This window comes from Impatiens glandulifera, chromosome 2 (assembly GCF_907164915.1).
Source record: "Impatiens glandulifera chromosome 2, dImpGla2.1, whole genome shotgun sequence".
Taxonomy (NCBI): Eukaryota; Viridiplantae; Streptophyta; class Magnoliopsida; order Ericales; family Balsaminaceae; genus Impatiens; species Impatiens glandulifera.
Window position 1 is genome coordinate 1,939,208 of NC_061863.1, and position 72,089 is coordinate 2,011,296.

Here is a 72,089-nt window from a genome sequence, read left to right on the forward strand (position 1 = left end):
TATATTTTTTGGTTTTAAGGCACCACAATCCTCATATGTATTGTCCTTCTTATCCAATTATTTGTGGATCAAATGTTTACTAATTTGTTCAAAAACTTTTCTTAAAATATTCTTTAAACAATTGATTAATCTATAAATGATATTAAATTTACAATTATTTTTAATTTTTGTCACCGATTCTAATGTTTTTATTACATATATAAAAGATGTTTCAACGTTGTTTAACTTTGGGAGATGATTAATCTTGACTTTAATTATTCTATTTGTACTAGGTTTAATTTTAATTTTAATTTGATTTTATTTATATAAAAATAGTTTAAGAGTGTTTAAAAACACTCATTTTAGTTTGATTCCATAGTTTAATTGTCCTTCTTTAATTATTTTTTGTTGTAATCTCCTAGGATTCACCAACAATTTGACCAGTGATTTGAGATCTTATTTAGAAAGATTGATTCACATTGGATTTAATTATTCATGGGGCTTGTTTTTGTTTGAAGAATATCATCGAAACAAGATATAGTATTTTTAGTTTTGAATTATTTAAATAAATTCAACTAAATCAAACTTTATTTTATTCACATTCTCTTCCATTATATTAATAAATACATTAACTAAAATACTAAAATAATATTTTTTAAATGATCAATGTATATTAAAGATGATAAAAATTGTTTAAGTACAACGACAAAAAATTATATGAAAAAAATCAAACACCATACCTAACATATTATCGAGCTCAAAGATCCTTAAAAGAACGAATAACTCTCTGACCTACTACAACGACTTCTAGAACGAATATAAAAAACGTAATAATAATATCATTAATCATATGCATCAAACGACTACGATCATTGAAAGTTTGACGTTTTCTCTCAAACTAGATAGTCCATTAGAAAATAATCAGAATGGTAACCAAAATATGTATTCCTACCATACGGTCGCATCAATTCAAACGTCACAACAACTACTCAAAGACTCGGACATCATCTAGTGAATCACAATCATACTCCACAAAAAAACTTTATATACTAGTCACCATTAACGATGCAGAAGTGAGTCGTCGATTTCACCTCCTTATGACACATACGACAACAACTTACCATAATTCAAATTTTCCCATAAATTAATACCACAAGAATTCACGAGACACCCTATAGAGTCAAGAGACTCTTAATCACACAACCGCTAATTATATAAATATTTTACAATCCACTGATCTATTTTTCAAATTTTAGTCTCACTAAATCAATATGTCACAATTAAGAGTTCCTAATAGTGATTTAATGTCGTCTTTTTTACACCATTATTGATTCCATAAACGTTTCAAACAATAATATTTTCAATCATTGATGAAATCTAAAAGGAATAACACTTTCTTAACTTTGAGACACACTTTCACTTTTGTATATAACTCTGAAGTAGATCATTTAATTTTTGTATATAATTTTTATATTCGGGATCAAAATCAACGAAAGTGTTTGGATTATTGTTGTAGTTATCCATAATAATTTAGTATTAATTATGGATAATTGTAAACAAAGGAGGATAATTAGTAGAAATGGAGAAAATGGTGATTTTTTTGTGCTCCAAAATAAAGTAAGAGTGGTCTCTATTTATAGATCTCGAAAAATTATGAATTTTGATATATTTTATTTATTTTTTAAAATTATAAATAATAATAAATTCGGGTTTTAAAGATAAGAGATAAAGAAAATATTAAACTCTTATTTTGTTATTTTAATAATTGATTTTTGTGACTTAAGGAGTGAGTAGTAATTAATTAGTAAGTTTAAGGATAATTTATATTTATAGATTTAAAACAAAGCCCAAACATATATAATTTATACTTGATATTATTTGAAAACTAGTATTGTATTAGGATTAATATCATCAAAATAAAAAAAATATTGGTTTATTTATGTATTTATGACTAGAGTGTCGGTACGGTATACTTTGATGTTTTATCCATACCTTATACTTTACCTAAAACTTCGGTATGCAAAAAATGCATACCTTTACCTTACCTTGATTTCGATATACCTTAATTTCGGTATACAAAAAATTCATACTTTTACCTTACCTTGATTTCGGTATACCTTAATTTCGGTACGGTATCGGTATTATACCTTTGATACCTAAAAAACATATTAACTTAAAAAAAAATCGCATCGGTAATATAAAAATTACATATAATAAATAATATTTCAGTATAATTATATTTTGATATTATTCATAAATTTTATTTCTATAATTAAATTAATATCAAATTTATTTAATTATTTCCTTGTAAGTATTATATATATTTTAACTTATAAATATTATTTCGGTATACCAAAATTTTAAAAATCTCATACCTTTATCATATCAATAATTTCGGTATCGGTATTATACCTTACATTTTTTATCAATATACCTTAAAAATCGATATTTTTGATATATTGCGTTACAGTATTTTTTTTCACCCTTATGAACCATTTACTATGGAAGAAAATGTTCTATGAAAATATTTCTTTGCTTTTTAAGGTATATCTGGTCATTTATTTATTTATTTATTTTTATCTGAAAAGGGGATAAGTGTGAAATGTTTTCTATGTTTTTTAAAATGTAAAAAGTGGATATTTCCGGTTATAGGAAATATATTATTAGAATAGATAAAACCATTTCAAATGAAAATATATATATATAAGGTGATTAAATTTTATTAATTTTTCCTAATAAATATGATTGTTTTTTATTTTTGACAAATGAAAATTGTTTTTGAGTTGAGTTTATTTGAATTATGGAAAGAAGAAAGTGAGGTTTTTTCACAACTCAAAACTTAAATAATTGATCTTTGTATATGGTTCATTAAACTTGTTCTTACTCACCTGTTAGTTCAACTTGACAATGTTCTTACCTTATAAGATTAAGATTTAAGGTTTATAATAATATTTGTATTAGTGTATATACATAAACAATGAACCCAATCAGGATAGCTCAAAGTAAAAATAATTTATCTAAGAAATTAAAAATTTTAAGTTCAATTTTCTTAAAGAACAAGAGCAAAGAATAAGGGACCTTTTTTTGCTTCCTCATTTTTATTTAGTTCTAATGAAAATGATTTTTTTTTTAGTAATTTCCTAGGTAATTCTTTTTTAATAAATGACTGATTATTGTTATTATTATATTAATTTTATTTTACAAAATGAGACCGTAGCTTTGTCTCACCTTCTATTCATGTTACATTTCACTTGATTTAAAATATGTTATATTCTAAAAGATATATAGGAGCATTTTATTGGATGAGTTTGGTTGTGATTTTTTTCATAATTTGACAAAAACTAAGATATAATTGTGGTTTTGGTCATGGAATGACCAACCATTTGGTCATGTTAAATTAACAAGATCAATTATATAAAATTATATAAGGATGCTCTGATAATGATATTTTATTAACGTTTCAAAAAAATAAAACATTTTTAAAAAATATTTACTACACCATTATTAAACAACGAATAATTGAATTATATTCGAGCAATTTAAAAACTTTTAATATTCCCCAGTTTATTACCGTTTCAGAAAAAAAATGAAATATTTTTAATAAATATTACTTACCATTATTAAATATGGAATAACTGAATTAAATTTGAGCAATTTAAAAACTTTTAATATTTCGTAACATCCTTTTTTACATTAGAGGTTAATTAATTGTCTTCAATACTATCAAGAAAGGCACAACATTAATTTTCCACCATGTTTGATTTATTGGAAAATTGGTTAAATCAAAATCAAGTTATTAAGTCAACTACGGCTAATCTTTCCTTAAATCTTATACTATTTTTATATAGCAGAAATAATGTCAACATCAAGTGACGTCTCTAGGTAAATTATGTCTCTTTTTGGTTATTGAACAATTTGGTTTTAAATTAGTTTATTTACATTCATTTACTTTAATTTCTCAACTTTTGTTAATATATATTATTGGTTTTGGTTTTCTATCCGTGATTTTTTTTTATTGTTCATTTTCATAGTTTATTGGACCTCTCTAAGAGTTATCATGTGATTTAATGGAAACGATATCATGCTAATTCTGTATAAAATTTTGTCTTAAGCACCCGAGGATTATCATATCATATTGACGTAAGTATTCACTACACTATCGTGAATTAAAAATAATACTTGAAACATAAAGAAAAATATAATGTTCAATAATTGCACATATTTGAAACAAATTATTATTGTTGCAGTTGTAAAGTTTTTAAAGCGACTTGCATAAGTCGTTCATACAGAATCTCGACTTGTGGAATTTTCATCGCCGAGTTCCAAATTTGACGGGCATGCAATGTAATGCATTCCTTGAGTGCTCGAATGACAATTTACTAGGAAATAAGATTTAATTTCTCTTTTTTATTTTACATTCTCTAATTTTGTTTTATACAAGTTTTTTTTTTTATAAATATGTAATTAACATATCTTATTTTTTCTATAATATAGGATATCTTAAATTACTGTCTTTCAATTTTTATATATGATCTTTTAGAATTATAAAATAGCTCATATTGAATAATCTGTTTTAATTTAAATTTTTATTTTGTTTTTAACCGTTTAAATTAAAATCAAACCAATAATAGAATTAGTTATCTTTCATAATTAATTTTATATAAATATATTTTTCCTCACATAAATTTTCCCACTATTTATATTATATATATATATATATATATATATATGAATATATATATATATGAATATATATTTTATATGACTATTAATTAAAAAAAATACCACTAAATTTACATTTAAAAAATATTATCTAACACTAAAAAAATAAAAATAATAAATTATTGCAAATTCATGTTTATATATATAAAAAATATTTGGTTCATAAAAATTTATTTCATATTTTTTTCCATATATATATATAATATTACATATTTATTTATTTATATATATAATTTATTTATAAATATTTCATACAATTTACTTATATTACAAAATAGTTACTAATAATTATTATTTTTTCTATTTTTTCTCTAATTATATATATATATATATATATTATATTTTCTCTTTTTATAAATATATTTTTTTTTTACTAAATTAAATAGTTTATAAAATTTTGGTTTATATTCTTCCCATGTAAAGTAGGGTATCATAGTATGAATAATATTATGTCTATTGTTTAATTTACCATATTAAAAAAATATAAATATTACAAGTATTTAATGATTCACACTATTTTAAACAAGCATATAGTCTTTTTTAAAATGATCATTTTATTTAGAATTTTCATTAAAATTACAATTATTTTTAAAACTGATAAAATAAAAGGTAAAGGTAATTTTATTTATATTTAATATGAAAGTTTAATTTAATTAATTGAAACTTTTTAAACTAAACTAAAAGTAAAAAGTGGATAAAAAAATAAAATTTGATAAATTTATAAATTATATTATAGAATATTTCAATAAATATTTTACCGTTTTGTTTTGTTTGTAAATTTGAACCAAAAAAAATAAAAAATTAGTTACCTAATAGACTAATGTGAATTTAAAATAATAATAATAAATATAAAATTTGTTCATAATCAATAAAAAAATATCATACCAATACATAATTTATTTGAACTTTATGGTTTAGAATATTACATTTTTTTATTAGAATAATTAAATGATAAAAATTAAGAGTAAAAGTTATGAATTTAATTTTTACTTACCGTTATTAAAAAATAAATGTTTGTAGTAGAAATTATAATTAAAAAATATATATTTTAATCAAAATAAAATAAAATTTACATTTAAAAAATCAAAACATAACTTTTATATATATATATATATAAAATCCGACCATATTTTTAACCCATCTGCAAGAAGAGAAAGACCATCCGATTAAATAGATCCAAGAACCCGACCCGTTTTCCATTCGTAACCCTAACTTGACATATATAAACGCTTCAAGCAAAGATGTTATCCAAGACTAGGGTTTTCACGCCAACGAACCGCAATGGTACCTTCTTCTCTCTCTTTCTCACTTGATCATCATCATCCTATTCGATGAATGATTATCATCTTCCGTATGAATGAATGTATGACGATTTATTCGATCTTGTAGGGAAAAGGTACTGGAAGTTTTGGTAAGAGGAGGAACAAGACTCACACACTCTGTGTGAGATGCGGCCGCCGTAGTTTCCATCTTCAGAAGAGCCGATGCTCTGCCTGTGCCTTCCCTGCCGCCCGCAAGAGGACATGTAAGCATTCTATTTCTCTATATCTGAATTCTGAATTTGTTTAGTATTCATGTGATTGATTGTGTTATCTTAGATTCAAATGTTTAGATTGTTCTGTGTTTTAGTTTCATAGGCTTCTGTTGGTTTCTTTGTTTATTTGATTTGGATTTTAATTTGAATGTTTTTATTGTTGTTTGTTGTACCTATTACTCTGATATGGATTGTATTAGGGTTAAATAAGTTGTTTGCTCATTACAATGGTTGATGATTTCCATGTTTTCTAGAAGCTATTGAAAAGTTGATTGATTTGGATTGTTGCTTATCATCAATCTTATCAAGATGTTAGTTCTTCCATTACAGTTCTTTGTTGTGCCAATTACTCTGATATGGATTGTATTAGGGTTTGGTTTATTGGTTGTTTGTTCATTACAATGGTTGATGATTTCGATGTTTGTAAGAAACCATTGAAATGTAGATTGATTTGGATTTTTGCTTATCATATGATTCATCACTCTTAATCAAGTTCAGAGTTCTTAAATTTCAATTTTTTGTTGTACTTATTACTCAAATATGGATTGCATTAGGGTTTATTAGTTGTTTGCTGATTATCATTTCCATGTTTTGTAGAATCTATTGAAAAGATTATTGATTTGGATGGTTGCTCATCATGTAATCATCACTCACTATCAAGCTCAGAGTTCTTTCATTTAAATTTGAATGCTTTTACTCTGATATGGATTGTATTAGTGTTTATAAGTTGTTTGTTCATTACAATGGTTGATCAAGCTCTGAGTTCTTCCATTTCAATTTGAATGTTTTTATTGTCTTTTGTTGTACCCATTACTCTGATTTGGATTATATTACGGTTTATTGGTTGTTTACACAAAGAAAATGACTAGTGCCTTAATTCATGTGATAAAACATCTTATCTGATTTGAATCTGAATTGATCCAATTTGTAAACTTGAGCTTAGCCTGTCTTATATACATGTTTTTAATCTATCATTGAATTTTATAGATAACTGGAGTGTGAAGGCAATCAGGAGGAAGACAACCGGAACTGGTCGCATGAGGTATCTCCGTAATGTTACCAGGAGGTTCAAGACTGGGTTCAGAGAGGGTAAAACTTTCTTCTATTCCTTTTTTATGGTTGACAGTAAGTAAAGTAACTTTTTTACTCGTTTTATTAATTTAATTATTCAATGTTTATACTGATTAGGTACCGAGGCAGCACCAAGAAAGAAGGGAGCTGCTGCTTCATCTTAAGTAAGGAAGCCATTGTCTTGTTTTTTTTAACCTTTCTTGAAGTTGGTTGGAGCTATAGAAGTTGGATTTTCTGAACTTGTTTTGAGAGAATTATGGTTTTGTAATATTTATTATGATCATGGGAATGATTGCTCATTTTTATTTAAGTTTTGGTTTCTCTGACTCAATTATGTTGTTAGGATCTTTGCTTTTCTTTGATTTTAAATTTAAATTGTTAAATTTAGGTGATTTTTATAAATATGTAGAGAATTTTTAACTGATAGACACATAATTATTATTATTTTTTTAATATAATTTTTTCTATTTGAAATAACTAAGAAACTTAAATAATAAATGAATTGCCTTTTCTTATTTTTTTTTTCAAATTTTACATTCTAACATTCAAATTTTAATATGTGCTGAAAAATAAAAAAATATCGAATCGTTATTGCTTAAAACTATTAATGTGTACATGTTCAAATCTTGACCATTGGATGATTTAACAACTCTTACGTTTATTTATTGTATTATTTCATAATATATATTTTTATGGTTTGGAAGGAGGTATTAAAGGTTATAAAATATATATATTATTATTGTTTGATTGAAAATATAAGATAAGATATAACTGTATAATTTATATATATATTTATTAAATAGAATAAGATTTCAATATAAGAATAAAATTAGATTTTATTATTTTAATTTATTTTTATCTTTATTAATTGCTTTTTTAATATTATTTTTAATTAACTTTATTTAAATTTTAAGTTATTTTAAATTCATATTAATTAGTTTAAATATTATTAATATTATATCAAATAAATTTTATAATTTAGTTTAAAATATAAAAGATAATATATTTTTTAAAATCATTGAACTAATGAGTATTTAATAAGATAGATGATAATTATAATCAAACGTGTGAATTTTTTTATTAAAATAAATAGTTTTTTTTAGTATTTAAATTTTAAAATAAGTTTATTTAAAAAAAGTAAGTAATATATACTGAAATTAAAAAATAATTAAAACTTAATAATTAAAAATTTAATACTTTCTCGAATCTAGTCATAGAGTGTTACTAATTTATACTTTATCAAAATATAAGTTATACTATTGATTTTACTATAGATATAAAACTAATCAAATTAAACATCTTTATAATATAACTAACTTGTAAATTTTAAATATAATTGTGAACTTTAAATGTAACTTACCAAACGTCACCTACAATTTTAAACTTCCAAAATCTTTGTTTTGTTTTCCTTCAAATGTTATACTACCACACAAAAAAACATAGTTCTATTTAAAACAATCAATCTTACAAAATCTGTCATTTGTCAATAAAAACGTCCAAGAATGATAAAAGGGCATAATTGTAAATTTACGAATTACTAGTGGAAAGAGTCGTGCCTAATAAACAAATGTCCAAAGGTTCGATTCCTAGTCCTAGCTTCCTAAAATAAATAAATAAAACTTTGATTAATCTCCATCCTCAACATTCCACATTTTAAAACTTTGATTTATCCCTTCAACTGGATTAGAACTCTTTATAAATCTGCTTCAATTTACACTTGGTTTCCCATATTTACTCTAAAGTTGAGAATGGTAAATGGAAAGATTGTAATATTTTTTTACAAATAACCACTTCCTAGTAGGCTAGTACTATTCTTACTACTACTTCTTAAATGAAAGTTATAGTCTTTAGTAAGTTCACATTTTCATCAACTCAATATATTCCGCATATTAGTATGAGAAACGGGCAGAAAGTTACCTGGTAGTTATTTCGGTTAATCATCATCGGAAGATAGATAAGATGATCCCATCCACATTTTAAAACTTTGATTTACAGAAGCCACAACCTCTGATGTAATTGCCACTGGATTTGCTTCCAGCATTTCTATACCAATATTATTAAGTCCGCCCCCTCCTTCATCAAACGCAACAGAAGAAGCTTTTCTTCTCAAGAGATAAGCGGTCCCACTGAATAAAACGACGAAACTCCACAAAACAATCTCGTAGCACCAAAACAGAGGCCATGAACATCTGCTCCCTAGAGTCAGGAGAGTTGAACCGAGAAATATGGCTGCAAGAGCAAATATTATGGCAAACACCCTGTTTATGATGCATAAACATCGCACTCCTCCTACATTCAATAATCATTTCAGCTTAATCTAATAATCCATAAAAATTGTACAAAAAAATAGTTTATATTCTCAAGTCAATCTGTTAAAAGGTCTTTTCAATCATCAAATCTTCACCTCAGCAATGGATCGTGTTGACTCAATCCAAACAGACCCGATATCAATTCCGGCTCATGATTTAGTTTTTCCTAATCCTATAGGGTTATTTAAATAACCTTGTTAATGTTTGAGTTATGAAAAAGTGGGTTATTGATATAGAGGGTATGTTAGTATTTTAATTGAATTTGCATGATGTGATCGAAGAGAGGATGGATGAAAATATGGTGGGTTATTTGAAGATTATTCAAATAACACAATCCAATCAAGGATTAGTCTTTCCGAATCCTAGTTTAGTTTAGTTTAGTTTAGTTTTCAAGCTTTTTGGGTAGGCAGATAACCAAGTTACGTTTCTCAAATGTATGTTCTTTATCCAATTTTTAAAATATCAAATATAAAGGATATTTTAGTCCTTTAACACAAAGAAACACAAATAATGAACCTTTTCATCCATTGAAATAAAACAAGCTCAAAGAGTAGAGCTTCTTTTATCTTGTGTAGTTGTGTTACATGAAAAAAATTGAGTTACGAGTTCAAAATCTTGTTTGATGAAAAAGTAGATTATTTGGGATGTGATGGAAGATTGTTTAGAAATAATTCAAATAACCTATCAAAACCTGTAAATTAACATGTATGCAAAACTAAACTATGTTTAGTTCAAGCGGAATCGGAATTAGAATTGGATATGGAGGTTCAATTCCAAATTTTTGTTTGTTTGATGACTTAAAATAAGGAATATAAACTAGAATTATAATTCCAAAGGAATTGATTCGTATATTTCTTAAGTTTCAATACCATTCTTCCTACTTTGGAATTGCAATCTAATGATTTCTCCAAACATAAAAATTGGAACTCTAATTCTAGTTCATTATACACATCAAAACATAGCCTAATGCAGCAAGAAAGGGTACCCAAAAACTACATTTGTTAATATTTGTCAAAAAAACACAATAATCTGAAAAGTAATCTCTATAAAAAAAGAATTGATCATAATCGAGAGTAAAACCTCTATAGAAAATGAAGCAAAAACAATACACTACAATCTAGATAGTTATTTGAAACATAAGTTGCATAGAAAATGAAGCAACAAAAATCAATTTATAATTTAGATCATGATCCAATAAAAATCACTTCCAATTATAAGATTAACGATTTTCCATTGAAATCCTAGATTGTGACAAAATATTGGTTTCCATATAGGTTCAAAATTGCAGGTAAAGTCAACTGCTTAAGGATTGTCTTGTAGAACCTGTCATAATTCGCAATCAACATCTTGAGACTTGGTAGTATACAGAGAAACTAGATTTATGGCACATAAAATTCCCAATAAACCCCCAAAAAACGAATTCACGTAAGATATCATCAGAAAAGGAAGTGAAAGAAAGGGATATTAAATTTACAGAGAGCTGCAAGACTTACCTCGTCTTGAGGCACAATAATTGTTCTCAACAACACTTAAAGACCAGTGCCTAGCATGCGAGGAAGAAGCAACAGTAATTCCTGTAATTGAGAAAATTTGAGGTACTACTAATATAAGAAGGTATAAATGAATGATGTAACAAACTAGCAATAAGAATCATGCTCTTATAGTACAGAATTTCAGGCTGTAAACTTATTACTAAAGCAACAAAGAAGAAAAGCCTGATAATATTTTTTTGTTCAATCATAAATGAAAATTATGGATCATAATATTTTGTTGGCCACAATACTTCAAAATTTGATAATGTCTAATAAACTCATCCATCAAATAATTCAAATCATCAATTAAAATACAACAATTATAAATACATATCTTGATGATTTAACCCAAATAACCAAAATATCAATTGTTTTCATCAAACATTGGTTAATTGTGGATCCATGCAAAAGTTTTATTTATTTACTTTCTTCTTTGAATAAGTCCCATGCATAGAATGAAAATGAGGTCGTTACGTTCAACTACTAAAGCATGACACAACAAAGTTTGGGAAATTAAAAAATTATTTGCAGTCTTGCAGATCATAAACTTACGTGAAAAAGAAATTCAAAAACTTATCTAGTGCGAAGTTCTTCCAACATAACAATGAGAACTATCTTAGTGTCATTGGAGATAGCAAATTCTGGCAGTCACAACTCACAAACATGCCCTGATACAGATTCAGTACCATTCATAAAAAAAAAAGATCTATATCCCGAATTGCCAAAGTTCAAATGAATAAGAAAGAACTTGTAGTTGTTCTGTCTTGGCTTATGATGATCAAATTAGTCTAATATTTCCAGCATACATGAAAAAAGTAAAAATAAAAAAACTCAAAGTGAATAGTTTATCATTTTTGTATGCAATTATTCCAGTTTAACCTCTTCAACATTCAATAATATACACGATCTTATGATAAAACGAGCTAGAATTAACAGTGAACCTTACGTTTAGCTAGCAAATCTAAATCACAGAGCCATCCAAGCACAAATTCAACAGTTACAAGCCTAAATAGCATATCACCAAGAAGATTAGTGAAATTTATGCATTCATTGAGCCAGTTCAAAGATCATACCAAAATCAATACTAAGACAAACTTGAATTATATCAAGTATAAATTATAGTGTGATGTAATGCTCATATAGAGTAAAACCAAGTAGAAGAAGATAAGAATAAAACCTGACCTGCCAAGAGATAAACAACCGAGAAGATGATCAGCATGAATGAAGGCAGAAATAGAACCGTCCAGAAATAATCAACCGTCTCCTGATCCGTGAGAGAATAAGAACCAGAAAATAGATCGGAATTACCAGCTGCGGAAGCAGTAGCATTGATCGACAGTGGATGGAGTCGCAAATCGGAGCAGAAAGGACGCTTCCAACCGTTGCGCGGAAACACTATGTTCAAGCTAATCGAAGTAGAAACGACGATGGCGAGAAGAATCAACGCCACGCCACAAATCAAAAGAGGACGCCGCAGATGAATCCAGGCCTTATCTTCATCGCGGAGACTGTCGTACTCGTGATTGGACATGAACGCCTGCCGAAGTGCGTCGCCGATTATCGCCATTTGAAGAACTCTCTCTCTCTCTCCCAAAACACTGCTTATTCCTCTGATTGTTTGATTTTTCATTGAACCAGCAAAAGAGCGGTTTCCTGCAAGTCGCTTCCTTCAAGTTACATCTTCTTTCATTTATGATTTTCAAAAAATTTGAATCTATTTTTTTTATTCTTATACATTAATAAAACCAATTTCAGCACTAAACTTTAATAATACAAATCTAAAGCTGAAATGTAAAATCAGACCATTACAATTTTGAACTTTTTTTTTTTCAAACCTCACAACTCACCCACCGTTTCAGATTTTTTTGGATTAAAATTATAAAGGATTTTATTTTCACGATTTGAAATTTTGTTACCTAATTATTTAGGTAACATTCATAAATAAAAGATTAATATTACTATAGTTACCAAATTTTAACGAATTTAGTGTTTTAACTGCCAATGTTTTGAAATTCGTTTTCAATATAATGAATTTCGATAATTAAATTGATGATATTTTATTTATTTATAAATGTATCAAATTAAATTGATGATATTTTATTTATTTATAAATGTATCAAATTAAATTGATGATATTTTATTTATTTACAAATGTATCCGCCTAAGACGAAGAAGAATAAGATTAGTCTTTTGTGAAAATATACTTTCTCCGATATCACTTTTATTTTTTAATCCCATACAAGAATGATAGATTTATAAAAAAAATTATGTAAGTAAACCGACTGAATCGCCTGGAATCGAACCAAATCAAACCAAACCGCCTGAAACCTAACCGAAAACAAACCGAACCGATCAACCGAAAAATCGACGGTCTGAAATAGCTTGAACCGAAGTCTTTCGGTTCGATTTGCTGGTTTATTGTTTTCCAAACCGAATCACCGACCGAACCGATAAGTTATGTTTTTGGGTTTGTGTTGATTTTTTGTGTGAATGAGAGAGAAGGAGAGGCTCTTCATCTTCAATTTAATCCTCATTTATTTATATAAAAGCTTTTTCTCTCTCACACAGTTTTTATTTCTCATAATATTTTAAGTTAATAATACTTAATGATCTATTTCTTGTTAGAGGTTTCACTGTTTCAAAATTTTACATTTTACAAAATAGTTTTAAGATTTAGGATCGAAGCCCAATTAACATTGTTTTATACCATGTATACGTTTTAAAAAAATTACAAATTATAAAAAATTCGAAACTGTTTTACAAAGGTTAAGTTTAGTTATTTGTAAACTGAATAAACCGACCAATCCGATCATCAAACCGATCAAACCGAAACCGACGGTTTATGATTTAGGCAAATCGACCCCAACGATTTGGTTGTATATTTTGATCTATAAATCGACCGAACCGAATCGCTTATAGGCCTTTTCCTTTTTATCACTTAATAATAAATTAACAGCTTTAGAAACTTTTTAAGAAAAAAATACCTTATATTGTATATAACTTTGACAATAAAAAGTAAAGATTTCGAAATCCCAAAACCTTTTTTTAGATTTTTTTCCATTCAATTTAATTCCCTGTTTTTTATATATATATATTAGGTTCAAATCATATATCTAATTTCTGACTCAGTATTTGAAAAAATGAAGTTATAAATTATTTGAGAGGCATAAAATTGTCACACCTAGATAATAAAATGTTGATAAATCTTACTTGAACTAAACTTTCTAGACTTTTATGTAAATAATAACTACACAATCTCTTATATCCATTAACTTGATGCTAATATTTGAGCTATTTTGGTAGTGTTCCTATTCTTCTGATTTGTTTGTTACTTTTGTAAATATCTCTATTATGCTTAAACTATTTTTGTCTAACCAATATTATACAACTAAATAATAAAAATAACTATTTTGAAACAGTCAACATGTCCGAGTGGTTAAGGAGACAGACTCGAAATCTGTTGGGCTTTGCCTGCGCAGGTTCGAATCCTGCTGTTGACGTTTTTATTTTCTTTTTTTGGGAATACTTATAGTGAATAAAACATGTATTTCATATAAATTCCAACACAACCAAGTCATATATTATTAGATAACTTAAAAAAGAATTAAACATTATCTCCAACTTCCAAACCATATAGTTCCTGATTTGAGAAACTTTAGTAAAGTATTTTGTTTTCAAACAATTGTTCATTCAAATCAATATATGTGTTAACAAAGTCTTTATCAAACTAAACTATGTTATTTTTGTCAAAAATAATACAACTTAATATATTTGTTTAATAAAATATAATTACGAAATTGAAAAATAATAATAAATTGATTTATTTCGTTTAGGGCATTTCAATATTTATATATATATATATATATATATATATATATATATATATATATATATATATATATATATATATATATATATATATATATATATATATATATATTGTCCCTCTTAGATGTATCATAACCAAAATAATACAGTACTGCTAGATTAGTTAACTTTTATTAATATACAAAAATATCATACAAAAAAAATGATATATTTTTTTTTCCTGTTTAGGGTATCACGAACTTCGGATTGTTTAAAAATTAGTGAAATAAATATATGTAAATATAGTGTCTTATATCCAATGAATCATTACCAATCTTCTAGATAATCATATAAGGTCAAATATATGGACTTTATTGTGTATATATAACATATAAAGTGGGTAAAGTTTAGAGACTAGTAGTATTATAATTTAACAATAATTTATGTGCTTATTTTCAATTATTTTGTTAGTTTCTAAATTTAATAGTCAACCCTATATATTAATTGGATACACACACGCATATTTTACGCGTACAAAAAGAAATTCTTTATTTTTTATTTTTTTTCATTTTCCTCATAAAATGGAAGTTTCTTTGTCCTTTCTATTCAAACCTTTCACTCCTCCTCAGTCCTCACAACATTGCAATTTTTTAACCATAAATGTGTATGATTATCACTTACATGAAGTATTCAAGCTAGTTTGATTCTAGTGAAAAGAAATTGAGATTGAGATCAAGATCGAGATCGAATGGATAGGAGGCTTCAAGAGGCTATAGTGAAAGGAGACTTATTGGCCCTTACAAAACTAGCCGATGAAGATGAGACCATATTAGATCAACAAATATCCGGTTCGATGAACGGAGTTTTACACTTGGCTGCCCGATTCGGTCACAAGGAGATGGTGGCCGAGGTGGTGAGGCGACGACCGGAGTTAAGGGCGATAGAGAATCGTGAAATGGAGACTCCTCTTCACGAGGCTTGTAGGGAGGGTAACATGGGGATTGTTATGATTTTGCTCGATGACCGAGATAACATAAGCGTGTATAAGGTTAACAAACGAAGGGAGAGCGCGCTTTTTGTGGCGGCGGAGAAGGGAAGAATTGATGTGGTTAAGTTTTTGATTATGGAGTACCCTAAGATTTTAATGTTGGAGATTGATTTGGAGTTTAGTTCACTTCATGCTGCTGCCACGGCTGGTCACACTGGTATTAGATCTCTTTCACTCTATTAGGTTATAATATAATTCATTCGTTTTGATTCATTATTCATGAAAAACTAAAACAATTAGAAGTATGGTTTAATTTAATATAAATTATCACAAGATAATCAAATAAAAATATATAACAAAGTAATAATTTAAGTCAACTTTAAGTTGATTAGTCTCACGGAACAAAAACTAACAACCAAATAAAAATTAACAAGAAATTATCAATTGATTCCATTTTATTATGACAAATGTTTTCGACGTTTATTTGAGTTATAGTTTCGACAAACATAAAGTTTATTGTTTGATGGGTTGCGTCTCACAAATAATATTTGTGAGATCTTCGCAAAAATATGAATCATTTTTAGAATTTTCTATAGCTTTTTTCTTTTAGGTTTTTTTTCAACTCTTATTAAAGAGAATGTAAAGGATGGGACCGTGCATGGTGGTTGCCTTTGAATTTTATGTCGGCCAAATGACTTTCACACTATTGGTTGTTATGGTCAATAATTAAATTTTTATTTTAATATATACAAACGGACTTTAATATATAGTTATAACTATTAATGAAGCGATTAATTTTATGCTTAACAAAACTAATATAAAAGAGTTTTGATTTTTACTTAAAAATAAATTACCTAAAGCTTGTTTTATTTTGGGTTATTTGTGATTTTTATTAGATTTGCTGATAAAAAAAAACAAAAAAATTATTTTATGTTTTACAGATGTGGTTAAGGAATTTCTACTTGTTAGACCCGAACTTGCACTTAAGAACGATACAAACGGTTGCACACCGCTGCACATAGCGTGTGGCAAAGGTCACATTGGTATCGTGAGGGAGTTCCTTCGGTTCGACCTAGACCTAGCATTATCACTGGACCACGAAGGTCGAATGCCACTCCATTGGGCAATTTCAAGAGGTCAAGTAAGTGTTATCGATGAGATATTGTCCATGAGCATAAATCTTGCTAGTGTTATCATAAGCGTTAGTGGAGAGACGATCCTACATGTGGCGGTTAAGAACAACCAATATGAAGCCCTCAAATACTTGGTGGAGACTATCGATATATCAGTTATGCTTAACTTGCCCGATAACAAGGGAAATACTGTTCTCCATCTCGCTAGTGCTGGAAAATTAACTCAGGTGAGAATAAAATCTCTTAAGACATGAGTAACAAAAGAATAATTTAATTAGTTAAAAATAATAATAGTTACTCTTAGTTTGTTAATATAATTAGAAAAGTATTATGAGAACACTAAAAAAAAAAAAAATTGCAAGAAAGAAAATTTATATCATGCCTAATTTTTATTTATTAATAACAATATATGTTATTCATGAAAAGAGAGTATCAATTAAAATGGATCAAGGGTATTAAGTATTAATATTTTAATTTTAACTTTGTCAAACAAATCTAGTTATGTTTCATTTGGAAACATTTTATGCAATATGCTTTATTTTGGTAATTAATTTGAATACAAAACGTTAATAAATTTATAAATATATATATATATATATATATATATATATATATATATATATTTAATTAAGTTACATTTCAATAACAATTTTCTCATTTAAATTCATAAATAAATGAGATATACTTAATAATAAAAAATGTTTCCACAAAAATTATTTACTATTTATAATTTAAAGATAACCCAAACAATTAAATGTTTCCAAAACCTGTTAATATGTCTTTCAACTAGTGTATTTATTTATTTATTTTCTTGATGTTTCTATAAACTATTGGCAGATGGTGAAGTATCTTCTCAAGTTAAAAGTGGAAGTAAATGTCCTTAATCACAAAGGTTATACAGCTTTAGATGTGATTGAAGCAGATGCTAGCAATTCAGGTTCTATTGCAATTGTGCCAGCTTTGTTAGAATCTGGAGCCAAAAGATGTGACCAATTACTTCCTAAATCAAGAGAAATTCGACAAATACCCGAACCCGAACCCGACTTAGACAACATTCGTTTGTCATATTCATTGCCACGATCTAGGGTTTCACAATCCCCTCAAGAACGACTCTCTAGGCGACACCAACATCGCCGACGTAGGTTAAAGCAAACCGAGCACCATATGGAAGGTCTAAGAAATGCAAGAAATACAATAACAATAGTTGCGGTCTTAATAGCAACAGTAACCTTTTCAGCAGGTATATTTAATTTATGTTAGATGTTTTATGTGTTATTTTTATTTATTTATTATTAATGTTAGAAACTAGCGTAATCCAAACCTACCCATTTTTTTTATATATCGTTTAAGCTATTTTAGTAGGTTATATATTTATGAGTTTTATTTTGATGTTTCTATATTTTTGATTAGGTTATAAATATTACACATGATATTATAAGTAGTGCACATATCTATTTCCCCCCCTTTTTCTAATAGTACTACAAGTGATCTTTGCCAAATTATGGATCTATCTAAAAGAATCAAACATTTGTTTTATTTGTTCCGCAGGTGTCAACCCTCCTGGGGGATTCGATCAGAGAACAGGCAAAGCCATGATAGGTAAGAAAAATTCGTTTGTTGTATTTACGACGTGCAACATATTGGCCTTGTTCTTCTCTCTTGGGATCGTGAACATCTTAGTGAGCATTATTCCTTTTAAGAGAAAATCAATGATAGAACTCTTGAAAATCAATCACAAAGCGTTGTGGCTATCAACAATTTTCATGGTTGGAGCCTTCATTGCGGCCTTATGGGGCATCGTGCCTCACGATGGGAAACGAAAGTGGGTCGCCGTGGAAATTGTGGTTATTGGAGGAGGGTGCACGAGTCTAGTGTTCTTATTTCTGGGTGCTTTGATGACGAGACATTGGTATAGAAAAATGGAATGGCGAAAATCTAAACACAACCAAAAGGGAAAAAACGAAAGCCCTATTTACAGCAATACGAGTCGTGTTGATGAAATGAAGACCATTAGAAGGGGAGAAGGTAACGAATCTAGTACTAATTCCGACCTAGATAGCTCGGATCTAGGGTACATAGTATATTAGTAATAATTAAATACTATATATTTGTTTATGATCTTATTTCAATTGATCTAATAATAATGTATCTACTATATTAGATCATTTATATTCATTGAATACTCATCCATAGTTATATGTTGTGTATTTTATTTTGTCCTAACTTTATGTCATAATTGACTTCCTTAGTAGTTCATGATAATTTTAAACAAACTGATACGTTTTTAGATCGAGATGAGAGAAAGAAGGCTGACGAATGATAGCCGGATAATTGATGAAGAAGATGAGAAGTAGAAAAGTGAGCCAAAAGCTCTTACACTCAACAGCATGCCTAATGTGAGAAATCTACCGAGTATAAATACCCAGATAGATTCAGTTACAACTTATTGATTGCTGGCATAACAGACAAGGGCCAAAATGAAAAGATAAAGTAAGTTCAAGGTCTAATTGATAGCTGGCATAACAGACAGGGGCCAAAATGAAAAGATAAAATAAGTTCAAGGTCTATTACATATAAAAGAGAAATTAATAACTAAACCTAAAATAGTTCATCCAACTGTCCTCTAGTAGATGGCTTCATAATATTCGTCGGATCATTTGTAATTACAGTTTGTAACTGTTGTAATTGAAAAAGTTTGTTTATATATTTTTATGACATTTTTCTAATTTGATCTTTTATTTTAAAAAGAATTTTCCCAACTATAGTTCCATATCATAAATGTTTTTTTAAAGTATAATATTTTTATAATTAAGTGTTTTAAAATTTCTCTTAAATTTTTTAAAGTTCATGCAAAAATTATATATTTAATGTTTATATCCTTTAATTGTGTTAACGATAGTGCTAAAAAAAATATTATTGAAACTAGTCTTTCATTCACATGGGAGACTCACATCTCCCACTTACATTTATCTCTCCATAATTTGTACGAGTTTTTCACATTTTTATTATATATTAAATGGTCAATTATCATTTGACAGAACTTTTATCGGTGTTACTTATCAACAATCAACTAAAAATAGTTTAATTATCATTCTGAATATTTGATAGAAATTCTTCTTATATTGTTTTATTATTTCGTTCGATTTGTTTTATTTGAACTCTTATAACTTAAGAACTCAATTGAATAAATCTTTCAAGGGACTTAAAGTTGATTTTTTCTAGAAAATTTATTTTTATAAAATTTTCATATAATTTGACATATAAATCATTAATTGTTTATTTTGATTTGATTTTATATTATTTATTAATTAATTTTTTATATGCACTCTACAGTTCAATGTATTGAGAATTATTTTTTATAAAATAATTTTTTTTTATTCATTATTCGTTTATGCTAAGAAGAACTTTTTTCATGGTTATTTCATTTAGAAATTCACACAATGTTTTAAATGGCAGTATTATTTGGATTGTGTTATATTTTTCAAAAGAAATAAATTTATGTCTAATAATTATTTTACAAAACAATACATATACCAAGCTTCTAATCATAATTAGATTTCCTTATTTGTACATATGCACTTATCTAATTAGAATTCACCGACAATCTATATAGATATATACAGAGAGGCAATGATGTATCCTGTAACGCCCATAAATCATTTTTTTTGAGAAAATATTTATGCAAATATATTTTTATGTTTAAAATTAATTATTAATCAAATTTAAAATAATCGGTTAGATTTGAAGATATTCAAAATAAATATTTGTTTACATTAAAAAATAATTAGTTTAAAAGAATGATTTATTTGAATAAAGAGTAATTGTCAATTGAATGTAAAATCAATAAAAATTATTTGTATATTTAATTAGTGATTATGTTGAGTTCAATACTTGTTGATACTCAAGAAAATGCTTTTAAAGACGGATATTTAATTCATAAAATTTTAACTATTTATTTAAAAATTTAGTTTTATTACCTTTTTATTTAATAAATTATTTTTCAAATTCTAGTAATATAAAAGTTTTTTAAAATTGTAAAATAATATTTAATTGCTAGTACTCTATTAATGTTGAGAATTATTGAGAAAAATATCTATGGTAGGTGTTAAAATTAAAAAATAAATTTAAATAGGCCTTTATCTAAATAATTTTTATAAAAATATTTTAAAATTATTTTGAATTTATTTTCTATTATTTGAATTTTTAAAAAATATTTTAGGGATTTTAATTGTTAAAAAACAATTAGAAATTAAAAACCCCAAACAATCTTGCCCTTAGGTAGGTGTCCGGATCGCAAATCGGATCGAACACGTAGGTTTGGGTCAGATTTGGCCCGGAGTCAACGGGTCTAGGTGCCTGGTAAACGCGGAGGCTGAACTTCGGTCGCACACGTTGATCTTCGATCGAAAACCATGTATGACTAGCTTTCTTGGTCGAAAGCCAGACCAACATAGAATTCTCGGTTAGAAGACAAGCGTTGGCTGGCCAAGGTGAGAATCCTCAGTCCGATGCTAAGATTTCTCGGTCGGGCATAGAAGATGGCTGATTTTCTTGGTTGAAATCCGACCAAGGCTAAACTCCTCAATCGGATGTCTAGATTCCTAGGTCGGTTATTAAGAACACCAACTACAGGCTTTGATATTTCGATTGAAGCTTTCATACTTTGATTTGAAGACATGCGATGCTTCATCTAATCATAATTAGGGATAACAACGGGTACCTTACCCGTCGGGTAGTAAAGTACCTATCCCCGAACCTAATTTTCAATTTACTACCCGACCCATATCCCGAACCTGACGGGTATCTCTATTTATATCCCCATCCCCGACAGGTACCCCATTACCGACACTAAATATAAAAAATAATTATATTTATTAAACACATTTAAACTAAAATTATATAAAAATATATAAATTAAATATAATATTTAACTAATATGTTATTACAAAATATAATTGATTTTAAAATATTAATAAATATTTTATTTTTAAACAATAGACAACTAATCATTGCTACATAATATAAATTCATTCATATTATAAAAATATAAATAAACTTAAATATGATAGTATATATTCTTAAATAAACACAGATTTTAAAATTTATTAAATTAGTTCTCTCAAAAAAAGAATTCTCCTTAAATAGACTTTTTCAACACAGGTAAATTACAACCTACAAAATTAATAAAAAAAAATAATATTAACGATAGAATTATTAGTTGAAACTTGAATAGTTTTCATGTTTGGAGGTGTTAAAATCATTCTTTTTATAAAAGTTAAAAAAATCAAATAAAATAAAGGTAAGAATTAATATGATTATTTAATTTATAGTCGTGTTATACATTATATATTAATATTTATAAAAATAATAAATAAATAATATAATGAACTTTTATTCTCTAAACCTTGTTAAATATAGTAAAATATTTAATATATTTCAAATAAGTTTATTGATTTATAAAAGTGATTTAATGCCTTTTAATTAAAAAAACGCTAGTAGTATGTGGGTTGTGAATAGAACTATTATATGCCTATCTATAATAGAAAAAAAAAAGTCAATCAAGAAATTCTAACCTTGACACAAGAATAGTTATACAAAAACCAAAATAGTCACAGACTCTATTAAATTAAAATATAACTGAATATTTCAATAGAAACAAGAACATAATTTACTAAATAATAAAAAACTTCATTTTTCACTACCCGTCTTTGACTCCATACCTAATTTAAAATACCTGAATTTAACAATCGGGTATCGGATATACGGATATCCTTGCCATCCATAAACATAATGATCATTTTTAATAGTGAAAACGTTTAATTTGAGCCGAACAATTTTTTGGCATGATTTTATTTTTCAAGATTTAATTCAATATAAGGGGCTTACAAATAGATTCCTTATACATGTTAGAATCAATTGAAACTAAAACATGAACACTAGCTATGTTTTAACCAATTTCAAAACTGAAACTTTTTAGATTTTTTAGATTTTTGGTTTTAAACAAACATGCTCAAAACTGATTGGTATTGAACCATGTAAAAATTTTGAGAGAGAGAAAATAATATTTTTATTGTTAATATTCAATACATAAGGAGTCTAGTGTTTAAATAATGGAAATTACATTTGCAGGAAAAAAAATAATTTGCAGAAAATGAAATGATTTAAACAATGAATAAAATAAAAACATATCAATTGATTTGAACAATGAGTAATATAAAAATCAAATCAATTATAATTGATTTGAAAATCAACAACAAATCTTCAATCAAGTAGCAAATCAATTATTCTCATTGATTTGCTACTGATAACATTCCATTCTCGAAATTATTTCCTTCCAAGGAGGATATAGAGATAACTCTACACTCCCCCTCAAGTTGGGTAGTTGATGTTGAGACTGCCAAACTTTCCACATACTTCCTCAAATCGACTTGGTGAATATGTCAGCCACCTGATTGTGGGATGTAACGTAAAGGGTGCAATAGAGCCTTGGACAGAGATTAAAGAGGATGTTGCCAATGTGATGAAATGTGGATGACAACGAGTTGGCTTTGAATTGCCGGAGTTTCGCTGGATGACAGTGAGTTGGCTTTTAATTGTCGGAGTTTCATTGGAATTTGATGACAGCAAGTTGGCTTAAAACGCTAGAGTTTCGCTGGATGACAATGAGTTGACTTTAATTCGCCGGAGTTTCATTGGAATTTGATGACAACGAGTTGACTTGAAACGCCGAAGTTTCTCTAGATGACAGTGATGTTGGTGTTCTTTGCCATTGTGGGCGGGTTTTAAATTCCGGGTAAACGGGTCAGGGTTTTCTTTTATGAAAATGGGTTAGAGTATAAATACTTTTTTTTGGTATTTTTCTCATAACAGAGCAAATAGAGAGAGAGTGAATTACAAATCTAGGGTTTTCTGGTTTCTTTCTTCTTCTTGTTCTTTGGCTGATCCAGAGTGAGAGATTGGGGGAGTTTTTGATTGTGGAGTAGTCCAATCATTCCTAGTGTAATCACTTCTTTCATTTGAGAGTAGGGCATGTTTTGATTTCTAAGAAGATCCATAGTTTTGTTGTTGCAAAACCCAACAGTGGTATCAGAGCAGTATTAATTGGTTATCTGTTTTAACATTGGAGCAGAGTGCTCTGCTGGTTATTTGGCGAAATTCATAGAAGAGATCAACTGGTTTCTTTGCTGGTGTTTTTGTCAGTTGTTAAGGCAGTAATAATGGGGAAATCTAGAAATGATATGGCGAGTCTGAATGGTAAAAACTACAAGCAATGGAAACTGATGATCAGTGATCTGTTAGTTTCAGATGATTTGAATGAAGCAATTGAAAATGAGGGTGTTAGACCTGAAACTACAAAAGAGGTTGATTGGAAAAAGATAGATAGAAAGGCCTGCAACTTTATTCGTTCCTGGGTTGGTGTAAATGTTGTGCACCATGTTGAGAATGAGACTACATCGTATGGTGTGTGGAGCAAACTTGAAGTTCTCTATGCTGGGAGGTCAGCAGGGAATAAAGCAGCACTGGTACGAAGGCTGGTGAATCTGAAGTACATTGATAATAAATCAATTGCTGAGCACTTGAATGAATTTCAAAATATTTTGAATCAACTGAGTAGTATGAATCACTTTTAGTCCTTGGATCTTTGCCTGCAAGTTGGGAGACACTTATTATCACTCTCAGCAACTCAGCACCAAATGGTAAAGTCAACATTGCATTTGTCACCAGTTCCTTACTTGATGAGGAGAATCGAAAGGGGGATAAACCCTCTAAGTCTGATATGTTGGTGGCTGATAGAGGAAGATCAAAAGATAATAGAAGTGGTTCGAGCAGGGGAAAGTCTAGAAGCAAGTCTAGAGCTCCAAAGAAGGATGGTGCTTGCCATTACTGTGGAAAAATGGGTCACTGAAAAAATGAGTGCTGGAAATTTAAAAATGATAAAGCGAAGGGTACAGTGAAGCCCAGAGAAAAGAAAGAACAGAGTGCAGATACATCTGCTTATGCTTCAGATGGTGAACTGACATATGCTTCTAACTGTCAAGACTCCTGTCTTAGCACATCTTCAAATGAAACAGCATGGATTGTTGACACAGGTGCCTCATTCCATATAACTCCACACAAAGGTTACTTCCAGTCCTACAAAGCTGGTGATTATGGTGAGGTTCGCATGGGTAATAGTGGTGTGTCCAAGATAGTTGGTCTGGATGATGTTAGAATTGAGACAAACATGGACTGCTTCCTGACATTGAGAGATGTAAGACATGTTCCTGATTTGAGAATGAATTTGATTTCAGCAGGTAAGCTCGATGATGGAGGCTACCATAATGTTTTCAGTGGTGGAGCATGGAAGCTAAGCAAGGGTTCATTGGTTATTGCACGAGGTAAGAAATGTTGTTCCTTATACAAGACAAATTTGAAAATTGTCTATGATGCGGCATATTCTGTTTTAATGGAGTCATCCTCTGAATTGTGGCACAAGAGATTATGTCACATTAGTGAAAAGGGGCTGAATGTTTTGATCAAGAGGAATGAGTTGCTGAATCTCAAGGATGCTCATCTTGAAAATTGTGAGCATTGCTTGAAGGGTAAGCAGAACAGAGTCTCCTTCAGTAAGTCAAAAGCTGAACTGAAAAAGAATGTCCTTGAATTGGTCCATACAGATGTTTGTGGTCCTATGAAGATTAAATCCATAGGCGGTGCTTCCTATTTTGTAACCTTCATAGACAATGCATCTAGGAAGGTTTGGGCTTATGTTATAAAGTCCAAGGATGAGGTTGCAGCAAGGTTTGAGGTCTTTCACAAGCTGGTTGAAATAGAGACAGGAAGAAAACTGATGAGGGTGCGGTCAGATAATGAGGGAGAGTACATAGGCTCATTTGATGATTATTGCAAAGAGCAGGGTATTCGACATGAACAGACTGTGCCCAAGACTCCACAACAAAATGGTGTGGCAGAGAGGATGAACAGAACAATGTTGGAACGGATGAGGAATATGCTCTCCCATACCAGGTTGGCTAAGCATTTCTGGGCTGAAGCCATGAGCACTGCAGTGTATGTGATCAGCCGTTCTCCCTCCAAGCCATTGAATAATAAGTGTGCAGAAAGCGTCTGGTCAAGTAAAGATGTTAATTATGACTATTTACGTGTTTTTGGTTGCAGAGCTTTTGTGCATATTCCAAAAGATGAGAGGTCTAAGCTAGATGCAAAACCCAGACAATGCATATTTTTGGGGTATGGTGATGAAAAGTGGGGATACATGTGTTATGACCCAGTTGATAAGAAGGTTTTGAGAAGCCGGGATGTGGTATTCCTTGAAGATCAGACTATTGAGAATTTTGAAGATGGTGAAAAGCTTGATGCATACATACGTGACCTTTCTGGTCTTGAGTTGTCTCATGATGTTGAGGAGACAAGGCCACATGTAGCTTCAGACTCATATAGTGATGATGATGTTCCTTAGGGTCAAGCTGTAGGTCATGGAAATGATACTAATACTGAAACTGATCTTGGTGATAATGTTGAGGTTGATTTTGAAGTTCAACAAGAAGATGGAAATCAACAGAATCAACAAACAGAGGTACTTCAGAGGTCTACTTGGGAGAAAAGATCAAGTTCTAAGTATCCTGCTACAGAGTATGTTCTTCTAACTGATTGTGGGGAGCCTATATGCTATAAGGAGGCTCTTGAGGATGCTCATAAGAAAGAATGGCTAGCTGACATGGATGAAGAGATGAAGTCATTGCTGAAAAATGGCGCATATGATCTAGTTGAAAGACCAGAGAACAGAAAAGTATTACAAAATAAATGGGTGTACAAGATCAAGCAAGAAGGTGATGATAGCAAGACAAGATACAAGGCTAGGCTGGTTGTCAAAGGTTTTGGCCAGAGGCATGGAATCGATTATGATAAGATTTTCTCACCGGTAGTGAAGATGACTTCTATCCGGGTGGTGTTAAGTCTAGCTGCTTGTATGGATCTTGAGGTTGAACAACTTGATGTCAAGACTGTATTTCTCCATGGTGATTTGGATGAAGATGTTTATATGAAGCAACCTGAAGGTTATAATAAGAAAGATGAGTAAAGCAAGGTGTGCAAACTTGTCAAAAGTCTGTACGGTTTGAAGCAAGCACCAAGGCAGTGGTATCTTAAGTTTGAGTCGTTCATGACCATCCATGGGTACATAAAGATGTCTACAGATCACTGTGTCTTTGTGGAAAAGTTTGCTTCTAATGATTTTATTATACTTCTACTATATGTTGATGACATGCTGATTGTTGGAGAGACAAGCTCAAGATTGCCAAGTTGAAAAAGGATTTGGCTAAGTCTTTTGAGATGAAAGACTTGGGTCAAGCAAGACAAATTCTTGGAATGCAGGTCATTCGTGATCGGGTGAAGAAAAGGCTATGGTTATCTCAAGAGAGATATATTGAGAAGCTTCTAAAACGATTCTGTATGGACAAGGCAAAGCCAGTTGCTTGTCCATTGGCTACACACTTGAAAATAAACAAGACAATGTCTCCCAAGGATGAAGAGGAAAGACAAGAAATATGCAGTGTTCCATATGCTTCAGCAATAGGCAGTCTGATGTATGCAATGGTCTGTACAAGACCGGATATAGCTCATGCGGTTGAAGTACTTAGTCGTTTTCTTTCAAATCCTGGTAAGACACACTGGGAAGCGGTTAAGTGGCTAATGAGATATCTTCGAGGGACCTCCAAATACGCTTTGTGTTATGGTACTGGAAAGTCACATGTTGAAGGGTTTTCTGATTCAGATATGAGTGGTGATATTGACACAATGAGATCAACTTCAGGGTATTTGTTTACTTTTGGAGGAGGAGCTATATCATGGCAGTCTCGTCTACAGAAATGTGTTGCTTTGTCTACTACAAAAGCTGAATATATTGTCATTACAGAATGTTGTAAAGAAATGAGATGGATGAAAGAATTGTTGAAAGAAATTGGTATTGCACAAGACAGGTTTGTGGTGTTTAGTGACTCACAGAGTGTTATACATGTGAGCAAGAATCCAAGTTTCCATTCACGTTCAAAACACATCCAAAGAAGGTACCATTGGATTCGTGAAGTGCTCGAGAAGAAGGAGTTATACTTGGAGAAAGTGTACACAGATGAGAACGGGTCAGATATGATGACAAAGGGCTTGCCAAGAGGAAAGCATGAGATATGTTGTGCCAAAGCCGGAATGGTTCTGACAGAAGCGTTACGATGATGAATGTTTATAGCAACATTCTCCCATGGCTCGGAAGGGGGAGAATTGTTGGTGTTCCTTGCCATTGCGGGCGGGTTTTAAATTCCGGGTAAACGGGTCAGGGTTTTCTTTTTATGAAAACGGGTTAGAGTATAAATACATTTTTTTGGTATTTTTCTCATCACAGAGCAAATAGAGAGATAGTGAATTACAGATCTAAGGTTTTCTGGTTTCCTTCTTCTTGTTGTTCTTTGGCTGATCTAGAGTGAGAGATTGAGGGAGTTTTTGATTGTGAAGTAGTCCAATCATTCCTAGTGTAATCACTTCTTTCATTTGAGAGAAGGGCATGTTTTGATTTCTAAGAAGATCCATAGTTTTGCTGTTGCAAAACCCAACAAGTGAGTTGGCTTTGATTCGCCGGAGTTTCACTAGAATTTGATGACAACGAGTCGCTGAATTAATTTTTTTGGATAAACTAACTTAGAATTGCAATCGTCTTCCCCAATTCCGTATCCTAAGTGGGTGTTAAGCACTTTGGGACAACCGGAGTTGATTTTATTGAAGGCATTTACATCAGAGTTGTTATCGTTGTTTTCAGAGGCAGGTTGTAGCAACCCAAGATTAGCGGTGAGGAGTCGACGAAGAGCATCCAGCTGGACGTCGGTCAAGGAGGCAGCACTTGAAAGCGGCTCTGATAACATGTAGAAACTTTGAGAGAGGGAAAATATATAATATTTTTATTGCTTATATTCAAGCCAAAACTACTCCTAACATCTTTCAAAAGATGTAAAGAAACTTTACAAATCGTAATTATTGAGATAAAGCTAAAGAACAAAAATCCAATTTTGAAAATTTTCTAAATCAAATTTGGGTATTTTCGATTTAGCTTGATTCGTTCAAATTGAATTCAACATAAAGCTTTAAAATGATTTTATGATCAAATTCAAATCAAGAAAATAAATAATCAAACATTATTCAAGATTGGTCGAATTTAAATGTAAAAATCTCAATTTAAATCAATAATTCAAATTACAATACGAATTAAAGTTTACTACGAGTTGGAGAACACTCATGAATTCTTCATGAAAATTTTGGAATGATAAAAAAAATGAAGCTTATAGCCTTACACAAAAATTTCGAAAATTTCAAACCAAGAGAAATTTTAATGGCGAATTTTATAAAGTTTAGATTAGAGGCTTGAGATTCTAATTCTTTGTTTTGTTTTACTCGAGGAGGACTATTTATAGACAACCAAGTTCGGTTGAATAATCAAGTTGATCGAATTCAAGAAAAAAGGCAATTTATGGATTTTGTCTTTATTTAGCCGTTATCATCCAATTAGGGCATCATTGCGATCACCATGTTAGGGTGCTCATTTCAACCTTTCAATAATCGAATTTGGTTGAGTATCGGCTGAGTTCTAGTTTTGAAAAATCAAAAGTTTTGGACGATGTTCATCTAGTTCGTCGCGAGGAAGAAGACAAGCTCGAGTTGAAACATTATCATTTCGAGCTAAAGCGCGATTGCACGTCTGGGCGCAGTGTTATGTCTTCGTCTGTTGGCGTTTGGACCTTCTATCTGCGTCTAGGCTAACGACGTTGATGCACACTGTAACGCCTTGAAATCTTTCGGCTCCTCTATTTATTTAATTTATCTTTATTCCTGAATTTGATTTAGAAAATATTTTAAATGAGTCGGGAATTGACTTTTGGATTATAGAGTCTCCACCTTGTTTTTCTACAATTAAGAAAATATTTTACGTATTTAAATGCATTTTAGAGATTCTGTTTTTGGTTTGGGGCTTGATTGCACTCGGGAAATGAGTCTCGTGCTTACTCTCTTGTGTTCTTCAGAATAACGGTCTCTACTTTAAAGTTTTAGTCAATTTTAAAATTATATTGTTTTACACTTTAAATTTATTGATGATTTAAATAATAATCATTAAAGATATTAAAATTTCAGAATTTAAATTATACTTGGAGATAGAATTTGATCGATTTTTTAACCTAAAAAATGATAACAAACTAGGGTATCAGTAACGACTTTCCTTTGTGAGACCATTAAAGAGTTTTGTCTTCTTCGTCTTTCTTTGCGCCTGACCTTATCTCATTGAATAAGGCTAGAGGGCGTGGCTTTACCGTGGATCTAACGAAGGCGTAATGTTCATCGATCTCATATCGGCTCTTCATCGTTTTTGGAAGAGATGAGAGGAGATGGCGATCGCTTTCATCTTCGTCGTTAGATGGGAGGTCGACAAGAAAGGGAACTAGGATTATGTGGGAGGTAGTTGAGGAAGATGCGCTAGGGTTATGAGAAAATAGGAGTCTCTATTTTTATTTTTATTTTTTATTATTATTATTATTATTATTATTTTTTTGTAAATAGGTCCTGGCAATTTTTTTATTTTATTTTATTTTAATCATAGGCCGGATATATGGGCTTTATATTTTTGCGTTGGGTCTGTCTAATGCTTGGGTATGGCCTGTCTTGATACTTGGGTCTGGCCTACTTTGGTTTTTAATATAGGTCCAGCCATTTGACTAAGCCTTGTTTGGTTTGGGTCAAATGGCTTATACCTCGTTGGTTTGTTTTACATATCTATATATTTTTAAAAATAACCTTGAATTATTATATTTATTATTATTATTATATATTTTTTAATTTAAATTGGGTAGGTAAAAAATGATGTCTACACGCACGTTAGTTGATCAAGTGTTGCGCAGAAGCGCTTAACTTTCGTTGTAGCGGGTGACGCGGTCTTATATGGTCCGTCGTATGAAGCCTGGGTGCTCATCTAATGGTCGCGTGGTCTGCAGTCAATTCATTTATTTTCGGTTGTACCGGATATTGCCCTCTTTCAACCTACAAAATATATAAAATATTAAATAGACATAAATATTTATTTATCTATTTTTTTATGAGAAATGATTAGATGAGAGAATTTGGTGAGGGAATGACGTGGCATAATCTTATTCGATGAAAAAATCAAATAATTTCTCTCTTTTCTCTCTTTCCTCCTACTTTTACATTTTCCAACCAATGAAGGCACGTCATTCCCTCACCAAATTCCCTCACTCTATCACTACTCTTTTTTATATATTTTTGGAGCTTCATAAAAATTAGTTTGTGATTTAGATGGATACAACATTTATCACAAATTATTTATTTAATTTATTTGAGTCATTTTAATTAATTTGGGATAAAACAAATATAATATTTATTTTAAATTATTTTATTTTCGTTATCTCAACCTTTATTCTAATTAATTGAGATTTAATTAATATAATAATTAATCTAATTAATTAATTTATCTTGGTTTGACTAATTTTGAATTTATTTATTCAAAATAATCATTTAATATTCAATAAATTTGGTAGATAAAATATTAATGATTACGGATCTAAAAATCTGATCAATTGGAGTAGTCTTAAAAAAAATTACAAGAAAATTATGAATAAAACTAATATATAAATTTAAGTTTTACATATTTTTTAAAATTAAATAAACAAATAATGAATTAAAAAAAAATTAAGGATAATATCACCTTTTTATAAAGTTTTATAATCTATTACAACTAAAATATAATTTAAAAGTTCACCCGAGCCCTACGGATCCGCCGTATTATAAAGTTTAAATGTATAAAATATAATTTAAAAGTTCTATCTTCTATTATAACTCAAAACTATAAGTTAAAGTGAGATATTTATAAGTTGGTAAATATTAAAATTTAACATTAGTTCAAGAGTTTAATTATTTGAATTTCTTTTATGAGTTTTTTAAAGTAAAAAGTCAACACTATATACGTGTGGAAATGGAAGTTTGTTTTTTTCTTTTTATTATTAGTGTTTGGTATGCAGCTTTAATCAATTGATTAAGATAACTTTATTTTAACCCTTTTTCAAACAATATATAATAGACTTTTCAAACAACAAAGTAGAAAATAAATTCAAGATCGAATGGACCGGCGACTACACGAGGCTATAGTGGAAGGAGACTTATTGTACCTTTCAAAACTAGCCGATGAAGATGAGACCATACTAGATCAAAAAACATCCGATTTAATAAACGGAGTTTTACACTTGGCTGCTCGATTCGGTCACGAGGAGATGGTGGTGGAGGTGGTGAGGCGACGGCCAGAGTTAAAGGGATCAGAGAACGGTGAAATGGAGATTCCTCTTCACGAGGCTTGTCGGGAAGGTAATATTGGTATTGTGAGGATTTTGCTCGACGATCAACATGTGGCTAGAAGTGACAAATGCGTGTATAAGGTTAACAAACGAGGAAAAAGCGCGCTTTTTGTGGCATCCGAGATGGGGAGAATTGAAGTCGTGAAGTATTTGATTAAGGAATACCCTAAGATCTTAATGATGGAGTTTGGTTTGAACTTTACTTCACTTCATGCTGCTGCCACGGCAGGCCACGATGGTATTCTCTATCTTTTTTCTTAATTAGGTTACAATTTTTATTCATTTTGAATTATTGAAAAAAAATAAAATAATTTGGTATAAGCATATGATCTCGTGGGTAAAGTATCATATAACTTCAAGTTTATTTTTTAAAATATCTATAATAACTTCAAAGATCAATAATAATGTTTCTTCCTCTTTATTATACACCTTTCCATTTTTTTTGATTTGTGTGTATTTCAACATTAAAATTAAATTAATCAAATATAAATATAATATCAGGATCAAAGCTTGTCCGTAAAGATTTATTTGAATAATTTATAGATTATTTTTTTTTATTAATGATTCTTTTGAAAAGAGTTTTTTTTTAAGTAAAAAAACTTAAAATTTATTAATATATAATGATAAAATTAATATAAAAAACATTTTAATTAATGTATTAAGTGAAATGTTTAATTATATTATGATTTTATAAAAAAAAAACTAAACAAGGACCAAAGTTCATGTTGGGTGATGTTTAGCAATAACTATGTTTGGGCTTGTATTTATTTGTTTTCATATTTTTGAAAATTTACACCAATATAAATCTATTATCGCAGCTTAAAAGGGATACAATAACCTATATAAATATATTATCGCAGCTTAAAAGAGATACAATAAGATTTTACATAAGTAAACAAATATCTCAGGTTTGATTCACATTAAAAATGCTCTACATTAAACGAGAGTAACAACGTCAGGAATCATGCTAACTTTTATGAGGAAAAAAAATTCCAAGAAACAAAAATATAGAATTTGACTCACCACGAAATATTCACTCTTTTTATCCAACTTCCATTTGGAGATTTTGGACAACTTTTTCCTAAATATAGAATTTGACTCACCACAAAATATTCACTCTTTTTATCCAACTTCCATTTGGAGATTTTGGACAACTTTTTCCTTGCCCCTGGTTTTATATACTTTCTAAATATTTTTAGAGAAATGATTGAGGGTAGAATTTGGAAGATGGAATGACGTGACGTAATCTGATTTGTTGAAAAACTAATATTTTCTCTATCTTCTCTCTCCTCACCTTTTATCATTTTTTCAGACATTGATGCGGTAACACGTCATTCACTCCACCATTCACTCTTTTAATTTTTCTCCTATCCCTCCTCATATTTTTATGTTAAAATTCATTAAAAATAATAGATATAGGGGAACGACTGGGGAGCCATTTTCCCGACGACTTCCACGTTGTGATGTTCTCAAAACACCTGTTGTATTGTTTCCTATATTGTCGTCATTTTTATTTAAGAACAAGACATTAGTGTTTTAAAAACATGACAATGCATTATTGAAAATATGACCCTATAAATAGTCGTTTTTATCACCTACCCAATTATAAATACACCTTATCACCTACCCAATTATAAATACAATAGGTGGTTAAAGCCTGAAAAGAGGTCTCTCCATTACTTCATTACATATATATTATAATGTAATGGTCGCATTTATTGGGTGGATGCCACCATATTATATTTATTGGGTGAATGAAATATTAATGTAATGGAGGGACCCTTCCACCACCGACCGAATTGTAATATTACAATATTGGGTAGATGATTTTGATAACTATTGGTGCTTATTGTCAACTTTACTATTTAATTAAATATATCCCCATCTTAATATATATTTAATAATTGGTGGAGGTTAATATTTGTGTACATTTTGTTAAGATATCATGGGTTATTGGGAATTTTAATGATTTAAAAATTAAAATTGCTAGAAAAAATAAAACATGATAAAATAATTTGCTTAAAAAGAATTCAACATCATACAAGCTGTGAAAGACTAAAATTAATATATTCAATTTATAAACTAACAAAAATCAAATTACTTAAAAAAAAACACACACCAGCTAATTATTGTAAGTTTTTGCAGATGTGGCTAAAGAATTTCTATTTGCTCGACCCGATCTTGCACTTAAGAATGATCCAAACGGTTGCACACCGCTCCACATAGCATGTGGCAAAGGTCACATTGGTATTGTAAGGGAGTTCCTTCGGTTTGACCAAGACCTAGCATCATCAATGGACCATGAAGGTCGAACGCCACTCCATTGGGCTGTTGCAAGAGGTCGAGTAAGTGTAATCGATGAAATATTGTCCACGAACCTAGATCTTGCCAACATTACCACAAGGGATAATGGAGAGACGCTCATACATGTGGCGGTTAAAAACAACCAGCACGAAGTCCTCAAGTACTTGGTGGAGACTATTGATATCTCTATCATGCTCAACTTGCCCGATAATAAGGGTAATACCGTTCTCCACCTCGCTTGTGCAAGAAAATTAACCTCGGTAAGTATAACATATCATAAAAGCATGCATGGATAATTAGTAGCAAATTGATCTCATAAGTTACAAGTTGAAAAACCAAGTGTATAAATGTATTACCTTAAAAGCAATCTAATGAATACCAGTATTATATATATATATGATATTCATGAAAAAAAACATCAATTGAAAAAAAGGGTATTCAACTATTAACACATAATTGTTAGTTTTATCAAATACAAACTAAATCAAACATACTTTTTCAATGAGAACAGTTTTTTTTGTCAAATAAAAAAATAATTAAAAATCTCAATTTTAATTCTCATTAAAAACTATTTGTAAATATTATAAAGAATATGGTGAAAATCTGTAAAACAAAAAAACAAAGCAGTTAGTTCAAATTATGACAAAGTCATAAGTTATTCAAATAAATCTTTAAGAAATAGTTATGATCATGTGTTTGATAAATCCTAATTTAAAAAAAAAAAAGTAATTAGTGACAAAATTAGTGTTTGATAAAACGACTTATAACCTAATTTAAATAATGAACTATTTATTTAAATTTATTCATTTGATAACAATTTTTTTAACTCACTTAATTATTTAGACTTAATTTCAAATTAAGTTAAGAATAATTTAACTCAAAAATAAAGTAAGAACTATAAGAGCATCTCTAATGGGCACGCAAAATTCATGATGCGTGCTATTTCTTCCAGGAATCGGACAATATTCCCAAACGCAAAATGCGTTTCCATTCCTTTTTTCGTGGCCCAACGCAACGGTTCATTCCACCATTTTGACCATTTTATTAAAAGGGCTCTTAAACTATTTCTTTTATATAGTTTTTTATATCTGTATATGTAAATTGATTTTTCAACTTCCTTTTTTTACTTATAAGATAAAAATGTTTTTTTAAATATATAATTAAATCATTAAATTGTATACTTGAAATTTTATCTAATTTATTTTATATTTTTACGTTATATTTTATAATTTAAATTTTATAAATTATAAATTTATAATTTTAAACGGTAAAGAATAAACATAGAAATACATAAAAAAAAAATTAATTGTATCCTAGTTTTATTAAATGAATGAGAAAAATTAAGGTTAAATATGTATAGTTGATAAATATATAAATAATATTAATAAAGTTAAAGAAAATAATATTTTAAGAATATTTTTTTGAGTTTGAAAATGAATTTTTAGATTGAAGATGAATTACTGTATAATGTGACATATACTATATTTTGGGTTTGAAAATGTGTGTAGAAGATGGTATAAACAAAAATGTCTTTAAATAGATATACGAGATTTACATTAAAAAATCACGGTAAATATAATCTCCTTATAAAATGAGGTTAATAAACTATAAATATCTCCACGAGTACTTTTTTTAGCTTGGGTTGAGTGATTTGATCGGAGATATTTGTAGTCTATTTTCTTCACGAGTAAAAGTACTTGAGTTCGGGGTGTTACATATAGTATTAGAGTCAACTCGATGGTAAGAACATACAAAGTGTCACGGAGAATATTTCTTGAATTATGCAGAATTAAAGTGTCACGTGGATCACTTGAGTCATAACTAAGAGAGTTTATGACTCTAGAAGTTATAAAGTCCACGTCTCGAAAAATCAGAGTAAAAATACTAGGGCTAATAAACTATAAATAACTTAGTGACTTAGGCGGCCTAATGGTTTTGTCTCCTAAATAATATTTAATTAACTATTTAAGATTTATTCAAAGTACTAACTAAATATGGTGAAATATATTCTTAAGAGTAAAGTAGTCTCTTAAATTATTTTTTTTCCTTTGTGCCTTACAAAAATGCATGGTTTATTTTCATGATGTTTCTATAAACTATTGGCAGATGGTGAAGTATCTTCTCAAGTTAAAAGTGGAAGTAAATGTCCTTAATCACAAAGGTTATACAGCTTTAGATGTGATTGAAGCAGATGCTAGCAATTCAGGTTCTATTGCAATTGTGCCATCTTTGTTAGAATATGGAGCCAAAAGATGTGACCAATTACTTCCTATATTAAGAGAAATTGATCAACAAATACCCGATCCCGATCCCGATCCCGAGCCCGAGTACGGTCCCGAACCCGAACTCAAGCCCGATCCCGAACCTGAACCCGAACCCGAACATAACTTAGAAATAAATCACTTGTCATATAATTCATGGATACAATCAAGGGTTTCACCATCCCCACTTCAGCACGAATCTGACCATCGTCGGCGTAAGTTAAAGCAAATCGAGCATCATATGGAGGGTCTAAGAAATGCGAGAAATACAATAACCATAGTCGCAATCTTAATAGCAACCGTAACCTTTTCTGCTGGTATCAACCCTCCCGGGGGCTTCGACCAGAGGACTGGCAAAGCCATGATAGGTATGAAAAATTCGTTTCTCATATTTACGACATGCAACACATTGGCCTTGTTCTTCTCTCTCGGGATCGTGAACATCTTAGTGAGCATTATTCCTTTTAAGAGAAAGTCGTTGATGAAACTCTTGAAAATCAATCACAAGGCATTGTGGCTATCGACGGTTTTCATGGTAGTAGCCTTCATAGCCGCCTTGTGGGGTATAGTGCCTCATGATGGGAAACAAAAGTGGGTGGCCGTGGAAATTGTCATTATTGGGGGAGGGTGCACGGGTTTAGTGTTCTTGATCCTTGGTGCTTTGTTGACAACACATTGGTATAGAAAAAAGGAATGGCGAAAGCGCATGTACAAGAAGAAAATTGAAAGCCCCGGCCCTTGCAGCGATATTAGTGGTAAGAAGAAAATTGAAAGCCCCACATGTAGCAATACTAGTCGTGTTGAGGAGATGAAGACGATTGCGATGAGGGATGAATATAACGAATCTACTACTACTACTACTACGAATTCTGACCTAGATAGCTCAGAACAAGCAGGGTTCATATTATATTAGTTAATTAGTATGTATATGAGACATGCATGCATTTGCTTATAATGTTATTTCAATTGATCTAAGACTATGGTATCTATTACACTAGATCATATATTAATTAATTGAAAGCATCCATAGTTATATGTTGTGTTTTTATCTAATTCCAAAACTTCTAATATTGTGTCATAATTGATTTCCTCAATAGTTTCATAACCACATCTTTAGCTAGGATAAAAGGCCAAAAATAAGGTCCTTAATTCTCAGAGTGATAAGAGAAACTTTTTATTTTTATTTTAATCTTTTATTTTATTTTTAAAATGTTTGACAATAGTTTTGTGTCTCATAATGGTAATTTTCATGTTTTAGTTCTTAGAAAAATATTGACATATTCTTTTATAATACAATAACTAGGTGTTTTTGAAAGATTATTTTTAGATTTAAAGTAAAGGTGATGATATGGTCCTAAAATTTTGTTCTAATGAGTTAAACTAATTTATTAACATGGACCATATATAAATCAATTTTATATAAAAATACACCTTTTTTTTATAAGACTTGTTGTGTACCAGTCTTTCTCCTATTCATGGCCAATGATACATCTTCACTAAGGTCATCCTCCTCCCCAACATTAGAAGAACTAATATATAAGCCTTTCAAATTGGTTCGTACATGTTTTAATCGACTCATTCGCGGATATATCGATTTAATTAACTTTAGAGTCGTCACTTTTTTTCTCAAAGAAACTAAAAATACATAGATTTATGTTTAAGGGTTCAGTGCTTTGTTACGTTTGAGAAAAGGTCATCAACGTTTTATCACACACGCATATCCTAAAGGACAATCTCTACTCCTAAATAGTTGGTCGTTTGAATGTTTGAAGTGTTACATGTGCGTTATGAGTTCAGAACTTTTCTGCTCTTTTGAAGATATTGTAACATATGTCTAGAAGAGTTAGCCCAATTCATTTCTAGAGCAAAATTAAGAGTTCATTAAATGTAGACAATGTTAAAATAAAAAAAAGATTAGAACGTTTTTTCCCAATAAAAAAATGAGAGTACAAACGAGAAGTAAAAAAAAATTTGATTATAGATCTGAATGCATATATTGGTAGAAAAAATTTCAAGAAACACCTCGGAGCTTTCTTTGGAATTTTCTAGATCGCAGAATTCCATTTACAACATTGCTAAAATTAGCATTTTTTTTAAAGTATTTCCAAAAATTCTAAAAAATTTCGAGTTGGTCAAAAAATTTTGTTGGAGTATGAGACAATCGAGTTTGGAATTTTTGAAATTGTGTAACTGTGTTTATAACACTACATAGATATGTTTTTAAAAAACATGTTTTAAAAATTTTGTGGTAGTCAATATTTTTAGGACCTTGCAGAATTAATTTCATGATTTTTCGAGTTGTAGAACTCGAAGGATCAGGTGTCAAAGTTAAATAAATTTTTAAACAAGTCCTGAAATTGTGGGAAAATTGTATTATTGTTGAAAACAATATTTTTGACCAGCATGTATATTTTTTATATTTTTCTAAAGTGGTTTGGATATTTACATCTAGGAAATAGGTAATTTGCTTATAAAAAAAAGCAAACGAGTCCTAATGAATTTAAAATTTTGAAATTGAAAGTTTAGAAAGTTCGAGGGTCAGATTTTCGAAAATATAATAAATATTTCGAAATTTGAAGTTTCGGGACATAAAAGAAACTCATGGGCATGAAATATTTTGAAAACCTATTTTATTTTACATTTCAGTGGCGTGACCGTAATAAGTCAGCCAAAGACCCACCCTGGCCAATCGGTTTCTTCCTCAAACATGCAAGTTCTTCAACAGATTTGTTGTCCGTCCTCCTTTCTCGCCGGATTCTTCATCCGCGTCGACTTCAGGCGAGGAGTTCCCTTCATTTATGACGTTTCCAACAAGGAGGACTCGGGAAAGAACAGTTCCTTATAACATAAATTAAGTATATAAGTGATTAACCAACCGAACAATCAACCAGGCATATTATCAACGATTATACAATTAACAAAATGTATTAACGAATCAGAGCTCGAGCTAATATCTTGTTAGATTTAGGAATCATGATCACAGTGAGGAAGTCGAAGCTATCCTTGGCAAGGTGTCCGGGCAGCGCTGAGTCTCCAGGGCTACAATTTTGGCTTTGGAATCAAGTTATGAAATTTATAAAAATTCAATTCAACCTTGCTCGATTTGGCATGTTCTTTCAAATCGCTTCGACGGGATCCACAGGACGACTAAAGCCATTTCACGAAATGAGCCAGTAGTCATTGAAAATGTATGAATTACAGCTACAACTTTCGTGTTTTGAGATTTTAAAGATACCGCTTGTAGAATGGGGAAAACTCATTTGAACGTTGCTGTTCCTGGCCCCATTCTGCACCAAGCTATTAGGAATTTCAAGTTGAATAATACTTTCCTATTGAAATCAATTGATCTGATTAATTTCACAAGTCAACCAAATCATACTAGCAGATCAGCAAAGTAATAAAGAACACCAGATTTACGTGGAAAACCCTTTCAACACGGAGGGTAAAACCACGGGGCAAAACCAACAGATTTCACTAATCAGTAAGAAACCGATACAATTGTTCTTCTCAACTTTAAACCTAAAGTTGAGGTATACATACAGAGAAACTAATTTCATTCAAACCCAAACAAATCTAGGTTTGAGAAAACATGAAGTTCTCTTTACAAATAAGAGAGAAATGAACCTGAGTGTAATCGAGACAAAGAAGGTGATACTCTGTTCTCCTTCTCTTCTTCTTCTTCTATATCTTCTTCTCTTCTTCTTCCTCTGTATTTTCTTCACTCTGTTTCTCTTAATCTCTTCACAGAGCTCTCACTGAAAATTGTGGTAGAGAGAGAAACAAAATTAGGGTTTATTTGATTTTTATATTGCCTAATTGGGCTGGACCCATAAGGCCTAACAATCTCCCCCTCCAGCCCACGGAGAGAGGCACATCGATCTTCAAGTCATCACTTGGTATTCACGCCGACAAGCCGACAACAAAGCTCAAACTTGTCTTTTGGAACAATTTTCGTAAACATGTCTGATGGATTCTTATCAGTGTGAATTTTCTTCAGCTTCATCTGTTGGCTTTCTATTGCATCTCTTAACCAATGAAATCTCACATCAATATGCTTAGTTCTGGAATGATATGTAGCATTCTTGCTCAAATTTATAGCACTCTAGCTATCACAGAAAACAACTGCATCTTCTTGTTGCATACCAAGCTCCAAGAGAAATCTAATCAACCATAATAGCTCTTTACCAGCTTCAGTGGCTGCAATGTATTCTGCTTCTGTGGTTGACAAAGCCACACATTTCTGCAATTTGGATTGACATGACACGGCTCCCCCTACAAAAGTAAACACATAACCTGAAGTGGATTTTCTGTGATCCAGATCTCCAGCCATATCAGAATCAGTGTAACCTTCTAGCACATGTTCACCATTTCCAAAACTCAAACACAAATTGGAAGTGCCTCTTAGATATCTAAGAATCCATTTCAGTGCTTCCCAATGTTGTTTTCCTGGATTAGAAAGGAATCTGCTTACCACACCGACTACATAAGTTATATCTGGCCTAGTGCAAACCATTGCATACATCAAACTCCATACAGCTGAGGAGTATGGCACACTTGACATTTCATCCTTTTCTTTTTCTGTTGATGGACACAACTTCTTGCTCAATTTCAAATGGCTAGGAAGTGGACAACTTACTTTCTTTGCTCCTTGCATGTTGAATCTTTCAAGCACCCTTTCAATGTACTTCTCTTGTGACAACCAAAGTCTCTTAGCCTTTCTGTCACGAGTAATCTTAATGCCCAATATCTGGCGTGCTTGACCCATGTCTTTCATTTCAAATGTCTTGGACATCTCTTTCTTCAACATAGCTATAAACAGAGCATCATGTCCTACAATCAACGTATCATCAACATAAAGTAAAAGGATTATAAATTTTCCATTAGGAAATCTTTTGAAGAAAACACATGGATCTGCCTTGGTTTTCTGGTACCCATGAATCATCATAAAGGAGTCAAATTTCTTGTACCACTGTCTCGGGGTTTGTTTCAAACCATATAGACTCTTCTTAAATTTGCAAACCATGTTATCTTTTTCTTTCACTTCAAATCCCTCTGGTTGCACCATATAGATCTCTTCTTCAAGGTTACCATGAAGGAATGCATTTTTTACATCAAGTTGTTCAAGTTCAAGATCTAGGCCAGATACTAGACCTAACACTGCACGAATGGAAGTCATCTTTACCACTGGTGAGAAAATTTCCTCAAAGTCGATGCTCTGTTTCTGTCCAAAACCCTTTACAACCAGTCGGGCTTTGTACTTCATAAGTTCTCCATTTTCATCTCTCTTTAGCTTGAACGCCCATTTATTTCTCAAGGCCTTTCTGCCCTTAAGAAGCTCCACAAGCTCATATGTGTCATTTTCTTGCAATGACTTCATCTCGTCTTTCATTGCATCCTGCCACTTAACTTTGTCTTTATGAGTTTGTGCCTCCTGAAAACTTTCTGGCTCTCCTTCTTCTGTCAACAGGATATACTCTAGAGAAGGGTATCTTTTAGAAGGTTTGTGCTCTCTTTCTGATCTTCTTACTTGGGGCTCTTCTGGCTCCACTTGATGATGTTGCTCCCCCTGCATAGAAGTATCATTAACAATATTATCATCATTACTACCATTCATGTCAGAGGTTTCTTCAGCAACTTCTTCATCATTTTCATCTTCATTTGTTACTGCTGACTGTACATATGAAGGAACTGGTATGAGTTCTATGAACTCATCAACCCTCACTGAATTCTCGTTGATTTCTGGACTTATCCCTGTCTGGCCTTTAAAGAACACAACATCTCTGCACCTGACAATTCTCTTCTTTTCTGAGTCCCATAACCTGTACCCAAATTCTTCATTTCCATATCCAAGGAAAATACATGGAGTTGCTTTATCATCCAACTTGGATCTTTGTTCCTTTGGAATATGCACATATGCTTTGCATCCAAACACCCTTAGATGTGAGTATGAAACATTCTTCTTAGACCATACTGTTTCTGGTATCTCGAATTTCAAAGGAACAGATGGCGACCTGTTTATGAGATAGCAGGCTGTGCGAACTGCTTCTCCCCAAAACTGTTTTGGCAACTTTGCCATCTTCAACATGCATCTCACCTTTTCTACAATGGTGCGATTCATTTTCTCAGCCACACCATTGTGCTGCGGAGTTCCAAACACTGTCTTCTCATGTCGAATACCATATTTGGTACAGTATGCTTTAAATTCCTTGGAGGTATACTCTCCCCCGTTATCAGAGCGAAGACATTTCAGCTTACTGTCTGTCTCTCTTTCTACCATGACATGGAACTCTTGAAAGTAATTGAATACCTGGTCTTTTGTTCTCATAAAATAAACCCACACCTTTCTAGACGCATCATCAATAAATGTTAAAAAAATATCGATTGCCACCCAATGACTCCACTTTAAAAGGACCACACGCATCAGAATAAATCAAGTCTAACACATTATGTTTTCTTTCTGATGTCTGACTAAAAGAGACTCGATGTTTCTTACCAAATGGGCAGTAGTCGCATAGATCCAGAACCTCATCTTTGGTTGAGGGGATGTGCATCTTCCTCACCAGAATTCGCATCCTTTTCTCACTCATGTGGCCAAGGCGTTGATGCCACAAATTTAGAGAGCTTTCAGTTTGTACTGCATTCAGATCATCTTTGAGTACCTTCACATGTGTTCTGTACAATGAGTGTCACGACTTCCCTTTTGCTACAATCATTGATCCTTTGCTGAGTTTCCATTCACCACCACCAAGATAATGCTTGAATCCATCTTTGTCCAATGCACCACCTGATATCAAATTTAGACGCAAATCAGGAATATGCCACACATCTTTCAGTGTTAACCGATGCCCCTATTCTGTCTGCAAATAAATGTCACCAATACCCACAATGCTTGAGTGACTAGTATTACCCATCTTCACTGTACCAAGATCTCCAGCCTTGTACGTGGTGAAAAACTCTTTATTCGGTGTAGCATGATAGCAAGCACCTGTATCAACTATCCACTTAACTCCTTGGTGATCTTCTACATGTAGATATTGTTCCTTTTCACAAGAAAGAATAACTACATCCTCTACAGTTACTGTGGCTGTGGTATTTCTGTTTTCATCATCTTTCTTCTAATTTTTGCCTTCATTCTGTAGTCTTTTCCAGGCTCTACAATTTTTCTTCATGTGACCTTCTTTACCACAGTGATAACATTCTCTTCCCTTAGATTTTGATTTGCCTCTTGACTTGCTATGGCCTCTTGATTGTTGTCGGTGTTCAGATCTTCCCCTGTTCTCTGTGACTAAGACATGTGCACTATTTGTATTAGTTGACTTCCTTCTTGTCTACTCATTGAACAAGCTGCTAGTAACTATACTCATAGTAAGCACACCATTCGGAGCTACATTACTAACTGTCACAACCAATGTCTCCCAACTGTCAGGCAATGATCCCAATAGCAATAAGTCTTGTAGCTCATCTTCTAAGGTCATCTCCATCACTGATAATTGATTAATCAAGCTCTGGAACTCGTTTAAATGCTCAACAACACCTGTGCCTTCTCTGAATTTCAGATTTACCAACTTTCAGATCAGAAACGCTTTGTTACCTGCCGTTTTCTGCTCATACAATGACTTTAGCTTCTTCCATAGCTCATGAGCACTTTTCTCACTTGCTACATGGTGATAAACACTATCATCAAGCCATTGTCTGATTGTGCCGACTGCTTTCCGGTTCAGTTTTATTCAATCAGCTTCAGCCATCTCTTTTAGCTTTGCACTATCTCCTTCAACTGGCTCATACAGATCCTTACAATAAAGGATGTCCTCTATTTTGGATTTCCAAATCTGCCAGTTATTGTTTGTCAGCCTGATCATAGTGCTACTGCCTTCCATCTGAATCTGAGAAAAGCACTCTTCAATAGAAAGTAAACCTAACAGCTCTGATACCACTTATTAGGAATTTCAAGTTGAATAATACTTTCCTATTGAAATCAATTGATCTGATTAATTTCACAAGTCAACCAAATCATACTAGCAGATCAGCAAAGTAATAAAAAACACCAGATTTACGTGGAAAACCCTCTCAACACGGAGGGTAAAAAACCACGGGGCAAAATCAACAGATTTCACTAATCAGTAAGAAACCGATACAATTGTTCTTCTCAACTTTAAACCTAAAGTTGAGGTATACATACAGAGAAACTAATTTCATTCAAACCCAAACAAATCTAGGTTTGAGAAAACATGAAATTCCCTTTACAAATAAGAGGGAAATGAACCTGAGGGTAATCGAGACAAAGAAGATGATACTCTGTTCTCCTTCTCTTCTTCTTCTATATCTTCTTCTCTTCTTCTTCCTCTGTATTTTCTTCACTCTGTTTCTCTTGATCTCTTCACAGAGCTCTCACTGAAAATTATGGTAGAGAGAGAAACAAAATTAGGGTTTATTTGATTTTTATATTGCCTAATTGGGTTGGACCCATAAGGCCCAACACTAGCATGGAATACATGCTGAACTGTGTGGCCTACTGACTCAAAGCCTTTTCCAATGGTAGATCACTTACTTTGAATGGATGAGTATAACTAAAGTTACGAATTTTTAAAGTTAACCATGTCTTTAATTGGCACCTGGAACTCAAATCTAGAGCATAGATCCACTTGTATCGAATTGAAAAGTGCTCTAAACTTCGAACCATGTCTTGAAAATGGTTCCATTCGAAAGATATATGAGTTATCTTCCATCCCAAGTTGAATCAACTTCATTCGATAACTACAACTAAACATATGATGTTTTGAAGTTAAATATAGCTCAGTTTTTCTTCTAGGTGGGATCTTGTTGATCATTCGGCGATAATGCTGACATTCGACCGGTCCAAGTACGGTTGACCAAGTTGACCCGTCCCTTTTTCTTTTTAATCTCCTAAGTTTTCGGGGAAGTTTTCTTGAAAATAAAATAAATGATATCATAGTCAATTTCTATTATCTTCAGTTTTAGAAATCATGAACGTTTTAATTTTTTACAAATTTTTGTATTTTACAAAAGAGATGCATTTAACTTCAAAGAATGCATAATTCTTGAGATATGTATTTTCTTCGAAAATGTCCGACATCAATATTATAATCATTTTTCACGATTTTCCAAACCGGTCCACGTGGAGGTGTTTATGGGCCCCAAATTTTGAGTAATTTTGAAAATTGACATTTGAATCGACCCGAAATAAGCCTGAACAAGTCGGTTTGCGGGTTAATTATTTATTTTAAATAATTTAGTCTAGTATTTTATTTAATTTGAGTGTAAAAATTCGGTGTCTACAGATAGATATCTGATTTTGAAAAGAAAAAAAAGACGAATAGAGGAAAGTGAATCAAGACAAAGGCAGATGTTAGAAGAAAATTTGTTTTTCTTCAACTACTCTCTCTTCCCTCCTTAGATACATAGATTTATCACAATTAGTGAAGATACATTATATAGGTATATGTCATATTTCATGATGTTGTTCTTGAGGATTTAGGTAATCTATCATATTGTAAATTCAAGAGATAAGAATAAGACAAATAGATGGAGACAAATCAAGACGAATGCAAGTGTTAGGAAAAAAAACAATTGTCTTCAACTAATTTTCCTTCTCTCCCTAGATACCTAAGTTTAAGTATAATTTCTACCATTAGTGAAGATACATTTAATATGTATGTACCATCTATGATGATGATGGTGTTTTTGATGGTTAATATAATTCGTTAGATTATAAATCTTAATTTATAAACATTGTTTAACCCATTATAAGTGATATAGTGGATGATTTAAGTAGACTAAGGGTCTCGTAGTTTTACTCTTATCAAAAGGGTTTGTCACGCTAAAGTTCAATGTGGAATTGTAAATTGAGAGGAGCATAATTGAGCAAAAAGAATTGTTATCAAGAAGATGACAACGTTGTTGATATGTTGGCAGTTCCTAGATTTATGTGTTATGGAGACTTTGCTTGTTGGTAAATCAAATAATGGAAGAAAATAAAGAGATAGCTTGTAAATCAAGGTGAAGTGTTGAGAATGGATTTCAAATATTATAATTATGGTACGTTTATAATACACAATCTTGGTACAAGAAAAACGAGTATATTCAACAAAAAAAAAACTATATATTTTGGTATACAATCTTGATATTAGGAAATAAAATTAAAACAAAAAATTAGATCTTTTGTTATGAAAATACAATTAGGAAAATATAGTGAAAATACTTTGGAGACTTTTCGAGAGTTCTCGACATTATATTGATATTGACTTAGTTGAGGCTTATTTAAAGGTGTAGTCGTTTTTCCCCCAAAAAAAAGGTGTAGTCGTACATTTTAAAAAGTTAAGTCTTTGCCATGACTCCATGAGAACATCGTTTCCTTTGAGTTGTGTGTGAACTTTAATTGTGAGATAATCATTTTAATACTATTGTAACATTCTTGATAATAAAGTTGAGAGTCTTTTGTACTTCGAAATTGAATGTATGTCTATTTTGGCCGAATCATTATAAATTTTGTGTTTGCGTTCTTTAGTTCATTTCTTTTGTTTCCGCAATTGTTCAGTGTTGTTGTTATTCTTTCATTAAGAGATATTTTATCTCCTAATATCCCAACAGTTCAAGAGCGAATAAATAACCTCATAAAAAGTTATACTAAATAATAATTAATCATCTACAAATATAATCAAAATAATTAAAAATTAATAATAATAATAATAATAATAATTACAATTTAAACTTAGGACTTTTTCGATTGGGGTTATTTAAATAACTCAACTCACTCAAACATCTTTTCACTCCCCCTCTTATCAATCACATCACTCAATTCATTACCCAAAATACTAAAATACCATTTATTTTAAATTACTATTTATTATTTTATTATTATATATCAATATCCTTTAAGTAATTTTACTAAAAATATTAGTATCTCTTCAAAATTATTATCAGAATAAAAGCTAATAATGTACCTTTATAAAATATATTTTAAAATATTATCATATCTAAATTAACGTTAGATGGTAGATGAAATTCATGATAAAACATTCTCTCACTAAAACTCAATTATAAATATGTAAAAAAAAACTTTAGCAAACAAGTCATTATAAGTAACTTTTTCGAAGAGGCCCTAGCTATGTCTCTCCAATATAGTTTCCATGATCATGGATCAAACACATCGATCTCTCGCTCTGTATTTCTCCATCTTTTTCCTCAAGTCTTATCATTTCTCTCTCTAACCTTACCAAGAAAAGATATTTCTCTATATACATTCATAACCCAATATCATCCCTTATTCCTTCATCATCATCATCTTCTCCAATGAATCATCATAACGAGTCACAACCCTTTTCAAACTCAACATTTCCCGAATCAACTCACCACCCTGTTTACAGAGGAGTTCGAATGAGAAACAAAGGAAAATGGGTTTCTGAAATCCGTGAACCTCGTAAGAAATCAAGAATTTGGCTTGGAACTTTTCCAACGCCGGAAAAAGCAGCACGAGCACATGACGCCGCCGCATTAAGCTTAAAGGGAACATCTGCTGTTCTTAATTTTCCAGAACTTGCTAGGTTTTTGCCCAAACCGGCTTCTCTTTCTCCTATTGATGTTCGAGAAGCAGCTGCAAAGGCGGCGGCAATGGAATGTGGTATGACGGCGGCGGCGACGACGGCGGCAGAAGAGGAGGAGGAGGAGGAACTGAGTCAAATTGTCGAGTTACCGAGTCTTGATTCGAGTTTTGAGTTGAGTTTTGATTCGTATGATCGTATGAATGGTGAGTTGATTGGGTGTGATGAATCGGTTGATGGGTTTTATGATCAACTTCCATGGCTGCTTAATGAGGAGGATTTTAGTAACTTCACCAAGATATAATCATCTTTATTCTACTCTATTAAGTGTTATCTATTATTTATTAATTAGAATCGTATTTTAAATAATATTTTTTGTTTTCTTTTGTGAAGACTACCACACATAAAATAATTGTGGTTGAAGTCTCACACCCTACATATTTATTTTTAAAAAAAATGTAATATTAGTCATTTGATAATTAAGGACTTGTTTGGATGGAGTGATTTGAATACACTTAGTTATTTAAAAAATTGATCATTTTGAGAAGTGGAATTTATTTATTTTTAATAAAATATATATATATATATATATATATATATATATATATATATATATAATATATTAATATATTTAATAAAGAGTATTTTAGTGTTTTGGTTAATGAATTAAGTAACATGATGGATGAGAAAATAGTGAAACGATGTTTGATTATGTAAAATTATTTCAATATTCTTTAAAAGTCTAAGTTTAAATAATAAAATTAAAAAATGAAAGTATTTTAGACCGTTGGGTCCTTTCTCTTTCGGAGTACGCGCGACTAATCATCATGGGTTAAACACATAACCAACGAACACACTTAACCAAGTGAACGAAACTTACCATCTCAGACTCGAATTTAGGACATTGTGAAGGCTATGAATATCTAAGTTTTTTGTCGTAGGTTTGAAGAGTCGATGAAAAATCTCATTTTAACTCAATGATTGGGATCGTGTTAATTTTTTCTAAAGAAATTTCAAAAATAAATAACATAAGAACTTATTAATGTAAATTAAACAAACAATTTGTGAGGTGATTCTTAGAGATTAAATATCATTATAGTTTTTTATGTTAAACAAATATAATAATAAATAATAATTGTAAGTTTGATACATGTAATATAACACGACATAGGGTTCATGCAATTGACATTTGTTTTATTATAATTTAATAATTTATAAGTATTTTAAATAGTAAAAATATTTGTATTTAGAGAATTGGGTTGTTTAATTAGGCATGGTTCGTTCTAGGTTATTTAAATAACTTAGAGAGAAAACAATAATTATGGGAGATGATTTTGAAAAAACGATTTTGAAAAAACGATGATGTTTTTTTGGTAAAAAGATTTAAAGGATATTTATATATATATATATATATATATATATATAATAAATAATAATAATTTAAAATAAAAAGTATTTTAATATTTTAATTAATGAACTGATTGATTTGATTGATGAGAGATGGAGTGATATGATAATTGATTTTGTTGAGTTATTTAAAAAACACAAATATGAACCGAGGCCTTAGAGTTAGCTTGATTCAAGTTATTGATATTCATATAGTTCAATTTATTTATAGCTAATTCTTAATATGTTTGAGTAAGCTTAAAATCAATTTTTTTAAATTTATTTTTATGTTTGTAATAATATATATATATATATATATATATATATATATATATATATATATATATATAAAATAGATGTTTAGATATATTATTTATATTTTAGTATGACTCTTCATTAACTCAAGAGGAATGAACCCAATCCTAATAATAAATAAATAACTATTAAATTTTATATTTATAATTTTGATCTTTTTTATTTAAAATAATTTATTTTTTATTAACTCATTTTAAATATTAATATATAATAATTTATTTTATTGTAAATTTGATGAATAAGTTGGTTTTTATAAATTTTTATTAACTATATAATTTTAAATTGTAATAAAAATAAAAATTAAGGAATAGATTCAATAAATAAATTTTAAAATATTATAGAAAATAAAAAATCACTTATTAGTAGCAGAAATATCTGAAATAATGGATTGAAGTTTGTTGCATTATCAAGTGACTTTGGATTGCTAGGTAACTTTTTCTTCGATCAATCACTTTCTCATTTAAAAATTGAGTTTAATTTTAATGTAAATATTTTATATTAAAAAATAATTAAAATACATCTATCTATATATATAACTACAGTTACTCATATGATTCAGCATTTGCGTAATAATATGTTAGAGTAATATTTCGTAATAAGCTAACAAAAAAAAATTATAATCAAATACATAACGTATCCAACTTACTTCGTCGAATAAGTTATAGTGAATAAGCGGAATAATATCAAAGTTACCTGAAAATAAGATGAATAAGTTGGAGCAAATAAATTAAGTATAAAGAAAATGTATGTTTTTTATTTTTTTTTGACAAAACTATAAATTGAATTTTGTTTTTTCTTAACGTTAAAAGCTGGTTTTGTAACATAAAAACAGGACAAATTAATACTTTTAATTAATTTCAAAAGAAAATAAAATAATAATTGTCAAAGCTATAAGTGGAATATCATTTTCTAGAGACATCAAACCAATATTTTGGCTTGAATAAGCTTGGTCCATAAAGTTAATTTTCATTTTATATTATTATAAAATATTTTAACCTTTTTAGTATAAAAACAATATATGAATCTAACCTTGTTAATTAACATTAGTCCATCTTTGAAAATATTTGTGGTTAGATGAAATTGGGTTTAATAAATAATTAATTTAAGATGTGTTTAGATAATAGTATGGATAGTAATTATATTATATATATATATATATATATGTTAATTTGAAAATAATTGTTACTTTTTAGAGATGACGTTTGAAAAGAATTCTGACTTATTTAATATTTTTTATTAACTTTTATGTATTTATTTAAAATCACTCCTTTTTGTAGACAAATTTTTTAAATTATTATTCAATATACACCTAATAAAATAATAATTACTATTTTGACATGTATGAAAATAAATAATTGTTACTTTTGAGAGATGACGTTTGAAAAGAATTTCAATATATTTAATATTTTTCTATTAACTTTTATGTATTTATTTAAAATCACTCCTTTTTGTAGTCAATTTTTTTATATTATTATTCAATATACACCTAATAAAATAACAATATTTTTTTAAGCACATTCATTCTTTTAAGTTGTCATAACTTTAATAATATTAAATCTCTAAATGCACACATTTTAGTTTGTACAATTACCCGTATGTTTTATAGAGACCAATTAATAAATTAGAATTGAGGAAGTTTAAAATAGAATAGAGTGAGTTTAAAATATAAAATTAATGGATAAAGTAAAAGTATAAAATAAGTTTTACATTTCTTAAGAATTAAAAAGCAAATATGAATTAAATTAAAAGTAATATTATGGGATCAAATCACCCTTCTACCGTAAATAAAATCAACATAATCCCTAACCTAAATCTGCCCATAATCTATATATATATAATGGTGTTTAATTTTGAAAGTGTTTGAATTGCCGGGGATCGATAGTTGCAGTTATTTTGAATATATATGTGAGAGTAAATGGATATTTGGGTCGGATTCTGGGTTACCCGTCCATAAACTTAAATTCAACACCAAATTTAATAAACGCCGGACGTTATAATAATATATTTTTATCTGTTTATATCGCACAGAAATTTTCCTAATTCTTATTAACGTTACTATTTAAAAAAAAAAAATTAAGTTAAAAATCATATTTCAAAAACATTTTTATTTTCCCAACAAAAAAAAATGTTCTTACAGCTAGTTTGATGTTGGTTTCTGGAGATAAAAAACTTATTATTTAAAAAAAAAAAAATTGATATGATTCAGAATAAAGTTGATTTTTTAATGTATATTATGTAAATACTTTTATAATGTTTAATAATAAAAAAATATTTAAATAAAAAAAGAAATGTGATAGTTGAATTTTAGTTCAATTCAATAATTTATTCATATTTAAAAAAAAAAAATTAAAATAACTGAGTTATCCTGTCGGTCACTATTCCAAACCAAGTATGGTTAAAAAGATTTAGGGGCTGAATTTGGTCCGTCTGTATTATCTTGAACTGCATTTTTTAAAGTTTTTAAATTATTTAAATATATATATATATATATATTTTGGGAAAAATATATAAATATTTATTATTGTATTGAGAGGTTAATGCTCTTGTGAAAAATTATATAAATTTTTTTTTTTTTGAAAAACGGCTTATTACTATTTCATTAAAACCCCAAAAGAGGAGGAAATGAGTTTCAAGAAACAAAACTAGACAGACCATAGCTTTGTTGAAAAAAAACAAATGAATTTCAAACAACTGAATTACAGAACGACAAACATTTGTTTTACAAACAAGTCATCAAACAAGAATTATTTGAACATTCCTTTCCTTGTAATGATTTTATAGGAGATATTCCATATTTGACTGAGCTTCCAACTATCTTTATTAATCGGAATTCCCCTCCATGTATTTATGAAAGCGTTGCCATCAGAAAACAATATCATCCCAAACTTTTCCTTCTGTACTCTTATTTGTACTATAAATTCTTGTATTTCTTTCTCTCCAGGTATTGTAGACTAGGGCTCCAAAGAAACATTTGAAAACATTCGCGTAAAAGTTATCTTCCTTAGCCTTTTTCTTTACAAGCTCTATGATTTCGTTCCATGTACCTGAAAATTTAGTGATATTCATATTCTGAGCAAAATTGATCCACAACTTGGATAAAAAAAATAGATAAACTTATATTTATCTACTTGTTCTGATAATAATTTATTTAATATTTTCTTAAGTTTACAATTGAAAAAAAAAAATTAAAGTCATAACAATGAATTTTTGGATCATTCTTATCTATTTGATATTATAAAATAATAATAATTATAAATAAAAAAATTAACATACTAAGATAGTTTTAAGTGTTGAATTTTCTATTATATTAAAATATAGAAAATTATAACTATTTTTCAAAATATTAGTTGAGATAGATGCATACACATTTTTTTATTATATAGCATAAACAAAATTCTTCAATAGAAAAAGTATTTAATTATCATATTTAAAAAATGTATTTCAATATTTTATTAGTTTAAAAATATTAAAAAGAGAAAGTATACCAAACTAAAATTGATCCTTTAAAATTTGGTTTCGAAAATTATCGTTATCTTTTAATATATTAAATATATTTTATCGTAAAATATTAAAAATAATAATTTTTTTATGAGAAATGATTGGGAGAGGAAAGTTGGGAGAGAAAACTTTAAAAGAAATGACGTGTGCAATCTGATTCGTTGAAAAATTAACAAATTTTCTCTCTCATCTTTCCTCACACTTTATTCTTTTTCCACCCAGTGATGTAATGGTACCCAAGTTGACGATGTTTAATCCATATATATATATATATATATTACCATATTATTTAACTAACTAAAATTTGTTAATTTTATTTAAAATAATAAAAATTTATTATATTTATTTAATAGTGTATATTAATAATTTATTTTTTCCAACCAACCTTTGGGTCATATAATTGGTCTGTAAATAGTATAATGCAATAAATACCGAAATAACGGTAGGATAATAATATAAATATTTCTTTCATAAATCCGTACCCACCCAAATTAAATATAATAATAACTAAAAGGTGAAAATAAAAGTGGAGCCCATCTTCTCTCTATTCCATTTTTTTTGTCGTTAATTTTCTTGCCTGCCACGTGTCCCTCTTTGGCTCTCTCTATCTAATCAAATGCATTTCGGTAGGCCCATTTGCAGGCCCATTTACTTTCTTACTCAATAGGGTTTTCCAAATACTTTCTAAATAAGGCTATATGAGTTGGAGCTTGTTTGATTTTCAAATTTTATTTATCACTTTCAAAAAATCAATAAAAAAGTTTAAATCACAAAACTAAATATTTAAAAGTTGAAAATTACATGTATTCTCACTTAAAATATTTTAAATTAAAGTGAGAATTATTATTTTAATAATCGTATTAACTTCTAACTTATAAAAAAATGATGATGAAGAAAGTTTTTAAACATAACCTATCTAAATTGATTATTCTTAAATTAACAAATTTTGTTTAGTAAGACTTAAAATATTTTTAAGAATGAGTTTTTTATTTCAACCCACACTCATCCTGACATCAGGATATGAGTTTTTTTTATCAAAATTCTCTTTTATATAAAAAAAAACTCATATCCTGGTATATTTTTTTTTAGTTGAGTGTTTTTTAATAATGATTAAATTTGAGATCACTTAAACTAATAAGTTAGTGAGTTAACTCTCTATCATTTCATTTTATAAGATGGCATTTTAAATATTAAAATAAATTATTATAACTCTTGTGTAATTTAAACAATGTACTCTTATTTTATACCTTCTAAGTATTAAAATAACAATTTTTAGTGTTTGGAAAAGGATAAAAATCAGTACCCTTAAAGAGAGGGAAAGAAGGTTGTGGATAGAAATGAAGTAATAAACCTGCATGCATATTAAAGATGGTACTGTTGCAGAAGAAAGATCAATGTAGCTGGATTTTCTAAGGACAGAGAAGAGATAGGGGTAAATATATTGGGACAAAAATAAAATGGTTGGTTAATACAACAGTCCTTAAATTTGTTCCTTTGGGGGTAATAATGTATAGGGCTGTTCCTACACATGAACCCTAAAAAGCTAGCCCATCATGTTAAATAAAATGAATATGTTATTTGAGATTATTTTTAAATAATTTAAAAAAAAACAAGAACTAGCTAGATTATTTTAATAATATTTTAATGTGTATTGTTATTATAATATTTAGTTGACTAACCTAATAAGTTAACTTTTTAATTTTTTTAATAAATATGTGGAATTAATCAATATAATAAATGAATATAAACTTAAATTATATAAAAGGATATCCATACATCTTTCTTTGAGTTTCTACAAGAAATAAGAGGTTAAGGACCACCCATCTTTCACTTTCTTATGACTGATTTTCTTGTCTTTCTGAGTAGACAAGATCAATCCATGAAATAAGGTAGGACCATTGTTATGGTTATCTATGGCTACATATATATATTAGAAATAAATATCAATTTGATAAACTTTCACTCTCAAAGTTTCCTCACGTTAAAAGTAATCGATTGTGATTGTGCTCAATATTAATCTCGGGTCCATATAACTTTTAAGCGTTTGTGAGTTGATGTCTATTAGTCTCACATCTCATTATATATTTTGTACACTAAGACATTGCGTGTACCCCAAAATTGAAGTGTTTGTTTGATAATTAATGTATTCTACTTATTTCTTGTCATATTTATGGATTTATTTGTAATATTAGTTTTTTCATCATTATTTATATATAATCGATCTTTATCTTAATATATAATATATGTAGACATTAATAAATAAATAAAATTGTCATATCATTGTATTATTACTCATTCATTTTAATTTAAGTTGAGAATTGCGTTTTACAGTTTAAAAAAAAAAAATAATTAAGAAATAACAAAAAAAGATTGGCATTGTTCAACTACTAAAACATCATTTAACTCTTTTCTCATCAGTTACATCATTCAATTCTTTACTAAAATATTAAAATATTATTTTTTTAAATTATTATTTTATTATTATATATCAATTACCTTTATTTTCTTTCATCTAGATTATTAAAATAACTTCAATGTCCCAGACATAATGATTAATGGGTTTTTATAATAAATGAAATTAATACTACACTATCTACCCCCATTATAGAGTTATAGACATGGCTGCCTATCACTCACTCATTTCACAACAAAGGTAACTAACTGCCCATTTCAATCTGGACCTATTATACCATCTGTATGCCTTATGGGCCCATCCATCTTCTTGTATCAGAAAATAATAATAATAATAATAATATATTTATATATATAATTTATTACAAATTTAAATATCTCATTATTATAGTTTTCGTGTTTTGTTGAAATTATTTAAATACAGTGATTGTTATATTGAAACAATAAATTTGTCAGGAGTTAGATCTATTATACTAAACATTTGATGAGTGGTTATTTTAAGAGAAGTGAGTTATTTTTTATTTTATTAAAAAGACTTAAAAACAAATTGATATATAATAATAAAATAATTTATTGTTTTAAAATATATAATATTTTAATATTTTAATTAATAAAATAAATGATTTGATTTATGAGAATGACGAAGATGGAGTGATGTTTGATTATATATTTTTTTTTTTTTATAAAACTCAACCGAACAAATATTTTTATAATACTTTTTTTATATGATTAACGAAAAGATAAATGAATAATGTTTGATTATAATTTGATTTAAAAATAAACACAACAAACAATTAAATTAGTTAGACTCGTGTAATTAAAATAATTAAAATTCAAGTTTTATCGGTTTATAAAATTACTTTTGATTTTAAAATTTTTACAAAATTTTACTAAAATTTTACTAAAATAAAATTATATTTATAAATTAAAACATAAATTATTATTTATTTAAATAAATAAATAATCTGTATTATTGATTTTTTAAATATTATTATTTTTATAATTTATTTATATAAATAAATAATAACATATAGTTAATATTTATTTTAAATAATTTTTATAATTCTCAATCTTATAAATTTACAAGTTAACAACTATTATAAATAAAATATTAATTTAAAATATTAGTACATTATTGTCTATGAAAAAATAATAATAACTCAAACTTGTTCCAGGGTTAGAAATTTTAGGAACTTTTCAATTATTTTATTTAAATTTGGTTCAAAAGAGAAAGAATTTAAAATTTTATTTTTCTTTTATTCCTTAACCTGAATATCATTATTAAAAAATGTAGTAGTGTTTTTATTAAATTTAATTGTCTAATTATTATTTTTATTTATATTTTTAGAAAGTTAAGTTTCGTTTTTCTCTCACAGTCCGATTAATCATGTAGTTTAAGCAAATAATCCGCAAACACACCTAACCAATTTAACTAGACAAACGAAATCTAGAACCCAATATGTTATGGAGCTTTGGATATCCCTCCTAATCGTCTATTGTCATTCTTGTTTTTTTTGAAATTAGAGTTAGAATATACTTGTTTGAATGATTTAAAAAGATAAAGAAAGATTATGATAAAAATAAATAAATGAATATAAATTTTGTTTTTATTAATTAGAAAAATATATAGTAAATTAAATTGAAAAAATTAAAAATTAAAAGGTCATCTATATATGATAAACGAGTTGAGATAATAAAATTTAAAATTTCTTAAATTGTATTTATTTAAAAAAATATTAATTATATTATTATTTTTAATTTTATAGTAGAAAAGTGGCATAATCTCACGTCCTTATCTCCCTTTTAATTTATTACTATTTGAAGTTATATTATTATTATTATTTTAATGCATAATTAATATAAAATTAATTTAAGAAACAATAATACTAAAAATAACATAATTATATGAATTTATTTATTTAAATGAGTTTTTTGTTTCCTTATTTTATTTCATTACAGGCCACTAGGTAACTTAGATTTCCAAATATCAAGAGACTAATCTACTTTGTTTTTGTTTGAGAGCTTATTTTGGGCTATGGGCCACAAAATATTAGGCCCAACAAACAATATATAGGCTCAATTTTTTTAGCTTATTTTGCTTTTCAATACATAAAATTATTTACATTTATTTTTAATATTTGAGGGTTAATTGTATCGAGTGAGGATCTGCTTTCAGATATCACAACAATTTAAAAATGATGATTAAAAAATTATATATATATATATAACATAAACTCTAAATCTTAAACACAAACAAATTCTATTGGGACAGCAAATTCGAAATTCTAATTGTATCTGTTTTTTCTCTTAATAATATTTTTTATAATTTGACTACAACATAGAAACAAGTAAAATATAGATTATTTTTGCGACCAAATCAAATTGTCATCAAACTGGAAAGAAAACACGACTATTCATTGTCTCCCGGTTCGAGAACCGGCAATACATTCTTTAACAATCTCCTCGACCCTTTTCTTCATTCGCTTATCTTTAACACCTTCAACCATATTTCTATAAAACATCTCCAACCGATGTAACCTTCCTACGTCCGATGATTCCAACATGTTTTCCCATTCTTTCGCAACATCAAACGTGCCCGAACTATGCAACAACGATTCCGGAATATCCTTCTCCTCGAACGGTTTCCCAAATATCGACCCGTGAAGAAGGGAAGCATACCTTCCCATTATCGATAACTTTGATCGAAGAACCTCCCTTTCCTCTAATACCGTCGCTAAAGTCCTGTCCATCTCCGGACTCTTCTCGGTTCTCCTCTCGTTTTCGATAACCGGGCTCTTCTCGATTCTCCTTCTCTCGTTCTCGATAACCGGTTGGCCTCCAGCGAACGGAGGCCAAAGAACAGAAGTCGGAACGAAAGCGTCTATGGTTCTACCGGTTCCCAGAACCCCGTTTCTCCCCCGACCCCACGACCAAACCTGAAATCCACCTTCACCAACAAGAACCGTGTGGGCAGCCCCACACGCTACTTGGACCGGGTCGGGAAACGTAGACCCGTTAACATTCGTAATTAGTCTCGGCCCGACAGCATCGCCCATATCCGTAGAATCCGGACATAACCCTAGACCCTTCTCCATTCCCCATGACCAAACATCGCCAGACGACGAAACCACGCTCGTGTGAAACAACCCGCAATCCACTGACACCAAAAAGGTCTCCTCCGGAAGACCCTGAACAGGTTCGGGCAAATTCGCACTTCTACTAGACCCGTGACCTAATTGCCCGTTATCTCCCAAACCGAAAGTCCAACATATACTACCCAATGTATCGCCCAATCTCTTATCCAACCCGAGCAAAACCGTGTGGAATGCACCACACGCAACTTGATAAACCACCCACGAAGAATCTTCGTTAAAATTTTGAATGATTTCAGGACGCGATCGACTTTCTCGATCTCCAAGTCCTAATTGACCATGGTTATTATTACCCCAAGAATAACAAACAAGATCATCAGCCTTATAACTCTCGCCCGCACTTACCAACGCGACTATATGCTCGTTTCCGCATGCTACTTTAACAACCGTATGACCATGGAAATTCCAAACCGGAATTGGAACCGAACTTTTAACAAGAGAAAACGATTCTTCATTAGAACCGCCTTGTTGAGGACAGTTTCCCCAAATCCAAAGTCCACCAAGATCATCAATTGCTAAAGACATCATTCCTCCAGCCTTAATGAAAGAAACTTTCAATGGTTTTCTTCGGCCATGTTCATCTTCGGTTAAACTAGAAGATCTCAATTCAAGAAACCGTTCAACTAAACGGGGTTTTCCAGCATTCTCCCCATCAATACCAAGTTGGCCATCCATGTAGAAGTAAAGGAAAACCAGATAGATTCAAAACAAAAGTTGCAGCAATTGAAAGAGTATTATAACTTCCATTTCCATAGGATACAGATATTATAACCCCAGCTCCAGACTGAACCATCATCTGTTCGAACAAATCATGCAAAACAAGGAAACAAAACCACTCAGAATTCATTAAACTTGGATGAGATTCAATTATAAAAAAAAAAAACTTATTCTAACTAAACAGACAAAAAAGTTGTTAAGCATTTCAACAAACAGGTGATGTGCATTAAAAGCGATCTCAAGTCTCAACAGAACTAATTAGGGCATAAATTACAAGTATGATAAAAAATCAATTAGAATCAGAACCTGCAAGTGCAAGACTATGATAAGCACCAGCAGCTACTTCGACAAATCTGAGGTTCGAATCTGATCCAACCCTGACTGGAAAGGGTTCGTCGTTCTCCGACCCAGTTCCAAGTCGACCAAGCCTTCCTTTTCCCCAAGCGTAAACACTTCCGTCCGCTGCGAATTGCACAATTTAAACAGCTTAAAATTGTTCATCGATTAGGTATACAGGGAGGGGGGGGGAGGGATTGGAATTACCCGATAGAACAAGAGTATGAGCTTCTCCGGCAGCGACGGAGACGATTTTGTGAGATAAACTCCGAGAACCGGTAGATATTCCGGCGACCGCCATTTACGCAGTAGTCGGAAAGTTCGCTCCAAATATTTCCGGCTGTATATGAATGAGAGAGAGAGAATATATTTCATGATTTATGTTTAGAGAAAAAGAAGATAGAAAAAGTGGAAAACAATTTTAACAATATTTAAAATCAAATGTAAAAACTATAATAAAAATCATAATAAATAATAAATCAATTTTAAATTTAGTCTAATTATAATAAATATAAGATTTCATTTGTTTAGTTGAAAATGTATATTTAATGATATTATAAAAATGTATTTTGTTAGAATTTTTTTTATTTAAAAAAGTTTATTTATATTGATCAAAAAAATTGTCAGAATTTACTATTCTTTAATATTCTTTCTGATTAAAACAAATCAATTTAATTTAATTATTTCTTTCATATAAAATAAAATAAAATAAAATTTCTTTCACTTTTTAGTTTGATAATTTTAAAAAATGATTGTAATTATATAGTATAAATAAAGGAAAAAAGCTCGCTTAGGCGTATGTACTTGTACAACTAGCTCACTTAGACGTATGTACTAATAAAAGATTATTTAAACATATGTACTATCAAAAATTAGCTCATTTAGCCTCCTTTAATAACCATGGTTAATTTTTATTTTTAAATTTATATATTTATTAATTAAATATTAATATATTTTCTCTCTCCTTCTTTTTCATTAATTAAATCAGGTAATTTATTTTATTCTTAATTTATTTTATTATTTTAATATTAATTTCTCTTTTATATGTTATCTTCCTTTTCTTTATTTGTTTTTATTTCTCATATTGCTTAAATTCTCATTTTTGAAAAATATTTAACAATTTATTTATAAATTTTATATTTTACCGGAATATTTTTTTTAATAATTTTTTTTATTTAATTTAATATAAATAAAAATGAAATTAATAATTTTTTATTTAATTTTTATTCACGACTTATAGTAGTGCATTGTTTTGTCTAATATTTGATTATTATTTTTTTGGGTTTATTCAATTTTTAATTCTTAATTAATTTATTTTTGTGTTGAAGATTTTTTTTGTTGAAAGGATTTTCATTGTTGAAATGATTTTCATTATTATATTCAATCATTATTGGGACCAAACAATTTTAAAATAATTAATAATCTATGTGAATATAAGAAAAACATATAAGAAACAAGAAAAAATATAAAGTTAAAATAATTAATGATGAATACTCATATATAAAATAAAATTAAAATAATCAATAATAAATGCTCATATAAAAATAATAAAAAAAATTAAAAAAATAGAGAATTCATTTATTAGTAATAAATGAAAAGGGATGAGAGAGAAAATATATTAATATTTAATTAATAAATATATAAATTTAAAAATAAAAGTTAACCATGGTTACTAAAAGAGGTTAAATGAGCCAATTTTTAATAGTACATATGTTTAAATGATCTTTTATTAGTAGATACGTCTAAGTGAGCTAGTTGTACAAGTACATACGTCTAAGTGAGCTTTTTTCCATAAATAAATGTAGGTTAAACTTTAAACTTTAAATTTTAAAATATTAAACTTAGTATAAACAAAATAAAGATAACTTGTAAGTCACAAAATGCAAAATAATTGTATTTAGGTCTATAAAGAAATATCATAATTTAGCTATTTTCATTCTCAAGTAAAAGAGACATTCGAACAAACAAGTATTAAAAACAAATAGAGAATTTAATAATTGTAAGATTCTTAGACATAATGTCAAATCAAATAAGGGGAGGGCCCTCTATATTCTTTAAGTTATGATTCAAATGATAAAGGGTCTACATGTGACATGAACATTTATTTCAATGATAATTTTGAGAGTAATAATTGATTGATTTTGAGATTCATCCATTGTATTGATTTGTTTGGAATGATGTTTATTTTTTAAAAAGAATAAAAAAAAATGTCTTAAAAAAAGCAAAGTAAATTAAAAAATTCAACTCAGCTCATTGAAGTATTTTTCATTCCAAGTATATTCTAATAATTAGTATATTTTCATCATTTATCTTTTTTTTATTATGAGTTAGTAAAAATCTTATAAGAAATAAATTTAATAAGAACAATTTTTTTTATCGGATTAAGTTCTCTAATTTTATATATATGTTATAACATTTATAAATTTTTATTTATACAAGTTTGACAAATATGAAAAAAAGAAGAATAAAGTCATAAAAAAAATCTAGAATTTTGAAAAAAATTATGTTTCCTAACTCTACCAATCTAGTATAAATATAAAAATTAGATAAATAATTATTATAACTGATATACTTCCACAAGTTGGACGATCTAGAAAAGAGATGCAACTTGGACCGTATGGAGTCAAACTAAGACCGAAGTAGTGTCTTTATGAGTATATCAACAAACTGATCATTAATATACATAAAAGATACCCCGAAACTTGCCTTTTTGAACATTTTTATGAACAAAATGATAGGTAAAGGCTATATGTTTCATCCGAGAGTGGAAAACAGGATTAGCATTGAGATATGTGGCACCAAGATTGTCACAATAGATAACCGGATTGGTTGTGGGCAGGTGAGCAAGTTCATTGAACAAGGATAAGACCCATAGAATCTCACTAGTTGTGTCAGCTAAGGCTTTGTATTCTGCTTCGGTTGAGGAACGAGCAACAAAGCGTTGTTTCCGGGAACTCCAAGAGATGAGAGTGCTATCGAGATACAACAAGTAACCAATAGTGGAGATATAGTCATCCTTATTACCCATCAATCTACATCTAAGTAAGCATGAAGGGTTAGTAGAGAAGTTGCCGATATAAAGATGTCTTTGTCGTAAGAGCCCGCCAGATAACGAAGCACTAGTTTGAGGGTAGACCAATGTGTCGTTCTGGAGTGGTGCATGAACTGCGCAAGTTTGTTGGTGCTGAAGACAATGTCAGGGCGAGTAATACATAAGTATTGAAAACTGTACACAAGTGCACGATACTTAGTTGGGGAAGGTAGGAGATCACTGAATTCTTGAGTAATTGTGCACTAACAGACAAAGGAGTATATGCTGATTTGGTGTTAGTCATGCCTGATTTATGGAGTAGATCAGTGATGTATTTTTTTTGCGAAAAAGGAGTCTTGTGACGAAATGAATTACTTTAATGCCCAAGAAATAGGTAAGACATTCAAGATCCTTTAGTAAAAACACTGAGCAACAAGGATAGAAATAAGGTTAGACATCTCTGTATAGGAACTCACAGTGACAATGATGTCATCAACATATACTAATAAATAGAGTGTGGAACCTGATTTTTGGTAGATGAAGAGAGATGCATCTATAGTTGAATTGACAAAGCCAAGATAAAGGAGAAACATGCGAAGCTCCGTATACCAGGTGTGAGGGCTTGCTTTGGCCATATATTTCTTTTGAGGCGACAAACATGATCAGGGAAACTTTTGTTGATAAAACTAGGGGTTAGAGCATGAATACGTCCTCTTTGAGTGACCCTTGATGAAAGGCATTGTTGACATCAAGTTAGCAGATGGACCATCCTTGATGAACTGTAAGTGTGAAGACAATACGAATGGTGATCGGTTTAACAATCATATTGAATGTCTTTGTATAGTCCCAACCATGTCATTGGACCTTTGGCGACTAGTCGAGCTTTGTACTGATCAATCAAGCCATTCAGGTGTCGTTTGATTCGAAAATTCCATTTGTAGCCAACCAAATTTTGAGTAAATGATCGACTAACAAGTTCACAAGTGTTGTTGCGTTGTAAGTCGTCAAACTCAGCTTGCACAGCTGAGCACCAATCAGGGTCGCAAAGAGCTTGGGTGATGGTGTTGGGTTTGAGTGGAAGAGAGGGTTGGACATGAAGATTAAGTTTTTTGAAGGATTTGACAATGTTGTTTTTAGATTAGGTAATGATGCCACCCCCATCGAGTTGGGGTTTCTTGTGAGGGTTGACAGCGCGGGTTGAGATGGTGGCACAAAACATTGTGGAGATGATGATGAAGGAGACTCAGAGTGGTCAGAGAAGGGTGGGGGAGTCGAGACCTCCTTTTGGGGGTTTAGGGAGGTACTAATCATGGGTTGGTTTATGAGATGGAGTATGTATCAATTATAATAATTAGTTATCTGATTTTCTTTTATTTAAGCTAAATTGGTGGAGTCATTAAACATAACTAGAATGTATCACGTGCATTTGCACGAGTAATAATATAAAAAATCGTGAAAAAAATATTATGGTAAAAATGTTTATAGGCTGGTCAACCCACAATCCGACTCGGGTATTTATTTACTCTCATATATATCCAAATTAACCACAACTCTCGACCCGACAATTCGAACACTTTGAAAATTAAGCATCATTATATATATATATATATATATATATAGGAAAAAAGCTCGCTTAGGCGTATGTACTTGTACAACTAGCTCACTTAGACGTATGTACTAATAAAAGATTATTTAAACATATGTACTATCAAAAATTAGCTCATTTAGCCTCCTTTAATAACCATGGTTAACTTTTATTTTTAAATTTATATATTTATTAATTAAATATTAATATATTTTCTCTCTCCTTCTTTTTCATTAATTAAATCAGGTAATTTATTTTATTCTTAATTTATTTTATTATTTTAATATTAATTTCTCTTTTATATGTTATCTTCCTTTTCTTTATTTGTTTTTATTTCTCATATTGCTTAAATTCTCATTTTTGAAAAATATTTAATAATTTATTTATAAATTTTATATTTTACCGGAATATTTTTTTTAATAATTTTTTATTATTTAATTTAATATAAATAAAAATGAAATTAATAATTTTTTATTTAATTTTTATTCACGACTTATAGTAGTGCATTGTTTTGTCTAATATTTGATTATTATTTTTTTGGGTTTATTCAATTTTTAATTCTTAATTAATTTATTTTTGTGTTGAAGATTTTTTTTGTTGAAAGGATTTTCATTGTTGAAATGATTTTCATTGTTATATTCAATCATTATTGGGACCAAACAATTTTAAAATAATTAATAATCTATGTGAATATAAGAAAAACATATAAGAAACAAGAAAAAATATAAAGTTAAAATAATTAATGATGAATACTCATATATAAAATAAAATTAAAATAATCAATAATAAATGCTCATATAAAAATAATAAAAAAAATTAAAAAAATAGAGAATTCATTTATTAGTAATAAATGAAAAGGGATGAGAGAGAAAATATATTAATATTTAATTAATAAATATATAAATTTAAAAATAAAAGTTAACCATGGTTACTAAAAGAGGTTAAATGAGCCAATTTTTAATAGTACATATGTTTAAATGATCTTTTATTAGTAGATACGTCTAAGTGAGCTAGTTGTACAAGTACATACGTCTAAGTGAGCTTTTTTCCATATATATATATATATATATATATATATATATATATATATTAGTTAGTTAGAACGTTGAACTTATATTTTTAAAATGTCCCACGTTCATCAAATTTGGTGTTGAATTTAAAATATAAAGTGTTATTACCCTAGTTGGTTAAAAGATTGTACTTGTTTTTGTTAGGTTACAAGTTTGAACCATACTTATAACATTTTTAATTTTATTTTTAACCGTTTTAAGTTTATGGGCTGGTCAACCCACAATCCGACCCAAATATCCATTTACTCTCACATATATATCCAAATTAACGACAGCTCTCGACCCGGCAATTCGGACACTTTAAAACTAAGCATCATTATATATATATTTTTTCCTCAATTCTAGATCCTTCATTTATGGTCTTCTTCTTCTTCCCATAATTGTCAAACTTGTATAAATATGAACTTGTGGATGTTGTAACAAATATATAAAATTCAATTTAAACATTATTTCCTACATGGTATCAGAGTAATACACGATTCTTTCTCCCTTTCCTTTTTTTCGTTCAACATAGGACCTAACTCTTTTTTCGTTTTCCTCTCATGGCCATCGACAACTCTTCCTTTATTAACAACTCTCATGAGCCATTAAAACCCTTCATTCACATCACACTCAACAGTGTCACCAAACTTCTTCCCTCCAATTACCTCTCCTGAAAACTTCAAGTTGAAGCTCTCATCGATGGCTATGATTTTCTCAAATATCCAGATGGGTTCTTTCCTGCAGCGGCGACAATGGTCTCTACCACCCGCTAGAGAAGAGTACAGAGATAATGTAATGTTTTTGTTTGAGATATTAGGGATGCCACTTCAAATAAAATAAAATTATACTATTAAGAATTTTTTTTTTAAATAAAATAAAAGGTTCACAAAAAATATAAAAAAATACCCAAAATATTTGTTAAGGATTCTTGATAAGTTTCTCAACCGATTCTACAAACTTTTTTAAATAAATCTTAAAAAATATCGTAATAATACAAATATGAATAATATGCATAGAATCTTTTCCAAACGTTCAATAAAAAAACTAATCAAAATTGTAATATAAAAGTATCCAAATTTTGTACCCAAATGTCTAAGGACTCAAACATATTGCTATTGTCATATCTCACGTAGATATTTAATCTGCTATAAGCATTCACCATCCTTCTTAGCCCAACTATATATTGTACAACTTACTGATTTTTTAAATGGGTTGAACCAACTCATCTTGATTAATGAAGTCAAAATTATAAATGGTTAGTAAGTTGATTTCTAAGCTCAAACCCGCCCAAAAAATAAACTTTTGAGATTTTCGATTCACCATTCTCACAAGCAACCTAAACAAAAGTATGAAAAAAATACATCGATAATATTTGAACTCAGGTAATCTTACGAAATAACATGTAACTAAACTATGTAACTATTGTTATTTTAAAATATTTTATTATATTTCTTCAACTTGTAGAAGCAGATAATGTTGTTAACATTAGGTTAATCAATTATTTATATATATGTGCGATCCCTAGCACATTTTAGGGTACCCTAAAGAAGTCATATTTTCCTGCAAATGGGGAAGGTGTCAAACATGTTCTCTTCATTTCTACCTTATACAATATTTATTTATTTATTTATTTATTTATTTAGCTTTTGGGTATCCTATCTTGTGACCGCAGCACAGTAAGTGGGACAATCACGTGCCCAAATAACAAACACTGCCACAAATACACTTATTAATTTCCTTAAACTTACATTAACAGTCTAATTACTCAATTAAAAACTACTAATTATTTTGACAAACCATTAAAATTTTAAAAAACAAAAACCCATTTTTTAATTGAGATCATGGGTATCTCAATTGGATAATTTCTCGAATATGATAATATCTATTAAGATTTCTCTTCCGGGATTGTAGCGATCGATATCGATATATCACCTAATAGGATTCATTGCCCACAATAAATCTTTTTTTTTAATTTAATTTGTGTATACTACTTTTTTCACTTTCTTTTTGTATAGTGTGCTGTAAAATGAAAAATTGAGATAAAAAGAAAGTTTGAAACTGTCACTCTTTTTTCTTTAATTGGAATGGCCATATGATGGCTGACTGGTGAGCTGGGCTTTCCTATATTCAATTCACAAAAAGGCAGAAATCAAAAGACACTGCCCACATGTTTGATAATATAGGGTTAGTTTGATTCTAAGATCTCAAGAGAAAGACTCGTGATGTCGATTCTCATTAAAAATAATAATAATAATAATATTTTTAAGGCGATAATGACTGGTGAGAGTCATGCTAGTCAACTACGGATATAAATTCGACTTACAAAAAAATTAATTTCTTTCCACTTATTCGACAATCAATGTAATGGTATAAGTTGAGAAAAAAAATGGTATGACCTATTTAATAAGCTCAATCAAACTAGTGTATATAGGCTATAGGCTATAGGCTTAGTGTTTCTTTTAACCTAAATATTTTAAAGTAATTAAAGAAATGCTTTTGAGAGCTCTTATTTTTATGGGGGGTTTTGCTTATTTTTTTAGAATAATTAATTATACTATATTCAACATTGTTTAGTTATCTTTTGGATTGAATAAAATAAATAAAATAGTGTTAGTATATGTTTTGGACACATTATCTATTCATGTAATTATTTGTAATTGCATTAACTAAATTATTTATTATTATATATTTATACTTGTAACATTATTTTAGTACATAAATTGGGAAAACCCCATTAAATAACAAATTAAGTCCCAAGGAAACCTGAAATACCTTATCCATGGATACAGGGGGTGATGAAGAGTGAAATTTTCAAAATTATAATTCACTAGTATATTGAAATATAAATTTGTTTAATTATAATCTAGGACCATTTCTTGATTTTTTTTTTCTAATAATTGTTTCTTTATAAGAAGATGATATTTTTTTAAATTGTCCATATATAATAAAAAAATCAAAATTACAGCCACACAAATAATGACATGAGAGAAAATAAAATAATAAAAAAAATTTAAGAAATTACATAGAAACATTTATCGAAAAAAATGATTAGTTTTCCAACATATTCTCACCAACTAATATAGTTTATATTTTCATTAATTTACAACAATTTTGATTATATCAGTTTTTCACTAGCAAAAAATGATGATCATTCATTTTAAATTTTAAGTTAAGACATTCTTAATAATAATAATAAAAACGAACTTGATTAAATAAAGAAAGAAAGTGTGGCCTAACATGTCTTCTAATTTTTATTATATATAGCTTTAGGTAATTGTGTTTTAATTATTTGCACCATATTTACCAATAAAGATGATAATGTCTAAAATATGTTTAATAACATATATAACCTCTGATCTTTAAGGATAAAAGAGGTACAATAGTTAACCTATTAAGATTAAATTGTAAAAGTGGTTTATAATATAACAAATGTCAAGTAAAACCTCTTATATGAGAGTGAAATCATAAGACTTGGGTCAATTTAACTTCCTACTTTTATAAAATAAAATAAAAATAAAAAAAATTATGATAGTTAACATGACAATATATATTAAGTAACTTACTATAAATTAAAAATTACAAACTAAAAAATCAATAAAGGTTAACTATTAATAATCATTGAAAATTGTTCTTCTTGAAAATAAAATTCTCAGGGGAAATGAATTCAAGACAAATTAAAACTAAAAAAAAAAAAAAAAAAGTTTTGTATGTTAGGAAAAAATAACTCAAAAATAAAGAAAAAATCCAAATTCTTCTCCAACAAAAACAAGTTGGTCTTGAAACTAGTCCTCGTCGAAAACTATCCTTCTGTTCTAACAAAAACATCAAATCATTTGACGAAAATCATGCCCAACAGTCTGATGAATCAAGTAATCATCACCATTAGGTAAATCATACATCATCCCATCATGAATTATCATCTGTTGTTGTTGTTGATGTTGATGATGATGATGAGAAGAAGATCTACTAACTTCTTTCTGTCTCCTCAACTCCATAACTTTCCTATGAGAATTCGAATGTTTTGTCAGCATAAAAGTCGGACTCGCAGCGGGTCGGTACTCGGGTACAAGCCGACCCGACTTATATCGAACACCACATGCATTGCATAAAGTCTTCGGACCCATTGGACCCGTCCTCCATTGTGGAGTCTTATCAGTGGCACAATGAAGACACTTCCTCCCATCACTTCCACCTCCACCACCTCCGCCTCCGCCGGTGCCGGAGCCGGAGACATTAATCTCTATTTCCTTCTTCTTACTACCCTTACCAGATTTCTTCCCTAATACGCCGTCGGGAACGTCGGTAGGATCTGGCTCCGACAAGACCACCAGCCTTGAAGTCCAGTCGCCGGGAGCGGCGCGTGAACGCTTGCTACGAGCCTTGCCGGGAACAGGGGCTTCGGGTAGGAGCGCAACCGGGTTCATGGTGTTGTTGCGATCGGGTTCGGGCTCGGGTTCGTAGTCAGGTCGGGTTTTAATACCCGATATCAGCTGGAGCTTTTGCAAGTCTTCACTGGAAAATGATTCCTCCACGAAGCTTGATAGCCACTCCAACTCCTCCACGTGGTCATCGTATTGCTAAGAAGAATAAAAAATATATATTTATTAAATGAAATTAATATTTAGTTTGCACCCATATCTTTAAATATTTTTTTGTAAAGTCTGAAAAAAATAAAATATATTTGTGTTTTTAGAAATCAAAATTAAGACCACTAATTTAATCTATCTAAAGGGAGTAACTTTAATATGTTTTAAAGTACTTCAATTTATTTAATATTGAGTAAATAATTTTATTAATCAACCAACAAAAAAAAGACATCGTATGTCTTAAAAGTGATAAAAAAAAAAATATTTTTATATATAAATTTAATTAAAATAATTTGACAATATAGATAAATTTAGAATTTCTTTTAGGTGAGAAAATAAATCAAGTATTTAATTATGTCATTTAAGTCAATGGTATAAAAATAAGGTTGTTGAAGTAAATACAAAATTACACTCTCATTTCTTTTAACTAAATTATTTATTAACTCAATATAATAGTTTAACATGAATATTGATTAAGAAACTCATAATTCAGTGGTATAAAGTCTGAGTTTCAATAATAATTGAAATATTTAGTCAAATTTTGTGCATGAAGATTTTCAATTTTCATTTCATCAGTCTATAATATTATTTTTTTAAATAATATTATAAAATTCAGAATATCTAAAAAAGTATAACTATAATTTAAAAAGTAACATTTATATACTGTAAATCTTGATTTATCGAGATTATAAGATATATAAACATATTAATTAATATATACTCTTAAATTATTTTAATAAACTAGAATTAAATTAATTACCGGCAAACAGAGATCGGAGAAATGAGAATCGAACAAAGTCCGGCGACCCATAACATCTCCAACAAAATGCTGATCACTTCCAGAGAAGGACGTTGAATTGCAGCTTTCCACGGCAGTAACACCTCCTCCTCCGCCTCCGCCGGCGCCGGAGGAATCAGTGATGACATCAGCAGTGACGAGTCCGGCACCGGCGTCCTCGGCAGAGAAATCAAGAAGGTCGTCGACGGCGAAAAGGTCAGCTGCGGTGGTTTTGGTTTCTGGGTTCTTGTCAAAATGGTCGCCGGAGTTGAAGAATTCGACTGAATCCATCGCCGGAGATGGTGATCGGAGGATTTTTGAGAATGGTGATAGAGGGAGAAGGGTGAGAGAGAGATGGAGATAGAGAGAGAAAGGGAGAAAAAGAAAAAGAGAGTGTGGGGGAGAGAAAGAGTAGGGGAGAGGAGTGAAGGGGGACAAAGCCAACATCTAAAAATGGAGATATTTTGACTGGAAAACATTTTTACTTTATCTAGTAACACCTTGTTTGTTTTCATTTTTTTTTATTATTATTATTACTTTATTTCAAAATCATATTTTCATTTTCGGGGTAGTTGGATACGAATTCGATAACCTATTAAATTGTGTTTTGTGGTTGTATTAAACCGTATGGACTATTTTTAAACATATGCA

At 29.6% G+C, this 72,089-nt stretch overlaps 7 protein-coding genes and 1 non-coding gene across 8 annotated transcripts; 5 read left to right on the forward strand and 3 right to left on the reverse strand.

The window, feature by feature from the left end:
• The first annotated feature begins 5,930 nt into the window (after positions 1-5,930).
• Positions 5,931-7,637, forward strand: LOC124926780 (60S ribosomal protein L37-3-like). Its single transcript, XM_047467075.1, has 4 exons — positions 5,931-5,985; positions 6,091-6,226; positions 7,223-7,324; positions 7,424-7,637. The coding sequence occupies exons 1-4, from the start codon at positions 5,983-5,985 to the stop codon at positions 7,468-7,470; spliced, it is 288 nt and encodes a 95-aa protein (XP_047323031.1). The 5' UTR covers positions 5,931-5,982; the 3' UTR covers positions 7,471-7,637.
• Positions 7,638-8,936: 1,299 nt separating this feature from the next.
• On the reverse strand, positions 8,937-12,819 carry LOC124927565. Its single transcript, XM_047468007.1, has 3 exons — positions 12,330-12,819; positions 11,109-11,189; positions 8,937-9,595 (listed from the first exon to the last, which is right to left on the reverse strand). Exons 1-3 carry the CDS (start codon positions 12,775-12,777, stop codon positions 9,240-9,242), a joined length of 885 nt encoding a protein of 294 aa, XP_047323963.1. The 5' UTR covers positions 12,778-12,819; the 3' UTR covers positions 8,937-9,239.
• A 1,746-nt stretch (positions 12,820-14,565) lies between these two features.
• On the forward strand, positions 14,566-14,647 carry TRNAS-CGA. The gene has a single exon. It is a non-coding gene; the product is annotated as a tRNA-Ser (tRNA).
• A 942-nt stretch (positions 14,648-15,589) lies between these two features.
• LOC124927355 (ankyrin repeat-containing protein At5g02620-like) lies at positions 15,590-19,209 on the forward strand. Its single transcript, XM_047467759.1, has 4 exons — positions 15,590-16,159; positions 16,884-17,302; positions 17,913-18,315; positions 18,624-19,209. Exons 1-4 carry the CDS (start codon positions 15,703-15,705, stop codon positions 19,160-19,162), a joined length of 1,818 nt encoding a protein of 605 aa, XP_047323715.1. The 5' UTR covers positions 15,590-15,702; the 3' UTR covers positions 19,163-19,209.
• A 13,027-nt stretch (positions 19,210-32,236) lies between these two features.
• On the forward strand, positions 32,237-37,945 carry LOC124923686 (ankyrin repeat-containing protein NPR4-like). The gene is made up of 3 exons (XM_047463653.1): positions 32,237-32,705; positions 34,613-35,031; positions 36,878-37,945. Exons 1-3 carry the CDS (start codon positions 32,237-32,239, stop codon positions 37,943-37,945), a joined length of 1,956 nt encoding a protein of 651 aa, XP_047319609.1.
• A 10,193-nt stretch (positions 37,946-48,138) lies between these two features.
• On the forward strand, positions 48,139-49,086 carry LOC124928018 (dehydration-responsive element-binding protein 3-like). Its single transcript, XM_047468541.1, has one exon. The coding sequence runs from the start codon at positions 48,343-48,345 to the stop codon at positions 48,892-48,894; it is 552 nt and encodes a 183-aa protein (XP_047324497.1). The 5' UTR covers positions 48,139-48,342; the 3' UTR covers positions 48,895-49,086.
• Positions 49,087-58,397: 9,311 nt separating this feature from the next.
• Positions 58,398-60,772, reverse strand: LOC124926774 (ultraviolet-B receptor UVR8). Its single transcript, XM_047467070.1, has 4 exons — positions 60,614-60,772; positions 60,377-60,532; positions 60,114-60,149; positions 58,398-60,024 (listed from the first exon to the last, which is right to left on the reverse strand). Exons 1-4 carry the CDS (start codon positions 60,705-60,707, stop codon positions 58,616-58,618), a joined length of 1,695 nt encoding a protein of 564 aa, XP_047323026.1. The 5' UTR covers positions 60,708-60,772; the 3' UTR covers positions 58,398-58,615.
• An 8,892-nt stretch (positions 60,773-69,664) lies between these two features.
• On the reverse strand, positions 69,665-71,952 carry LOC124927659 (GATA transcription factor 12-like). The gene is made up of 2 exons (XM_047468115.1): positions 71,421-71,952; positions 69,665-70,651 (listed from the first exon to the last, which is right to left on the reverse strand). The coding sequence occupies exons 1-2, from the start codon at positions 71,883-71,885 to the stop codon at positions 69,899-69,901; spliced, it is 1,218 nt and encodes a 405-aa protein (XP_047324071.1). The 5' UTR covers positions 71,886-71,952; the 3' UTR covers positions 69,665-69,898.
• Between the last annotated feature and the right edge of the window lie 137 nt (positions 71,953-72,089).

What these genes read in the sequence shown, in the direction of transcription:
- LOC124923686 (XM_047463653.1), top strand. Translation starts at nt 32,237, where the DNA reads ATGGACCGGCGACTACACGAGGCTATAGTGGAAGGAGACTTATTGTAC. An exon ending in TGCCACGGCAGGCCACGATG is followed by an intron (nt 32,706 to 34,612) that starts GTATTCTCTATC and finishes AAGTTTTTGCAG; the next exon opens with ATGTGGCTAAAGAATTTCTA. An exon ending in GTGCAAGAAAATTAACCTCG is followed by an intron (nt 35,032 to 36,877) that starts GTAAGTATAACA and finishes AACTATTGGCAG; the next exon opens with ATGGTGAAGTATCTTCTCAA.
- LOC124927565 (XM_047468007.1), bottom strand. Translation starts at nt 12,777, where the DNA reads ATGAAAAATCAAACAATCAGAGGAATAAGCAGTGTTTTGGGAGAGAGA. An exon ending in GGTTGTTTATCTCTTGGCAG is followed by an intron (nt 11,190 to 12,329) that starts GTCAGGTTTTAT and finishes TCTCAATTACAG; the next exon opens with GAATTACTGTTGCTTCTTCC. An exon ending in TTATTGTGCCTCAAGACGAG is followed by an intron (nt 9,596 to 11,108) that starts GTAAGTCTTGCA and finishes TATTGAATGTAG; the next exon opens with GAGGAGTGCGATGTTTATGC.
- LOC124926774 (XM_047467070.1), bottom strand. Translation starts at nt 60,707, where the DNA reads ATGGCGGTCGCCGGAATATCTACCGGTTCTCGGAGTTTATCTCACAAA. An exon ending in TCATAGTCTTGCACTTGCAG is followed by an intron (nt 60,150 to 60,376) that starts GTTCTGATTCTA and finishes TTGTTCGAACAG; the next exon opens with ATGATGGTTCAGTCTGGAGC. An exon ending in GAGCTGGGGTTATAATATCT is followed by an intron (nt 60,025 to 60,113) that starts GTATCCTATGGA and finishes ACTTCTACATGG; the next exon opens with ATGGCCAACTTGGTATTGAT.
- LOC124926780 (XM_047467075.1), top strand. An exon ending in TGCCGCCCGCAAGAGGACAT is followed by an intron (nt 6,227 to 7,222) that starts GTAAGCATTCTA and finishes TGAATTTTATAG; the next exon opens with ATAACTGGAGTGTGAAGGCA. An exon ending in CAAGACTGGGTTCAGAGAGG is followed by an intron (nt 7,325 to 7,423) that starts GTAAAACTTTCT and finishes TATACTGATTAG; the next exon opens with GTACCGAGGCAGCACCAAGA.
- LOC124927355 (XM_047467759.1), top strand. Translation starts at nt 15,703, where the DNA reads ATGGATAGGAGGCTTCAAGAGGCTATAGTGAAAGGAGACTTATTGGCC. An exon ending in GTGCTGGAAAATTAACTCAG is followed by an intron (nt 17,303 to 17,912) that starts GTGAGAATAAAA and finishes AACTATTGGCAG; the next exon opens with ATGGTGAAGTATCTTCTCAA. An exon ending in AACAGTAACCTTTTCAGCAG is followed by an intron (nt 18,316 to 18,623) that starts GTATATTTAATT and finishes TTTGTTCCGCAG; the next exon opens with GTGTCAACCCTCCTGGGGGA.
- LOC124928018 (XM_047468541.1), top strand. Translation starts at nt 48,343, where the DNA reads ATGAATCATCATAACGAGTCACAACCCTTTTCAAACTCAACATTTCCC.
- LOC124927659 (XM_047468115.1), bottom strand. Translation starts at nt 71,885, where the DNA reads ATGTTGGCTTTGTCCCCCTTCACTCCTCTCCCCTACTCTTTCTCTCCC. An exon ending in TCTCCGATCTCTGTTTGCCG is followed by an intron (nt 70,652 to 71,420) that starts GTAATTAATTTA and finishes TATTCTTCTTAG; the next exon opens with CAATACGATGACCACGTGGA.